At 36.5% G+C, this 72,089-nt stretch overlaps 4 protein-coding genes, 1 long non-coding RNA gene and 2 pseudogenes across 8 annotated transcripts; 4 read left to right on the top strand and 3 right to left on the bottom strand.

Annotated features, from left to right (window-relative positions):
* Positions 1-3,414: 3,414 nt before the first annotated feature.
* On the top strand, positions 3,415-8,224 carry LOC104094831 (RNA polymerase sigma factor sigB-like). The gene is made up of 7 exons (XM_009600827.4): positions 3,415-3,813; positions 4,679-4,971; positions 5,374-5,991; positions 6,825-7,055; positions 7,165-7,305; positions 7,466-7,666; positions 7,778-8,224. The coding sequence occupies exons 1-7, from the start codon at positions 3,654-3,656 to the stop codon at positions 8,057-8,059; spliced, it is 1,926 nt and encodes a 641-aa protein (XP_009599122.1). The 5' UTR covers positions 3,415-3,653; the 3' UTR covers positions 8,060-8,224.
* A 6,745-nt stretch (positions 8,225-14,969) lies between these two features.
* On the top strand, positions 14,970-19,719 carry LOC104094832 (chromo domain protein LHP1). Of its 2 annotated transcripts, XM_009600828.4 has the most exons (6): positions 14,970-15,402; positions 15,551-15,576; positions 15,845-15,931; positions 16,048-16,779; positions 18,834-18,894; positions 19,382-19,719. In XM_009600828.4, the coding sequence occupies exons 1-6, from the start codon at positions 15,034-15,036 to the stop codon at positions 19,427-19,429; spliced, it is 1,323 nt and encodes a 440-aa protein (XP_009599123.1). In that variant the 5' UTR covers positions 14,970-15,033; the 3' UTR covers positions 19,430-19,719. The 2 variants fall into 2 exon arrangements, with proteins under 2 accessions (XP_009599123.1, XP_070032532.1); XM_070176431.1 differs by lacking the exons at positions 18,834-18,894; positions 19,382-19,719 and adding an exon at positions 17,555-17,685.
* A 1,596-nt stretch (positions 19,720-21,315) lies between these two features.
* Positions 21,316-22,777, top strand: LOC104094834 (probable 3-hydroxyisobutyrate dehydrogenase-like 2, mitochondrial). Its single transcript, XM_009600829.3, has one exon. The coding sequence runs from the start codon at positions 21,446-21,448 to the stop codon at positions 22,367-22,369; it is 924 nt and encodes a 307-aa protein (XP_009599124.1). The 5' UTR covers positions 21,316-21,445; the 3' UTR covers positions 22,370-22,777.
* Positions 22,778-25,041: 2,264 nt separating this feature from the next.
* LOC104094835 (UTP--glucose-1-phosphate uridylyltransferase) lies at positions 25,042-33,580 on the bottom strand. 2 transcript variants are annotated; one of them, XR_685992.4, is made up of 19 exons: positions 32,640-33,580; positions 31,452-31,543; positions 31,182-31,272; positions 29,973-30,033; positions 29,773-29,850; positions 29,647-29,691; positions 29,466-29,542; positions 28,878-28,950; positions 27,431-27,488; positions 27,274-27,320; positions 27,137-27,199; positions 26,771-26,802; positions 26,622-26,688; positions 26,380-26,463; positions 26,191-26,289; positions 26,007-26,111; positions 25,669-25,740; positions 25,351-25,583; positions 25,042-25,177 (listed from the first exon to the last, which is right to left on the bottom strand). XR_685992.4 is itself a non-coding variant. In XM_009600830.4 (18 exons), exons 1-18 carry the CDS (start codon positions 33,272-33,274, stop codon positions 25,542-25,544), a joined length of 1,821 nt encoding a protein of 606 aa, XP_009599125.1. In that variant the 5' UTR covers positions 33,275-33,580; the 3' UTR covers positions 25,042-25,541. The 2 variants fall into 2 exon arrangements, 1 of the variants encoding a protein (XP_009599125.1); XM_009600830.4 differs by having other exon boundaries at positions 25,042-25,583.
* Positions 33,581-36,400: 2,820 nt separating this feature from the next.
* On the bottom strand, positions 36,401-39,704 carry LOC104094836 (annexin D3-like; annotated as a pseudogene).
* Positions 39,705-44,647: 4,943 nt separating this feature from the next.
* Positions 44,648-47,107, top strand: LOC108945166 (uncharacterized). Of its 2 annotated transcripts, none has more exons than XR_001969292.3 (3): positions 44,648-44,948; positions 45,825-45,895; positions 46,844-47,107. It is a non-coding gene; the product is annotated as an uncharacterized lncRNA (long non-coding RNA). The 2 variants fall into 2 exon arrangements; XR_011408220.1 differs by having other exon boundaries at positions 44,651-44,914.
* Positions 47,108-47,450: 343 nt separating this feature from the next.
* LOC117274375 (annexin D3-like) lies at positions 47,451-50,685 on the bottom strand (annotated as a pseudogene).
* Positions 50,686-72,089: the final 21,404 nt, after the last annotated feature.

Below are 72,089 nucleotides of genomic sequence, written 5' to 3'. Positions count from 1 at the left end.
TTCATGTTCTTGCCTTGGGTGATTTGGTTTTATTTAATATGTAAATTCTTGTCTTCTTCCGTGGTGTACTAGTTGACTTTATTATTATGTATTTTGTGCTCCTAGTTGTATTGTGTAGACTTTGGCTTTTTAGCACGAGACTCTGAAGAAGTATATTTCTAGTTTTTCTTACTGATTTTCGATGATTGAGTTGATTTAAATAAAAAAAATTATTATTATTTTTTAAATTAAATAGTTTTACAACCAAACCAGTAGTTTATTTTATGCTTTGATACAAGTGCAAGGATATTGTTTTCACCCAAATGATTTCAAAAAAAATAAAAAAATAAAATTCAATTCTTTGTTGATTTCTTACTTGATTTAAAAACTTTTAAACTCACTTTAGTGGAAATAAATTGATCATGTGGATCTTATATACATTGAGGATATTGGCATGTGAATTGTTCGTGTGATTGTGATATGAAATGTGGGCACGAGGTGCTGTGACTAAATGATAATGATATTTGGCATGTGAGTTGTCTGTGCAGTTGAGATATGAAATGAGGGCACGATGTGCCAGAGAAATATAATGATTTAATAATGGGTTGAGACCCGTATTTATGAAAAATATAAAATTGGGTTGAGACCCGTATTTTTATTATTATGAAATGAGGTGTCACATGGTGACTTTTTAATTGAAGAATTATATTCAAAATATTTATTTGGAAGGATTTCTTTTTATTTAGAAAGTATTATATGAAAGAATTGTATTTGAAAGATAATTATTTGAGGAAAATTATATTTGAAAGAGAGTTAATTGATAGAATTATATGTGAAGGATATTTAATTGAAGAACTTGATTTAGCTGGGTGTAATTGTATTTATTAATTGTTGAGCGATATTAAATGGTGATCTTATTGTCTTACTGTGCATATCATTGGTTGTTTTATGTTGCCTTGTTGTGATATCACTGGTTGAGTTGTTGTTATCATTGTTAGTTATTTTCCAGTACCATTGTATACTGCTATATTGTACAGGGTATTAGACTAGTGAGTGTCTTGACTGTACCTCGTCTCTACTCCATTGAGGTTAGTCTTGATACTTATTGGGCACCGCTGTGGTGTGCTCACTCTACACTTTTGCACATTTTTGTGCAGAGCCAGGTATTGAAGATAACAGACTTGAGCAGAGTTAAAGTAGGGTCTTAAGGATTCACGGTAGAGCTGCTTGGTCGTCGCAGTTCCTTGGAGTCCTTTCATTTCATTGTACTGTTAACTTGTAATCAAACTATATTCGGTTCTCGTGATCATTCTATGTATTCAGTTAGAGTTCGTGACTAAGTACTACCAGTCTTGGGAGGTTGTATATTGTAATTATTTCCGCTGTTAGTTTTGGTCACTTATAAAAAAAAATGGCTTCAAAAATGCAATGGAAATCGGCTTACCTAATCTTAGAGACTAGGTGCCATCACGACGCCTGTGGTGGGATTTTGGGTCGTGACATTATCTATTCCAGCTTCTCCCAGAATAATCTCTTCAGGTGGAGTAGGTTTCTTTCTTTGTTTCTGATGGTTTTTTTCTTTCTTTTTTCATGCCTTAATGAAGTGAGCTCTTTATTCACATCACTATCATCTTCATCAGGAATGTTATCTAATTCAGACTCACTACTTAACAGATCTGATGCCAAACTAGCATCTATGTTTGTTGTTTCTTCAGCCCCTTGTAAATTCTCACCTGCAACCCTAACATCAACTAGATTTTCCTCAGGCACAGATGTGTTATCTGCAGCACTTTCTTGGACATTTATATCCTCTGGAACAGTAGATGTTGCCCTAGCCTCTTTATTTAATGTATTTTCACTTGGTTCAACAACTTCTGGCCCACATAAAAGGCCACATGGGACAGTCTCATCAAGAAACACAGGCTCATTAACTACATGCTTAATATACAAATCTAAATGATCAAGATGATTAAGGTGACAAACTATATTATACAGTTGTTCATCATTTTCAATCAAGACAAAGTCATTAGATTTAGGATTAATTAAATAAAAACCATCTACCTCAGCATAACCCATATCCTTTGTGTAGGACAGAAGCTCAAAAAGAGAAAAGTAGTCTTTGTCTATCATGTGACTATCCTCACCCCTCTCTCCTACATATCTCGGGACAGGATCCTTGACAATATGTCTACCATGGTGAAAATCGACAAGAATATATTCGTCTGCAGACATGTCTAGATCCTCGAAACTTCAGTCACAACCAACTCCAGTCACGACCAGCTCCAGTTACGACTAACTTCATTCACAACCACGGTCAAAAGAAGCAAATGATTACCTGTATTAGTAATATAATGGCCAAATAGTTGACGGATAGTTGAATCTAACTCAAAATCGATGAAGATTCCACCGAAAATCGGTCTCAATGTAGTTTATTAGGCTAAAGAAAGGGGATTTTGGGTGGAAGATCGATTCAGTGAGGCGAGGTGTGTGGGTAAGGTAAAAATGAGGTTTTTTTTATCAGACCTGGATAAATAAACACGTGTCAGACTATTATTGGTATGTTATTCCACGTGGGAAGCGTTTAAAAATACGCGCTTAAGTTTCTACAGCCCGGTCATGCATTTGTGTTTAAATATTATAGTCCAAAGTACAATTAAAGTGTTCAATAGGAAAATAGCTAAGTTAAGGTGTCAAAATAAAAACTAGAGCCAAGTTTAAGGGGCCGTACACCTATTTGGCCTTATTTTTAAATTACAACTTTTGAGATTCTCGATGTTTTGAGAGAAAGAATGAGAAGGTAAGTTAATAATTCATTAAGATAATTTTTTTTTAGAGAATTAACTTAGCTCGACTTGTTATATGCATCATGCATATAGACGTTATTCAAGAGTTAATACTTCAATAAATGTTGGAAGATGAAAGCAACATATTGAATATCGAACAGACATCCGTTTATCTAATGCCTCACGGTTCCAGTCATGAGTCTCTTACCATTTAGCTAATTCATTGTACATTATTTAAAACTTTATTTCTATTTATTATTGTAGACTGTATATTTACCAATTTAGTTCAAACTACTCACTTAATGGAAGATAATTTTACTTTTTGGTGAAAGGCAAAATGGTCTTTCAACTTTTAAAGGGTATTAGGGTACTTTAATTTCAAATTTAAGGCTCACACTTATAATATAGTACTATATGATACGATGATATGTGTTTGACTAGTTTGACTAAGTATATATTTAATGACTAGAGGTTGGTAAGTTAAAGACTTTTTGGAAACATTTATGTAAGATTCCCTTGTGAACATTCTATTAAATTCAACTCTTGCGGAATCAGTTAGATGGGCCTATAGTGCCAACAATAAAGGGGCGACAAGAAAGCCCAGATAAAAGAGGAATTAACAAAAACAAAAAACAAAAATCGGCTCGTTGTCCCTTTCTAGTCCTCATTCCAGAATCCGGAGAGGCTAAGTTCTCTTATCTTTTTATTTATCTCCTCTCTGTCCTTTGCCTCCTTTTCTTCTTCTTCTTCAACCTCTACCAGTCTTCTTCTCGTCTTCAGTACTTTTCCATGTTTTAGTTCAACCGCATTTTTCAAGATTAGAATTCATTGATGGTGGAAAATAGCAGCTTTATTGACTGATAAATCGTTGAAAATATAGTGTATGAATGAATGTTGTGCAAATTATTAGTATCTCCTTATGACCCCCTTATTCCAGTATATGATTTTAGAGTAGAAAGAAATATGTCTTATTTATTGCCACAATTCAAGAGTTTGCCAGATACTTTTGTCCTTTGCTTCAAAACCAACCAAAACTCTACCATTCAGCTTTGTAAGTCTCCCACTCTTTTTTCTCTTGAAAATTATGTTGTAAATGAGATGGGAATTGGGTTAAGCTTGGTTCTTGCTTTATGTTATTCTATGGGGAATGCTAGAATAAGTGGAGTTGAGCAGTGTTTAATGTTGTAACTTCTATGTCGTGGAAATTGTTTGTTTGAAGACAATATCAAATTTTTGCAGAGAAGTGTAAATGATATGGCCAATAGTTTTCCTGTTTATGAAATTTCAAATTCTTAAGTCGTTAATGATTGAAAGAAATGGATTAAGAAGTGGCTCTAATTGTATGCATTGCCTCCATTTTTGGTGAAATCAAGCAGGACCATTATTATATTAGGACAAACATTATTCAATTGTTACTTTGAATCTGAGGAAGATTTTCCTTCTAGAATTTATAACTTTTTTATATTAGTGATAGGTGAAAAGGTCCTTCAATTGTTGAGATTTTATTAGCAATTAGTATTTAAATTCGTTACAGCATAATGGATAAAAAATCAGCTTATTGCATGATGGTTTTTACCTTGATGGTACTTAGAATGAGCAGACTTCATATTGTTTTCCAAGTGAAAGCCCGATCTAAGTAGAAAACTCTGTTCTGCTAGTTGTATTTTTAGGAAGACATCGGGTTTGTGCTTCAGTATCTCTTTTGAAATTCCTGATATGCATATGTAATCTTGAATTTATGATCTGGTGCTTTTGCTCTAGTACTACTGTCTTACTAGAATCATCCTTGAAACTAAATAGTTAAACTTCTTAGTCGAATCTTGTGGTTTTCTTCAATCATTGGTCAAAGTTGTTAATGATCCATCTTATGGACGTACACTTCTGTGGTTCTTACTATCGTCCTTGGCTGAATGCAGCAAAAGGTAGAGATCATATTCATTTGAGGACACAATGTATCCTAGCCACAACATCTGCAGCAACATCAACAGCAACGTCTACAGTGCTTGACATTGAGAAGCTAAAGTTACCATCTATTGAAATCCTTTCAAGTTCAGTTGCAGCGGAGAGATCATGGAAACCACCATCAACTGCCACATCAGCAGTACTTGATATACCGAGGCTAAAGTTGCTATCTTTTGAGGCTAACCCAGATTCAGTTGCCCCAGATAGGCCATGGACATACACGGGGCCAGTTGGTCCACCTACAGAGGTTAGAACTTAAATAAATAGCCTAGAAAATTATGGATACATTTAAGTTGGAGAAACTGAAAAGGACTGAGGTCATCAGTCTATTATGAAATATGAAATAAGTTTCAGATGTAGTTCTAGGTATTTTTTAAAGCTTCAGATGTACTTGCATTTTCGAAATATGTTTTGCAGGTAGTTTTTAACTTCAATAGGTTGTTAGCTAACAGTCCACGAAAAAGTTTTCCTTTGCTTTAGTTATCTTGGTTAATACTTCCTAACCTTATTGCTTACCTTAGTGCCATTTTGCTAGGTTTCAGTCTCCTATTTTTATTTGACTGTACTCTACTTCCCATTAATTGAATTAAACCTTGTTTTGCCATGAAAATGCTGTTACAAGTATAATTTTGATTTGTCATGTTTGCAGGCGAACACTAAAAGTGTTTTAGCTACAGAAAATCTTGTTACAAGTGATGAAGCTGTTGTAGCTGCTGCAGCCGCTGAAGCAGTTGCTTTAGCAAAGGCTGCATTGAAGTTTGCAAAAGACGTTGTATTGTTGGTCGGCCATAACAATCTAAAGAACTCCGATGATGCTGGTAGAGGTACTCTATCAGAAGCTAGGACTACTCCGTTTGAGAGTGTTCATCTGGCCCAACCTAGTGAGACAGGGAGAGTTGGTGTTGGTGCGGAATTTAAGGGAAGTGAGATGAAGTGGAGCGAAAGTAGTTTATTGGAGGACTCCCTTACAGATTCTGATGACTTGGATCCATCACCTGAAGAACTGGAAATTCTTCAGTCGCAGCTGTCAAATGTCATCGCTGTGAAATCGACGCGTCAAACTGAGCGGAAGGCCAGAAGAGGGAGAGCAGCAGAGAGGGCCGCAGCCAATGTTGTCTCTGTGAAGTCTGGTTCTACTAGTCGAAAGAAGCGTACTTCAGTACAAGAGGTTGATTACTCGGATCCATTGCGTTACTTGAGAGGAACTACTGGTAGTTCTAGGCTACTGACTGCATCTGAAGAACAGGAGTTATCGAGAGGAATACAGGTGTGCTTTAGCTTTTCCCAAGTATAAGACAACATGACCCTATAGCAGTTGTTGTTTTTCCTTTTTAGATTTTGCCTCTTCCTTTTTCCTTTACCACAGCAATATTCTTTCATGTGCCTATTATACAAATGCTTAAATGGATTTCAATACATGTAATGCTTCTCCTCTTAAGTTCTTCATATCTGCTTTGCTTTTGACGATTAGCGGAGCTACTGTTTTCTTCTTCCTCTTCTGTCTGTGTTTGGGTCTTCGTAATAGAATGCTAAGTATGTGCCGGTTGATCAAATTATTAATACTGAAAAAAGGAACTTTTCATTTGTTTTGTTTTTTAACTTGATAGGTGAAAAATTTGTAGAAGAGCACCAAACAGGTGTAATGTGCTCTCTTATTATCTCACTTGCCTTGCCTTTCATTATTTTACTCAAAGCTCAGTGCTCTTCTTGGATCTGAAATCTGAGAAGCTTGCATCATCTCTTTTTCTTGAAAACTTCGAGATTTAAGTACATTGTGAATCTTCTCTCTCTTATTGACCTCCTATGTTTTGTTCATTCTTGGTGTTGGCTTTTGAGATATTAATATGTAATTTTCTAGTACTGATTCTTTTAAGGATTTGTTTTGTATAACCAAATTTGCCCGTGTCCATTAATGATCAAAAAAGCTTTCAGAATGAAACCAAAAGTCTGCTATGGCTCTAATTGAATGTTTACGGCTTCAAATGTCATATCTGTACTATATTTTGCTGTGGAGTTTGCTTCCTACTTCCCTTGCAAATATTTTATTTCTTTTTTCTGTTCCAATTTTTAGACCATTTATCAGTCACCAAAATGATACAGGATCAATTGAAGTTGGAAAGACTTGAGCAGGAGCTTGCAGATCGATGCGGAGGTCAGCCTACTATTGCCCAATGGGCTGCTGCAGCCGGAGTTGAACAGAAGACCCTAAGGAAGCGTTTGAACTATGGCATTCTTTGTAAAGATAAAATGATTAAAAGCAACGTAAGGCTTGTTATTTCTATTGCCAAAAATTATCAAGGAGTAGGGATGAATCTTCAAGATCTGGTTCAGGTATATATAGTGCATTTCTATACTCTCTCAAGACTAGTTCTATTAAGGGATCAAAACCATCTGAAATACCATCTGTTGATCTATGCTCGTTTTGGAAATTTATATGCAGGAAGGATGTCGGGGACTTGTAAGAGGTGCTGAAAAATTTGATGCTGCTAAGGGTTTTAAGTTCTCAACGTATGCTCACTGGTGGATTAAGCAGGCGGTTAGGAAATCCCTTTCTGATCAGTCTAGGACGATTCGGTTGCCAGTACGTGACATCCAACTTTAAGAGGACATTTTTTTTATATGCCATTATTTTATTTTTCTTATTTATGAATATGTCATTTAAATATTGTTGATTTAAAAAAAAGATAATGTTTACATATATGCTCGTTGACCTTCCATTTTTTTGAATCTTTTGTTTACAGTTTCACATGGTTGAGGCTACGTACAGAGTTAAGGAAGCAAGAAAGCAATTATTTACTGAAAATGGTAGGCTTCCTAACGATGAGGAAGTAGCTGAAGCAACAGGGTTGTCAATGAAGAGGCTCACTGCTGTGATGCTAACTCCTAAAGCTCCAAGATCACTTGACCAGAAAATCGGGTTCAATCAAAGTCTCAAACCTTCGGTTCGTCCTAAAAACATCTCTCTTTTTACCCGTTTAGGGTGTCATTTTTTTGTCCCGTCGTGCAATATTCCACAGTGGTGTTCATTGATGCCTTTCTTTTGGGTTTTCCAGGAAGTGATTGCAGACCCTGAAGCTGAAACATCAGAAGAAATGCTGATGAAGCAGTTCATGAGACAGGACCTGGAGAGGGTATTAGACACCTTAAATCCAAGGGAGAAGCAGGTTGTTAAATGGCGATTTGGACTAGCGGACGGGAGGATGAAGACTTTACAAGAGATTGGTGAATTAATGGGCGTTAGCCGGGAGAGAATCCGACAAATAGAGTCTTGTGCATTCCGGAAGTTGAAGAACAAGAAAAGAACAAAGTTTTTGCAGCAATATATAACTGCTTAAAATCTCTATTATATATTATATATCAAGAAAGTAGAATGAGCTTCTAGTCATCGAGTCTTTGTTAGAAAATTTGAGGCTTTGATAAGCTTTGGTTCTTTAACTGTTCTTATATTTCAGAACCTCCGCAAATATTTTGTGCATAATACAAAGTTTTGGCTCAAATCATCAGATATTGTAAGTAATTGTAGCAGCTCCAATTTTATTATTAATCCAGATACTAGCATTTGGATTTGGTTTAGGTTTAGTTTTGGAAAGATTTATTTTTGAAAAGTTTCTCTCAAACAACTTTCTGGAGAAGTATCTTAGGAAAATGATTTTACATTTGTGTTATTTTGTGAAATCTGAGTTGTTTTTGCCTTTTGGAAGACAATTTGGTTTGATTTTCTGAAAACGAGCTTTGTTACTGAAAAAGTCACTGTTGTTTCTGTTTTAAACTTTTTCTTGGAATAACTCTTCTAATCCAATTTGGAATTGAAAAATAATGTCTTGGTCCAAATTTCTTAGTTTAAACCGTTTTAAGATTTTTAACTAAATTCTTAGAGATGTTGATGTTAATGTTAATCGGATGAAAACCTTAAAACTTAGAGTAATGTATACTATAAAAATTGGATAAGCTGTTTAACTATTAGATGATTTTAATGTAAGAAATTGCTCATACTCTAAAAACTTCTTGCTATAAAATAAAAACTATAAAGTAAATAAACTGAAGACAGGTATAGAGTGAGATTGATATATTATTCAACTTCAAATTGATGTACATAATGAATTGAAAACTCTTCTATTTATAGAAGAAAGAAAGCAGTTGCGGGACTTTTCTTGAGCTGCTTGTAAGTTGCCTGCATGAGCTGCTTGCAATCTGCCTGTTTAATAAGAAGCTGTTGCAAATCATTTCATTGAGTTGCTTGCAACCTACCTGCATTAGCTGCTTGTAGATAAACTTCAATAGAGTACCAAATGGATAATTTTCTTCAAGAAAATTATCTATAGCTGAGTAATACATAGATATCAACAATATAATTATTTTCATAATACTTCGCCTTAGATGTTCATTAAAAGATATTGCCTCGTTAAAACCTTACTAGGAAAACCCAGTGAGAAAAATTCTAGTGAAGGAAAAAACAATACACATATTTAGTAATATTCATTTCTAACTGCCTCATTAAAAACCTTACAAGAAAAATCATATGGGAAAAATCTTAGTAAGGGAAAAAGAGTACAATGTGTATTTCATTTCCCCTGATGAAAATATTATTTCAAATATTTGAGTCTCCGCATTTCAATTTTGTATGCCATCTTCTCAAAAGTTGAAGTTGGCAAAGATTTAGTGAACAAATATGTTGGATTGTCACTTGAACGGATTTGTTGCACATCGATGTTACCATTTTTCTGAAGATCATGTGTGTAGAATAATTTTGGTCAAATGTGCTTCGTTCTATCTCCTTTTATAAATCCTCCCTTTAATTGGGCTATGCATACGGCATTGTCTTCGTATAAAATTGTGGATTTTTTATCACATTCTAAACCACATTTTTCTTGAATAAAATGAATCACTGATCCCAAGCATACGCATTCCCTACCTGATTCATGAATAACTATTATCTCAGCATGATTTGAAGAAGTGACAACAATAGATTGCTTTGTGGAGCCCCATGATATGACAATATCTCCACATGTAAACACGTACTCGGTTTGAGATCGAGATTTACGGGGATTAGATAAATAACCTGCATCTACATAACCAACAAGATATGCACTACCTTTGTTAGCATAAAACAAACCCATATCAAGAGTTCCCTTTAAATATCGCAAAATATGCTTAATCCCGTTCCAATGTCTCCGTATAGGAGAAGAGTTATATCTTGCTAGTAAATTAATAGAAAATGTTATGTCAGGCCTTGTAGCATTAGCAAGATACATAAGTGCACCAATTGCATTGAGATAGGGTGTTTCAAGACCAAGAAGTTCCTCATCCTCCTCTGGAGGTCGGAACGTATCCTTATTCACTTCAAGTGATCGAATACTCATTGGTGTACTTAATGGGTGTGCTTTGTCCATATAAAAGCGTTTAAAGACCCTTTTTTGTATAGGCAGATTGATGAATAAAGATCTCGTCTGCTAAATATTCAATTTGCAGACCAAGACAAAATTTTATTTTTCTAAGATCTTTCATCTCAAATTCTTTCTTAAGATATTTAATTGCCTTTTGGTGCTCTTCTGAGTTCCAACAAGATTTATGTCATCAACATAAACAGCAAGTATAACAAATTCTAATGTCATTTTCTTTATAAAAATACATGGACAAATAATATCATTTATGTAACCTTCTTTCAACAAATATTCACTGAGTCGATTATATCACATGCGCCCAAATTGATTTTAAACCGTACAAAGATCTTTGTAATTTGATCGAGTGCATTTATCTAGACTTTAAATTATATGCTTCAAACATTTTAAATCCTTCAGGGATCTTCATATAGATTTAATCAAATGAGTCATATTGGTTATGACTTGCACTTAAATGGCATGACATCTTCAGGTGTCTGGACTACAGGTCCGATCCTTACAATTTTTACAATATTGTGCACCATATTGTATCAAATATATCGATGTCGATCATTTTGTATCGGTTCGCAAGCGACATAACTTGTTGAGATCTCATCACTTTCTTTATTTTCATGTACCTGAACTTCTTCTGGAGTTTCATGAAATATTACGTCGCGGGCTCTTCTAAAGCTTATTTCCTCTTTATTATGATCATTTTGATCATTTGCTCATATCCTTTTCAAGGATTTTTACCTTTGGAACCGATTGGTCTACCACGCTTCATGCATATAATAAACTCTATCTTTCAGGGACTTTAATTTTAATAGGAATATTTGCAGCTGAAATATGATATTTTATTTTGGATCAGCAAATGCTTCTGGCATTTGACTTGAATTATCTTCTAAGTGAGGATCATATTAATGGTAATTCGATTCATATAACATATTTTTCAGTTGTTTATTCCATCCCCAAATGTTAGAAAAACTAACATATATCCCCAATCTTCTTTGGGAAACCTATTTTTGTGCAATGTAGTAGAGAAATTAATCATATACCACATATCAAAAGTTATTAGATAGTAAAAATATTTGATTTCTGATCCTAAACCAATTGTGAGGGTATTATATATTGTTGGTCTGATGCATACAAGTGCTGATGTATGCAATTTAGAAAATCTTAGACCAATACAAGAAGCTTTATTCTCATAATAAATGATTTAGCCATTAAAAAGAGACATTCAATGCTAAACCAGCTTGAATATACCAGCATTATCAAGATGAATTGTCTTGATTACATATTTTGGAAATTATGCTCTTAATTGAGAAAAATAATTTCGAATGCCAAATTGCAGGTTGACAATAAACACACATGCAACCATCTCATATATGCATCTATAAGTGGTTCACATAATAGGTAAATGGGCCAACATTCATCTTTTATATATTCCAGAATTGAGGGGTCTTAGTCCAAACTTTAGCTGATATGATCAAATTATTACGAGAACAAGAAACACAAGAGAATTTTTGAAGAATCTTCTAGTTCTTCAATTTATGTTTATCATAATTCTCAATTAGCCCATCATATTTAAACCAGATGGCAAATGTAGACTTCAAGTTTGTCATGTCATGTGCTATCTTTTAGTAAGTTTCTGGTTTACTATGACATAAACTTTTGCATTAGTAAACTTCTGATTTACAGTGGCTACTTTTGTATCAATAAATTTCTGTTTTATTGTAGCTATTTTTGCCGCAGTAAAACTTCTGATTTACTGTAACTGCTTTTGCATTAGTAAACTTCTAGTTTATTTTGATACATGATGTAGTACAAATTGAAGAGTAAGGTGGGTAACTTCTCACATACATATTATTTTACCCCTTATGATTATGAAAACATGAAGATTTTCAATCTTCTAGTCATTTGTAGGTCTCAATTAGGGGTGTTCATAAAAATCCGAAAAATCGAACCAAACCGAAAGCCGAACCAAACCGACCAAAAAATCAATATATTTTAGGTTTGGTTTGGTTTTGGTTTTGAATTTTAAAAACCAATTAAATTTGGTTTGGTTTAGTTTTAATAAAAAAAACCCGAACCAAACCGACTATAGAAGTAGCTGGTTAAATTTATTATTACACCTATATATATGTATATTTTTATATAAAGTTTCTAAAATTTGATGATACATATTAGTCATTTGTATTTTTAGTCTAGTCCTTTGCTATTATAATAATCTAATTTTTTGCCTTTACATTCTAGTTTGATTGGTAGTTTTCTTTTGCTATGTAAATTTTTTTATTTCATGTTAAAAATAATTGATTTTTAATTTAGTACTTAAAGTAGTCATCACTATTTGATTCGTTTATCATCAATATATCTTGGTAAATGATAGATTTTTTAAAGAGGAATTGGTTTGATAGTGTTACGTTGAAAATGTAGTCGCTGGAATATGTGTTTGGTAGTGTATATCTCATATTTAAGAAAAATCCGATAAATAACCGAAAAACCAAAAAATCAAAAAAAAAAGACAAAAACCGAATCGATAAAAAACCGACTTAATTGGTTTGGGTTGGTTCCAATATTTTAAGAACCAACTTATTTGGTTTGGTTCTTTTAGTGATAAACCGAACCATGAACACACCTAGTATCAATATGATGGCCATTTGTATTAGTAAACTTCAGGCTTGCTGCAACATCTATTTTGATCATAATTATATAATATGAATGACATATTTGTAAATAAGCTCTTCGAGAGCCTTCATTTATTATCCACAATCCAATATTTATTGGACATTACTGGTGTCATGTGTCTTCGAGACAAATAGTTAGCTCTTCAGGAGCTTTTGATAAATTTTGTACTATCAAATATTGCTCAGACACTTCTGGTGTCATGAGAGAAAATCATAATCAAATTAACAATATAAATATAATTATAAATTTATAAATGACAAAAATTAAGAATTTTAATATTTTTACCACTACATAATATTTTCTCGCTTCAGGAGAAAATTTTAATTATTTATTACTTCAGGAGAAATTTAAAATATGAAATATTGAGAATATATTCTCTCAATTGTATTACCTATTCTAAAGGTGAATCGTAATATATTTACATCAAGAGCGCGTTCATACTTAATATTGTCACATTCACTTCAGGAAATTGATTAATATTATCAAAAGTTCTCTTCCTCTAGGAGATAGACCATAATTATCTGAACGTGCATAATCACATCAAATTGTGATGCTTCGAACCTCTTTTAAGATATTTGCTACTTCCGAAGCAAATCGAGGTATGCATATAATATAGAGAATTTTCTCTAACTTATCTTCATTGTAACCATAGCAAACCTAAATTATCATTTCTGGTGGTTAACAAAATGTAGTTACAATGAGATATATGAAACATAACCGCTTCTAGTGGTCGTACTTTGCTGGAGTTCAAGTGAACCATGAATTTAAGTCATAATGAGACTTAAGAAATATTATCACTGTTGGTAATTATATATTTCTCATAAACTCTGCTAGAGTTTAGATGAATATGACATTGTTATTCACCTTTTAATCCTTCACTAAACGATCAAGGAGGAAAATAAGTACAAAAATAGCAATTATATAAGTATACATAGTCCCGGGCCGTTTGCCACATAAACTACTGGTGTAGTCTCGCGACCATATAATAGCTTAAGTAAAATCAATTTTTTTTTCCAATTTTGCGAGACCACATCCAAGTAAAATGACATATGCATCATTAGTTGGCTAGAAAGACGTGATGAACATGCATGATAAACATATATTTAGAAAAAAAAACTTCGTACCTTGGAGTATTTGCTCGAGATGACAGAATCTCGTACTGATAATGTGTTATAAAATAAATATTATAAGTAAATAAACTGAAAACAAGTATAGAGAGATTGTTATATTATTCAACTTCAAACTGATGTACATAATGAACTGAAAACTCCTCTATTTATAGAAGAAAGGAAGCAGCTGCGAGAATTTTCTTTTGAGCTGCTTGTAAGCTGTATGTATGAGCTGCTTGCAACCTACTTGTTTAATAAGAAGCTCCTGCAAATCATTTCATTGATTTGCTTGCAACCTGCTTGCATCAGCTGCTTGTAGATAAACTTTAATAGAGTACTACATGGATAATCTTCTTCAGAAAGATTATCTATAACAGAGTAATAAATAGATATCCACAATATAATTATTTTAACAACAGTTGTATTTGTTTTTTAATTTTTGTGAGAAAAAAGTTCAACTGTTTAGAGTATCGGCTTTCGTTAACTTTGCTATAGAACTTTAATAACTAAATTTCTAGTAGTTGATATATTTATGAGTACAAATCTTCAAAAGAAATATTACTGCCTTTATTGCACCCCGTGAAATCTTAGTGCAAATATAAAATATAAGAAAAACGCGATAGATAGAGAGGATGAATTTGATCTACATAATAAATTGGTTTAGCATTAAATATCAGATCTTATAACATTGATAAATACAAAATTCATGTAATAAAAAATAAGATTCAAGTTCAAACAACTTAATAAATTCTGGTTTTGCCTAATAGGATTACCATCTAATGTATTAAGGAAAGTTTTAAAGATGTCCAAATCTAAAAGACATGATTCACAAGATATGTGTAGCAATATTAGTGTTCACACGATCATCATAACATAATTTAGAAAGTATATTCCGTTGATGATTATTTAAGTAAAAAATTAAAAATAAGGAAAACAAAGGCAAAATACAATGGGAATAGATTTATCATTTATTCCTTCATAATTAATACAGTAATAAAATAATTAAAGAAAAATGAGAATTCGATACAAAAAGGTTGAATTATCAGTGAAATGGAAAAGAACATTTCACATCAATCATCAATAAATCAATAAAATAAAAAGAAAAGGAAAAACCTTTTAGAGAGAGAGAGAGAGAGAATGAAAGGAGGGAAAAAGAAAAACTCTGGCATTCCGGCAGCTACAGACTCCCTAAAACCCCCGTCGGAATCCGGCAACGGTAACCGTGTGTTGCCGTCGGACGGTATGTCGGAACCTCAAGGAGAAGAAGCTCAGCAGCATCAGCAAGAGAGAGATGAAGCTCCAGAAGACGCCGCTGGCGACGGCGAGGAGGAACCGGTGGCGTCTCCGGAGGCCGGAGAAGAAGAAGAAGAGAATGAAGAAAAAACTTATGAAGAGGAGTTTGAAATAGAAGGAGATGGGGATGATGGTGAAGCTGATAATGAAAAACCAAAACTTGCTGAAGGGTTTTATGAAATTGAAGCCGTTAGGAGAAAAAGAATACGAAAGGTTTTTTTTTTTTAACTTTCTTATTAGTTGCATTGATTATGTGAAGTAGTTTTATTGATCTTTTGATATTTTTATCCTGATTTTTGGGCATTAATTTCTGTGATTTTTTATGGATATGGGAATCTTGGAAATGCTGTGGAAACTAAAGGGTCAAGTTCAGTATTTGATTAAATGGTAAGTGTTTCTATATAATTACTGAAAATTTTAGATTTTGTTGTAGTTTTTGGCTCCAAGTTCCCATTTTTTGAAGTTTCTAGGAGATAGTTCCCCAGGACAGCCCAGTGGCTAAGAGGCTGTTATTCGAACCATAGTGCACGAGTTAGTATTTTCAGTGGCTTCATTGTAGTTGCTGTCCAGTTGGTTTTTTTCTGCTTCCTGTAAACTATGTGAAAAAAGAAAAAAGGTTGTGTAGGTGATAGATGTTATGGGTGTTGTTGTACAGGCGAGGCTGGCCAGAGACGGCAAATACATGGGAACCTGTGAAGAACCTGATGTCCTGTTCTGATGTTATTGAATCATTTGAAGAGAGGTTAGTTCTATTTATAATCCCTTTTTTTTTTTGTCCCTTATATCTTGTGTATAAGGGCTAGCTGACTTGTTAACCTGTGGCACCTTTATTGATCTGTTTACCTTTTTACTTTGAAGCTTGCAGTCAGGGAAACAACGATCCACACGCAAGCGTAAGCGAAAATCTGGGGTTACGCACACTCAGCCCAAGAAAAAGCAGCAGCAGCAGCAGCAGCAGCAGTGTTCCCTTGCAGATGCTACATATAATGTGCCAGCAGTGAAGGTTAGGATAATTGAGGAACCTACACCCTCACCTCCTCTGAATGATTTGAAGGCTACGAGTCGTGTGGACAGTAATGGTAGTGAATTGAACAGCAAAGTAGATAAAGTGGTGAATGGCAATGGTTTGGAGTTGGGTTTCTCTCTAGAGGAAACTAGAGAGCAAAATGAGTTGAATTTGAAGTTGAGTGAATTAAAAGGAGCAATGTCAACCAATGAAAACTCTGTGGATAGATCTGCTAATGGTCTCTCAAATGGATTTGCAAAGGTTAATGGTGCAGAGTCCTTTCAATCTGATCGCTGCACTGGAGCTAAAAAGAGGAAATCTGGTTCTGTTCGGAGGTTTAAACAGGATACTACCGCAGCTGTGATGGATGGTGTCCAAGATGCTGCAGTAGGTGGTCCGTTGGCTACTTTTGTGCAGGAAGGAAGTCACAATCATGAATTTGTGGGTAGTGACTTTGTTTTTAAAAACAAGTCTGATGATTCCAAAGATGCATATACAATTACACATATAGTCAAGCCTATGAGCTATTCAACATCTTTATCCAATGATATGCAGGACGTCTCAATAACCTTTCTTGCCAAGAGGTCTGTGACTTAAAACTTACATTCCTATTTTCTATGTTTGCCAGCGAACTTTCGTCACATATGTGTGTCATTGGGTTTCTATGATACTCAGAATGTGTAATATCTTAACATTTCATTTATTTCTTTGAACTCAAATTCATTTCATTGATATCAAACCAATACACCGTCACTATAAATGTGGGATAACATCAAGCTTCAAAAAATATTCTGCCAGCTATTACAATATGAGATATCCATTTACACAGACACATTGGAAGCAGAAGGAGCCTTACTCTGCACGGGGACTTATCAACCCATTAAAAGATTCTATTACTCTTTTCCTCAAAATCAGCCAAAAAATGCAAAGAGGGGCACCCTTCGGCAACTCCTTGCTGAAATCCTATTTTCTTAATCCCAACTCGCTAGTGTATCTTCCATGGCTCTATGTTGCGTCCATGCCTTATCAAATGTATAAGACATTAGGGACCAAATTTCTGTGGGGAGTTGGAAGTAGTAAATGGTCCACATCATCATCATATACCTTAAAAAGAACAACTAACTAACTATTATCTGTCTCCTACTACTACTCAAAATTTCCACAGTGACTATAGTGCTTGGAGTTGTACACCACATAAAGAAAGAAAGTCACTTTCTTAGGGGCATTTGTCTTTCATATAGAGCTCAACATGATTCTTGACTCACCAGCACCTCTTAGAAGGTTGTTGTATGACATCGCCAAATATTTTGTTGATGACCTGTTTATAATACTTCGTCTTCTTTTACGAACTTGTTATAGTTGTAAATGCTTTGCAAAAGATTATCAGCGTCATCACATTCCTGGTCTTGGATAGGTCTCCTGAAAGTTGTCTCCAGGATACTTTGTTTCCGTCTCTTCATGTGAAATTGGAAATGCATCCTGACAAGACGACTGATCTTTCAAAGCTTAATTCCACACAAAACTACCAATTAAAATTGAACATGATTGTCATTCCCTATGGTAAACCCGATGTATCTTGTAAGCTCGTTCCATATCAATTTTTACTAATTGTGTGGGGAAAAACAAATAAGTGGAATACTCCACTTAATGAGAGCGTGTTTTTCTCCTTTTTACAGATATTGCATCGTCATCCCTCTTGTTCTCCTGCCAATTATCTGGATTGTTAGTTGCCATATTTTAATGTCTTTAAACTTTCACTCTAAAGGCAAATCAATCATTTGGTAGGAAAATAATCCACTAAACTTTCATCCTGAAGGTAAATTCAATTATTTAGTAGAAAGATAAGCCACTCTGCACCACACATCAAGACTAGTTCATGAGGATTAAGTTTCCTTTCCGGAATTTGTTTGTGTATTCTCATTTTGATAAGGACCTCCATGACATATAGAAATATCAGTGGTGATAAAGGATCACTGTCTTAACTGTTGCTGCTCCCAAGAACTTCAGATCAACTATAGTCATATGGGAATATCAGTGGAAAAGCAGTACTTTATTCACTTTCTTGAAGGTCCATTCTTGAGAGTTATACCTGGATCTAACTAGACCCTTTTTCATATAATAAACCAAATCCAATCTGACTTCTGACTCCTTTTGTATAAGCGATATTCTCTTTTGCTTTGTGCTTTGTGCTTTGTGCTGTGTTTTGCTCACATGTCCACCAAAATTGATGTAAGGAAGAAACTCTTTGTTATCGTCAGGATAAGCTAACAGTTCTCAAATTTTCAAATCAATTTTCAGAATAGTCCTTCTGTTGTTACCTTTATATCTGAACTGAATTGTAATACTTTAAGTTGCACTTTTTTTTTTGGAAGTTGTGTCTCCTGTTTGCTCTGTAACAACAGTATAATGTGTGCATGTAAGATATTATGTAACCAGTGTGATTACACCCTTCTACTTCCATTCTTAATAAAAGGAGCATGAACTTGACAGTTTCAAGTTCAATTCTTGGCTTACCCATTTTTGTACACATCTTGCTAGATAATTCAATACTCCCTAACTTTTCAGTTTGATGATACTATGCTGATTCTTTCATTAGTTTTTAGTTCACATTATAGCGTTTCTTAATGGTTGTCTGCAGGTCTGACGGAAAGGAAGTGATGGTGGATAACAAGTTTCTGAAGATGAATAATCCACTTCTGGTAGCTGTTTTTCTTCTCTCTTATTGGTTCTTTCATCACCAAAAATGCACTGATCTTATATTTTCATATGGATTATTAACAGAAATTTCTCAGTTTCACATTACTTATTTTGTAATGGCTCAAAAGTACTACATTTCTTTCATAAGATATTGATAGTGCCTGGGAATATGAATTACGTAGTTAGTTTGATAAAGTTTATCTTTTCCTCAGATCTTATTTTTCTGATTAAAGTCTCACTAGTAATTTTGGATTATCACTTCAGATAAATACCTCAACATATTGTAATAAGTTAAAAATAAAATCACATCGTTCTATTTTGTAATTATGATTGCTATTTGATAAATGTATAAATCTACTTCTAACTCTAGTTTCAGAAAGTATTGGCTGAGTTTATTTAATTTTGAGAATCTAGAGGGAAGTTAACGTAATGAATTCCTTCAGCTTTACTTAGATGACTCTTACTGGAAATGGTTTTTTTCTTTGGCAGTTGATAAACTACTACGAGCAGCATTTGCGATATCATCCCCCTCAATGAGTTGGCTGCAATGAAGGAAATATAGTTATAGGTTACTTAGCTTCATCTGTTGCCCTGTGTTATGTATAAAATGTTGTTGTAACAAGCTGTAGGGTGTTAACCTATTACATTTATTAGGAAGGTTCGTAAATAGCATGCTAAAATATATGTTATGGGATACTTGTGTTAGGTTTAATTGATTTCGCGAAAGACTATGTTTCAAAGTTCTATCTCAATGTATCAACCCGATACATGAGATGATGAGGTGAAAATGATGATATTCTTCTGACCTTATAGGTGTTTAAAACCAATGTGAGTTCCATTGATAGCTATACATTTAGATTCTGGAGTGCATGTTGCACAATGCTAACATGTCTACTTTATATTCTCCTGTTTTGATGTCAGAAAATTGCATTTTTTTTCCCTAGTCAACTGATATAACAGGCTAAGTGTTATTAGTAAGTAAAATATGGGCAACAGAGGGCCATCACCAATGGTTCCTTCAATAATTGTTGGGTTTCTTAGTCTGCTCATTTATTGGCCAACAATTTCTAGCATAGGTAGAAATGCTAACATTATTATTTCCTATCTCCTTGACACTTGATGTATACTTGCTGTCAATATTCATTCCTATACAAAATATATCATCTGCTACCTATTGGGAAAACAGTACTGGTTCTGTTACATATGATGGAGAAGGTTTGTTTGGGTTAGGGACTATGCTCTTAGTTATCCTCTTCTTCGTTTTGTACAATCTGATGGGATAAATTTACTTTTTATTTATTCTTCTTTTTTAATAAGATGATATAACTATAACTATCACTTGTGTTAGAGATGGAATGAACAGAGCGTATAGCAGATTCTTTAGACAAAGAGACCAAAATTTGTATTGTGACTTGTAAAAAGACTAGTTTACAATAGTAATATATAAAGAAAATGTTATGCTCAAAAGTAGCTTGTTTACTTTATTTTCTTCTGACTTTTACAATTAGTCTGTAAACACTAAAGGCAAAGATGCTCTAGGATGTTTGAGTCCAAATATATATTCTGCAAATTTTAGGCAAGGGCATCGGCCTATAGTTATAAATAAAAAAAAAAAAATTATCTCATTTTCAAACTAAATTATACTGCCTCTAAATCTACGATGTTACAAAATTGGATCCAACAGAATTAGTTAGAAATGTTGCAAAACTGCAAAAACACTGAATTTCCATCACATAGGCAAAAATGTTTTACTACCAAAGTGCTTGGAACATTATCCAATATTCCAAAATGTACACTCTGGACACTACTATTCGTTTTATTTTAAAATTAAGATGTCAAATCTAGATATATATATGTATATATATATCTGACTATTAAGCTATTATCTCTAAATTTGAGTACGGTATGTATATGTGTGTATAGCTAATCTTTATCTAAGAATTAATAAATATAAAATACTAATAAAAAATAAGAATAATTAGGTATCGTATCTATAAAATATTAGAGAAAATACTAATATACATGATGTTGTAGAAACTATTTGCTTAATAACACACCAAAAAGGCTAGCGGCGGTGATGATCGTCAATATTGGTTGTGCGGCGATGACTAGGTGATGATGGTTGTGCGGTGATCTTACTACACAATTTTTAGTGATTAGATTCTGTACAATTTTTAATGGACACATATTCAAAGCAAATAAATAATTTTAAAAAACATTAAATGAGGTAAATTTTAAATAATTCAGATTTATTCATAATAGTAAAGCTAGTTTGACTCGGTACGGAGTTTAAGAAAAAAAATAAAATTTTTGAAATTTATGGTCTTAAAAAGTTATGGGGTAAAAGATTTGTGGGACCATGATATTTGTGTGATTATAAAAGCTTTCCGTTAAGAATAAAATAAGTAAAATAAAGAGTTTAAAATTGAATTATTTCTAAATTTAAAAATATGTCATGTTTAAACTTAAACCTTGTCACATCCAATCGAATTAAATCAAAATATAAGTACAAATTAATACCCAATTTCTTCCGATAGAATCAAAACCCCAGCTATGACTTCCTACCCAGCTCCCATAAACCCGACCCAGACCCGCATAGGATGGATAGGCACAGGCGTAATGGGTGGCGCCATGGCGTCTCGCCTTCTCTCCGCTGGCTATGCCGTCACAATCTACGCCCGCAGTCCTTCTAAAGTTGTTCATCTTCAATCCCAAGGCGCCCATCTTGCTGATTCCCCAGCTGATCTTGCGCGTAATAGTGATGTTATTTTCACTATGTTGGGTCACCCATCAGATGTTCGACAAATTGTCTTAGAGGGTTTGATTTCTTCTGTCAACCCCAATTGCGTCATTATTGATCACACCAGCAGCCACCCAGTACTCGCTAAGCAAATCTTTGATGCTGCCCGTGAGAAGAATTGCTGGACTGTTGACGCTCCGGTGTCTGGAGGAGATATTGGGGCGAGAGAAGGGAAATTGGCAATTTTTGCTGGTGGAAATGAGGATGTGGTGAAGTGGTTAAAGCCTTTGTTTGATGTGTTGGGAAAGGTGACTTTTGTAGGTGGACCAGGAAAGGGGCAAAGCTGTAAAATTGCAAATCAGATTGTCGTTGGAGGGAACTTGCTGGGGTTGAGTGAAGGATTGGTGTTTGCGGAGAAGGCGGGGTTGGATAAGATGAAGTTTGTGGAGGCAATCAAGGGAGGAGCAGCTGGGTCTAAGGTTATGGAGTTGTTTGGAGAAAGAATGATTGGGAGAGACTTTAGGCCTGGTGGGTTTACAGAGTACATGGTGAAGGACTTGGGAATGGGTTTGGACGTTGGAGCGGAGCAGAGTGACGATGTTGTGGTGTTGCCTGGTGCTGCATTGTCTAAGCAGTTGTTTTCTGCTATGGTTGCTAATGGAGATGGGAAGCTTGGCACTCAAGGGCTTATTACTGTTATAGAGAGGATCAATGGCTTGGCAAGTGAGAGATCATGAAATATTATTACTCTTGTGGCCAATGGTCTTATTGACCTGGGCATCTTTTACTCTATCAGTTGCAGAAGTGGCAGCTATATCAGTGAGTTTGGCTTTGGCTATTGAATCTGTCCCTCAAAGATATTAAATTGAAGAATACGTTTTTGTTTGACAAAACTGTGCTGATATTGGCCTTACAACTTTTTGCTGTACTCACCAGAATTGGGCCACTATTTATTGACAATTGATAGCTTTAGCCTGATAACCTTCCATTTTATGGTGCCTATACTATTCAGCTATATGCTGTACTACATTTCAGTTCACGCTTGAACTGCACCATGCTATTTGAGATGATGGTATCATTTCTAAATTAATAATGCCACTAACAGTCTGGCAAGTTTGGTAATCTCAATTTGGATTTTCAGACCAGGCTGACTGTACTTATGTAGTATACCTGTTGTAAATGTTGACACTAGAATGATGAGGCTTATATCTAGTGGAAAGATAAAACTAGAAGGTATGCAACTTGGTTCAATGTTGTATATCATGGCCAAAATTAACAAAATGCAGTAAACTGAATCTCAAAAGCCAATTACTAAAAGACGACAACAACATCAAAATACCCAGTATTATCCCACACTCTAGGGTATGGGGAGGGTAGTATGTACGCAGACCTTACCCCTACCTTATGAGGATAGAGAAGTTGTTTCCAATAGACCATCGGCTCAGGAAAGCATAAGCACCCCATTAATGAAAATATAGACAAGAAGGGACGGTACCAAAAAGCCATATAAAAGCAGAATAAAAACAACAAGATAGTAAGGTGATCAACAATGAAAGAAAACGACGGTTAGTCATAAAAACCTACTACCAACAGAAAGCGATATTGCGTGCCAATACTACTGTTATGAACACTCTAGACTACCGACTCTACTACCCTAATCTTCGACTTTCATACCTTCCTATCAAGGGTCACGTCCTCAGTCAGCTGAAGTTGCGCCATGTCTTGCCTAATCACCTCTCCCCACCTCTTCTTTGGCCTACCTTTAACTCTCCGTACGTCCTTCAATGTCAACCTCTCACACCTCCTCACCGGGGCATCTGTGCTCCTCCTCACATTTCCAAACCACTAAAGCCGCGCTTCCCGCATCTTGTCCCCAATAGGGGCCACACTCACCTTGTCGCGAATAGCTTCATTTCTGATTCTATCTAACCTGGTATGCCCGTACACCCATCTCAACATCCTCATCTCTGTTACCTTCATCTTCTTCTGGACATGAGCGATCTTGACTGGCCAACACTCAACCCCATACAATATCATTGGTCTGACCACCACTCTGTAGAACTTACCCTTAAGTTTCGTGGCACCTTCTTGTCACACAAAACACCGGAAGCGAGTCTCCATTTCATCCATCCCGCCTCAATACGATGTGTGACATCTTCATCAATCTCCCCATCCCCTGAAAATTAGACCCAAGGTACTTAAAACTCCCTTTCCTAGGGATGACCTGCGCGTCCAGCCTCACCTCTCCTTACCCTCCTTGAGTCTCGCCACTGAACTTACACTCCAAGTATTCTGTCTTGGTCCTGCTCAACTTGAAACCTTCTGATTCCAGGGTCTGCCTCCATACCTCTAATTGCGCGTTCACGCCGTCTCGCGTCTCGTCAATCAATACAATATCATCTGCAAATAGCATGCACCACGGCACCTCCCCTTGGACGTGGCGCGTCAGTACGTCCATCACTAGAGCAAACAAAAAAGGGCTGAGTGCCGACCCCTGATGCAACCCTAGTAATCAAATATAATATCAAAACTTGGAGCAATGAAAACTACAGTTGTCAGTTCCAAATTTGACATCATTATAATTACCTTGAAATCCTTTGGTACCAGATACATTAACAAAATCACCCTCTTCGAACAACTCCTTAAAATCAATCTGCCGTGTCACCTCGAATCCATCCACAGCCAGCAGCCTAAACTCCTGCAAATGCCTTGAAGAAATAATCCTTCCAAATGCCCAGCCTCAGGCTTCGTAAGTTTTCTATCCCGAGACGACACCCAACTTGAACGCCATCGTATCCATCATTAGCCTCACTTTCAACCTGAGTAACAATGTTACCTTCGCTAAACTCAACCACGGTTACAGGTATGACAGTTCCAGAAGGTTCTAAGTAACTCATCTTACCTAGCTTTGTTCCCATGGCACCAACTCCGGCTTCCATGGAAGAGGATATTATTAATGACAAGGATTTTGAGATTTTCTGAGAGTTGGATATAGGAAGAATGAAGAGTGGAGGTGGTTGTTGATGGTGGTGGTGGGCAGGTTTTGCGACAGAGGGCCGAGGGTCGTGGTTTGAATTGTGGAGGAGATAAGTTAGAGATTGAGTTTTGGTCTTATGATGTTAGGATAAATAACGTTGTTGAGACTTGAGAGTTCTTGTATATAAAAAAAATTGAGTTGAAATTGAGAGAAATAATATTGTGATACTACAGTAGGAAAAAGAAAAGCTAATGAGGGTTGAGTTGCGGTAGACATGAATTTCAATTTAAAAAAAAGTTTGCGAAAATTTAAACGCCCAAAAGGGCTCACTGGCTATTGTTTGGTTACTGGATAATTATTTTTACAAGAAAAAAAATTCACTAAAAAGGTAAAACGACATTCTTCATGTATAAACTGCAATGCCACATAATCTGCTTCAACAAAATAATTTTCATCATATTAAACACAGGTTGTGCTTGATCTCATGTTCAATGCAAGCAATGATCAAGTCTCTTGCTCGATTGCCAAAAGTGACAAATATGTCCAAGGGGAGACGTCTTCCTCTTAACTAATTACAAAAGATAGAGCACAATTAAATTAAAAGGACAAAAAAGAGATGCAAGACGTTAAGCTTGAGGGCTTACATGTCCTTTAGTAAACTTAGAGGGTTGAATCAGCAAAAATAAAGGGAGATTTGCTATTTCATAGTAAGACAAAGCAGAATGAAGAAACAATTCTCACCCTTCCGTGAGCTTTTCATAATTTAGTTTTTCGAACTTGGAAAATGCTCGATCAGTTGCCGTTAATAATCGATGTAAAATTTTATGATGCTTTCTTCTGCTCTTCACTATCTCTACTTTTGAATCAAGGAAAACTAGAAAAACAACCTTATTAGGGTATACATCATCTTGCTAAAAAATCCAAGATCCCATCTACAAGGAACTCGTTCCGATATCTGCCTGGCTAGTAATAAGCTGGTAAAACCAAAGAAGGCTCATTCAAAATAAAATTTAAGATGGTAGTGACAAGCGATTGAATGTAAGCTTAACAGTCACTTACCCTATTTCTGAGCTCCATTCCATCAGGAATAACTATTTTCATGCCTGGTCTTGCAGCAATACTGACTTTCCCCTAAAATTTCAAAAATAAAAAGGATCAGGAAGTATTAGAAAGCATTTAAAAGAAAACACACGCCTGATAGTTGTTGAGATATATTCAAGTAAAAGATTCCTGAATATATTGCTTACAAACAATAGTTGAATCAAAGTAGAATGTCAACACGACAAAGGCATTTATTCCAAAAAAAAAAAAGACAGGTCTCACAAAAAGAACAAAAGTAAGAACAAAAAATAAGAGAGGTATAATCCTGATGAGATTAATGCTTGCACATTTCTTACCTTGAGAGTTATGTCAGTTCCAAACCAAACATCCCCATTCACCTTCAAGCTATCAAGTTCTATAATGCTTGGGATCGACTTGAAACGACTATGAAAATCATTAACCTGATCAACAATTTATGTATGTTAAATATATGAAATAAATTGATAAAAGAATGTTGCAAAGATAGAGGAACATATTTACATTTCCAAACTCGGGTCCTAGTTCAATAGAAGGATCCTTGGGATTTGCTCTTGCTGCATTTCTCACCAAAGTGCCTTCAGCTGAGGTGTAAAGATCTGACTGCAGAATATAATAATGAAGCGAAAGTTAGTAGATCTAGAGTCTAATATCGTGGGTAGAAAGTCCAGTTAACAAAATCATCCCTTCAACCTGCAAAATGAGCAAATCTGATGTTCTTTCAACTGGGAGATATCTTGACGATGGACTGTCAATAGCAAATGCTCGGTCGAAAAACTGGAACACATGAGAAGGTAAGGTGACATAGAACATTAGAAAGAGCAACACAAAAACAAAGATTGGACAAGCTTCGATGTATATGCGTAACAATGTATTTCTACTTTAAGGTGTTATTGCTTCAGGAACATATCCTTTTGATTTTTGGATAATAATACCTTTGAACTGGTAAAACCCAGACCACTTCTCTGTAGTAACCTCTCAACGCAGCTCATACTCATCCACCTGAAAAGAAAAAAAGAGTCAAAATCTTTTGGTTCCTTTATCTTTTCCACCATGAAAGGAAAAAAAAAACTAAACCACTTACATTGTATTGATTGATTTGACACTTTCCTTTGACTTTGAGCCACCAACAATGAAAAACAAAAATACGAAAATAAGATTTGTCATACAACGCAAATCATTGCAACTATACTACACCGCATTGTAACAGTTCACAAATAAATAAATTTACAGGGTCAGTTGGGTGCAGGGATGAAGGCAACTGCTGAGCCCCACATACTGCTTTCTTGCGTTTTCTCAAAGCTTTCGAAACCGTGGTGGGGTTATTTATAACAGCTAACTTGGTGACTTGGTTCAGCTCAAGTATAAAATACGGACCTCTTGGGTGAAATTAAACGTTGTCAGAACAAGGAAATTATCAAACACACTGAAAGTTAGGACCATGACCAACCTGAATCCTCGCTTCCTGAGGCGGAAGACCCCTCTCTTCTGTTCCTGAGGTGGTAGGCATCACCTGAAATATTGAAATTATATGCAGCAGCAAGGTGGTACGAAAAAGAGCCGAAATTAGCAGCTGTTTGGTGATACCTCGACACAATGTTCTACACTGTTCTTAATCAAATGACTCAGGATTTCTGAATAAACAAATCAAGGAGCTGCCCGAAACAATATCACTCAGAAGATAAAAGATTCCAACCTCATGAAGAAAAATAATAAACAAGTTATAAAACCAGCACAAGGATACTTGGGTCAACAACTTCAGCAAGGTTATCTGACTGCAGCAGAAGGAAATACTCCTTACCCTGTAAAACACATTGAAGTATGTTCCTTATTCACGTCCAAGTCAGAAAGTTTCACACAATTGAGAAATATATTTATATGTATATCTGCTGCGCACACATGCCCGTCGAAAGTCAAGAGAATCCATGCAATTACATGAAAGAATGTTCTAGATTCGTTCTATGTGTTTAGATCAATAGCATAGAATACTCTTCCTAATTCTATCATAGTTATGAATCTCAATTTTAGGTGATAATCCTCATTTAATATAACTCATTTTTCATGTAATAGGAATTTTTCTAGCTTAGAGTAGGCTAACCTACTATATAAAGGAGTTCTCTTTTAGGTTTGTTACCCAATTCAATAAGAAGCGTCGTCTGGTATCAGTGCTTCTACAACCTTCTGAAGACTAAAGTAGCTTAAGCTGCCTGCTTAAACAAAAAATTTCCTTATTTCATAAGTTTATTTTTATGGTATCTTTCCAGTGACGTCTGTGATAACACGCTACTTTTCAGTGATTATTCTGGCGACATCATCGCTGTCGACCACTATTCCAACCATTCTTCAGGGCAAATTTTCAAGCAAACATTCCTTGAAACTTTTTCTTCTCTTGTTTTCTTCTTGGTATCAGAATTAGAGGTATTAAGCCCTTCATCTGAACGTTGAATTTTAGTTGTGGTTCCAACAACTTTTTTGGTTACCTTTTAGCTGTTCAGTTCAAGCTACGCCAATGATGTGGTACAGATCAGCATCTCTCTGCCTCTCCTTAATCGCAGAAAAGAATTCCTCACTGTTTCTGCTGTAGAGAGCACTTTCTCCTACTATACAATTTCCAGTGATTATTTCAGGAAATAATTCCAGCACCATTTTCCTTTTCGCGGATTATTCATTATTTCAGAGACACTATTCACGTGACTAGTTTACTATAGCTTGACTTACAGTATTTCTTGTTTTCAAAATTGGCAAACTCAAGTTGATTCACCACCTTGAGTATGATAGGATATGTTATAAGAGAATAAATGCAATTAAATGTTAAAATTATCAAGATTTGTTCTATGTATTTAGGTATCTCACTGTGTAGGTAATTTTCCTTTTTTTACTACTATCAACAACATACCCAGTATATTCCCACAAGTGGGGTCTGGGGTGGGAATTTTCCTTTTTTACTACCCCTCTTTATTTCATATAGTATGAATTTTCCTTATTTTCATGTACCCTAATATCCAATATATGGGTGCTCTTTTACGTTGATAACATCTCAACTCAATCAGAAATTTTCTCTTTTCACAGTATGCACGTTATCTGTGTGCGCGTGTATAGGAAAAGCAGCATAAAATAGTAATACTTTCTAACAGACCTGCTAAAGTCTTAGTTTTGCTAGCAATAAAACTGAACACCATACACATCTCTACCTGAGAAATTAGCGGTTCAAGTTTTCCACTGCTGTTCAAAGAAAGGAAAACCTCCAGCAGGTTGGAAGGATATCTACCATGTCAAAAAAGACATTAGGTGAGAAAAAGAAATTAGCTGAAACCAATATGGTTCAAGATCTAAACAAGCTGAGCTTCATGGCAATCATTAAAAGGTTTAATGGTCATCAGAAAAGGAAATTAAGTGCTTCAGTGAAAAAGAAAATAAGTGCCGATTAAATACAAGTAGTGCAAAACCAGTTCACCCTAATGTATATTTAAAATACTTTTGAAATGCCTTAAGAAACTGAGGACATCATAATAGAGTCTTTCTTCTTTTTTCTTTTTCTCAACTTTTCTATCAGAGAAAGATTCGACTTCCCTTCTTTTTTTTCCAACTTCTTCTCTCTATCAGAGTGGGTCACATTGGGTAAAATCATTCTAACTTATCAAAAGAAGCATATCTACCCTTGAATTACACCATAGAATTCCTAGTGCAAGAATGACACATTTGCATCGTAATTTAAAATGCTAATACGTACAAGCAGATAGAGATAGCAAGAGGAGCATAAGAGACAGACGGAAACATACAGTTTGTCCTGTGTGCTTGATTTATCAAGGGTCCGTGACCCTGGCATATCTTCAATATTTTCTTGTTGATGTTGGCTCTACAAACCCATGATAAGAGCTTTTTACTTCACAAAAAACAAAAGAACGGAAAAAGGAAAAGACAGAAAACACATCACATGTCAGAATATTTTAAACAACAAACCTGAATGAAAGTGTGGATATTTTTATTCGGGTGCTTCTCCAACACCTAATTTAAGCAATCGGCTGATTAGTTTCCAGAATAATCTCATTAAAGAACTCAAGAGTACAGGTGATATAAGATAGTCACCTTCAGGATGCCATCGTGTGTACTAGTAGTATTCATCATAAGCAATGGAATATTGCAAGCATATTTCGAGTTGATGGACTGCAAACATACATAGAACCAGTTATCCAAAAATTATTCATTTCAAATTAGTGATAACCTCAAACAATGATTTGTATAAGAAAATGGGAAATACACTCCAGAAGGGCCAGAAAATGACCTACCTCAATATGATTGACGACCAAATCCAGACAAGTAAATCCATGGCATACTTCAAGTGCAGATCTGCATATCAAAGCAACAGCAAATAAATAAACATAAAATCAAGACTAGGATAATTTATGAAAAGCAAACAAATTTAATTTGTAATTTGACTGCATTTACATGGATCCTTTATTTATTCTTCCAGAACACAACCATTTTTGTGATTGAACATTGTATTCACTAGATAAAAAAAGGTACGTTTTTTCTAATACAGTAAAAGCTTCAAATCAGTACAGGTCATCAGTGAGCTCTCTTAATAGTAAAAGACATTTCCATGGATGAAGATAAACAGGTGAAGGTTTTCCACCCACCTTAACTTGTATCATCTTTTTTTCTTCTAAGTTAAAAGGCAAAAAGTCAAATGCAATGACTTCAAAAGTCAACAAGGAATGCATGACTTATGGAGATACTATAAAATGAAGATTAGAATAACAAGGTGCGTATGGCGAACAATATTTGTAAAGATATAACAAAATTTTCAGATAATCCGCAGTCCAGAATTTATATCCTTAGACAGAGTGCTATTTAGCATATAAAATTTCTAAAACTGGAACATTAGACTACTCTACGGAACAAGATTGAGAATCAAAAAAGAAAGCCTTAAATGTTATTACCAGGAGTTAATTGCAGATAAAATCTTATAACTGTAAAAGGGATTCTTCACTCTAATAACTAGTACAATAAAAGCACTTTCCTACAGACTGTAATCACTTAGGAATAACAAAAAGGAGGAAAAGAGAACTTCTGAACATCAAACACAGTAAGAGAGGGAAATCCCCAAGTGTTTATTGAGAAATGAGACCAAAATTAAAGTTAACTATCATTTTTACATAAGTGGAACATTTTATATGCACAAAAGTAGTCACATTCAAATGGAAAGGAAGTTTTTGCTATCTACGTGTTACAAAAAATTGCAGAATCTATGGGCATGAAGAACCTCCAGAGTGGAAAGGAAGTTGGTATCTGTGCAAGTGCGCCTAAAGCCCTCATACCATAGAATTAACGAGGGCACTCTTAATCAAAGAAGAGAAATAAAAGACTTTCTATTTGGACAGATCATGTATATTACAAAGTTTCAGCTTTAAGTAAATAAAAATAATGTTAGAGCCACTAATCTTTTAGAATGTAATAATCAATCAGCATATCTCAACTCTCAACTGAATGCTTACTTTGGTCCACTGAAACCCATATCTGATCCCAAGTTACTATTGAACTTTAACACGACAAGTTTGTCCAGTAGCTGCTTAATCTCTGTAAGATCTGCAGAAATAGGAGACCAAGTGATGGATGTATCATTCAGATACATAAATAAAGCATGATTGAGTTGACTTAATGCCTACATCCCTTAAAAACCATAAGTATTTGTAAGAAGGAAAAAGAATCAATGAGATTTTTTTTTATAAAGAAGAATATATAAGATTATAAGATCACATATTTACCCTCAGAAGCAGGTTCTAATCTTTCATAAGGCAGAACGTATATTTTATCCTTGCTAGCCATCTTGATCTTGTCAAGTTGTTCAGCTTCCTCTCTGCATCCAGATTGCATTCAGGGGGAAACAAATTCAATAAAACAGTGAATTACAACTTGAACACTGCCAGAAACTAATAAAGTTAGACGCACTCAAACATACAAAACTACAACTCTCTAACTATGTCTATATACCAAAACTTTTTCAAATACTTCAAGTCTTCAACTGTACACGTGTAGCAGGTCTATAGCTAGTGAACATGAATAGATCATTGTTAGACGAAATTGAATCATCAAAGCAGTAACTTAAGATACATAAGTGGTTTTCCAATTAAGTAAGCTGATAAGGAACTAATCATCTCTTGTTGCATTGCAGGTTGGCTGGACAACTATGGACGGTCCATTGCATTCTCATTGTTTAATATTTCTTGGGTGTTACCAATGACAGTGGAGGTAGCAAAACAAGTTGGAGATAGGAGAGGATCTTCTCCTTTAGAGAATATAATTAATGGATAAGGGGATTGTTCCATAATAGTGAGAGCGATGTAGAAAGCATCAAAATATCTATCTAAATTTTATGAGCAGTTGGAATAAATCACAGAAGATGTTTCAGTCAATTTTGGAATGTAAATTTCAACACTATGGCTTTTCATGTTAATTATGTGGTTCTTAGTTAGTTCTAATCATGTTAACTGAAGCTTATGCTGCTACTTTAGACAGTTATACCTTTTCTCTGAGACGGTACTTTAGACAGTTATACCTTCGGGTGTTATTCCTAGAAATTCTGGACCAATTTCTTCTTTTCTTCTAGTCTCACTGTAATTCTAGATTTTCCTTTTCTCCTAGTTTTCAATACCAGTGTATTATTCATTATCCAACCCTCATAATAAGGTGATCAAATAGGTAAAGTTAACCTCTCATTTCCTGCAGAACAGCTAGTCCCCTAGATACATTACCTCACTGAGCATAAAAAGACAAACTGTAATGCCATGATAACTAGGTAGAGTGAATACGATATCCCCGTTAAGTCATTGAGATAGGCACTAATAGACACACACATGTATGAGTTCCAATTCATTGACATCCAAAACAAGCACAATAACACACAAATTAGACGATTAACGAAAAATGCAAATACTACTAAGAAGTTATAGTACCTAATTTCAGGCTTGGCAATCGCAGAAGTTCCCAAAGCAGCATTCAACCTTCTATGCTCATAGAGGAAGGTCTTTGTAATCAAATTACAAAACAAGTACACAAATTGCACCGAATCATTTGCGGGCACGGGATAGGTAATTTTCTTGTAAATATCCCACGGCATACTCGAATCAACAAGACCCACTATCGGAATTTGCAATTTAGCAGCCTCCTGAATCACAGAAGACTTCCTCTCCGTATCGAAAATCACCACACAATCAGGGGGCTGCACAGCCGCAAGGTTCAACTTCTTATTCCGACCTCGAAACTTTCTTGGACTCGAACTGTTTGTTAAAAAGCCTCCAAGACGCCAGGAAGTATCATTCCTGCATCCAATGGTTTTGGTCATCTGATCGATGATTTCGTCGAAAAGGGTGTTGGTGTTGACAAAAATGAAGCGGGCTCTGTTGCGAACGAGCTCGCCAATGAAGGAACAGGCGTTGCGGAGGCAGATGAGTGTCTTGTCGGAATCTATGATTGTCATTGCGTTTCGGCTGCCGCATGAGTAGATTTTGAAGTGGTGTGCTGCCACGCGACGACCCAAATGGGCATTGGTGCTAAGGATCTTTTGGATTACTACTGAATGGATTGTCATTTTGGGGAATATTTGGAAATGGGTTGATGAAAAAGTTGTAAATTAGTAAAGAAAAATGGTTCTTCTTTCTTGTAGATGCATTAAGTTGAGTAACAAGGCTTTAGATCTATGAGTTGCTATATTCCAATGGCAAATTGCAGCTTGAGGGAGATTCAGGGTTTAAGGGTTTGAGCACAAGACCAGCTGAGGCCTGAGTGTAGCTACTAGCGCTTCCGGCCGCTAAAGTCGTCCAATTGTATTTGGCAAGGGTGTCAAATAAACCGGACTCGGTCCTTCTGTTAAGGGACCGGTTTTGGGCTGAGAACTTTTTTTCCTTTTTTGGTTCGTACACGAATTAGGTGCATCTTTTCTTGTCAAATAACGTGGTTCTACAGTCATAAATAGATTTTATTTACCTTCGGTTTATATTTTCTATCAAAAATATCCCTACAGTTATATATTAGATTCATATTTAACCTTACGCATTAAAATGAATTATATTTGCCCTTCGTTATACTTTAAAATCATATTTACCCCTCTACTCTTCAAAAAATATTACATTTGCCCTTCGTTATACTTTCTTGACATATTTATTCTTACAATTATACTTTATATTTACCCTCATCCGATAGATCGCCATGTCTCACCTTTGTTTTCCTACATGGCGCCTATGTGGATTTTTTTTCTTCCAATTTAAATATGGTCACCTATTTAAGATAATTTAACCCGCCCACCCAATTTAAATAAGACTTCATTAACTCCATTGTTGTGCAACTTCTTGTAATTTACTTTGGTTACTGCAATAATTGTGAATTGTATTAGATTAGTGATTTTGAGTTCAAAGTTATTGTTTGTGGGGGTGTGGGGGGTGGGGGGATGGGAATTATGATTTCCATTTATTTTAGTTAGTGTGTCTTATTTAAATTGGGTGCGCGGGTTAAATTATCTTAAATAAGTGACCATATTTAAATTGGAAGAAAAAAAAATCCACATAGGCCCCATGAAGGAAAATAAATGTGGGACATGGTGATCTACCGGATGAAGGTAAATGTAGGGTATAATTGTAAGGATAAATATGTCAAGAAAGTATAACGAAGGGCAAATGTAACCCTTTTTGAAGAGTAGAGGGGTAAATGTGATCCTAAAGTATAACGAAGAGCAAATGTAACTATTTTAAACGTTTAAAGGGTAAATATGAACCTAATGTATAACGGTAAGGATATTTTTTATAGAAAAATTAAACGGAGGGTAAATAAGGTCTATTTATGATAGTAGAAGGGCAAATCAGGCCCTTATCCGTTAATTCTTTTTACATGAAAATTTTAATAAATTAAATTTAGGTATACCGACAGATTAAGAATGTGAAAGAGTGACAGATTAAGAATGTGAAAGAGTGGTTTTAAAGTTTGATAAATTTAAAATTTCTACTTACAACTTAATATTACATATCAAAATTAAACAATATAATTTGACAATCTTCAAAAAATAATAGTGCAAATTGAAACTCTAATTATTTTATTGATCATTTAACCTAATAAGTCTTCAACTTCAAACATGGTAATTTCATCCAAATTATTCATTGATTCCTTCAATCTGGGTTAACCAAATTTATGAATTAAACAAGTAAATCCAAAGTTTATTGTAATTATGGCCAATATTTTGACTAATGGAGTCCATCTCACATAAGCATAATCATCTTTGTAAAATATAGATTTTGTTGGCAATATTCTTTGGGACCCAAAAAAATTGCATTGTGTGGTGGACATCACTTGCACAAGTTGTATCTCTTCTTTTACACCTAAGAGGCCAAGACTTTTTTTGCCTATAAAAGGGAAGGCCATTAGTTCATTTTATACACACCAACAAGACTTGAGTTTTTATTTCTTGTTTCTTCCTTTTCTCCTTTATTAAGAGTGTTTTGTATGAGAGTTGTATTGGAAAGCACTTGTGTGAACCCTTTCTTTGGAGTGATCTTGCGAGGTTATTCTTTTAGGGTATTTGGATTAATTAGAGTGTTTTACTCTAATTTTGTACTCTTATTGTTATAGTAAAATTACTCCTCTCTGCTTGTGGACGTAGGTCACACTGACCGAACCACGTTAAATTGGTGTCTTCTTTATCTACTTTAATTGTCGTTATTATCAACTTGCATTGTCTTTGTTATTGTCATTATAACGTTGTTTGGATAAATTCCGCACTACCCGAGTTCTCGATCCTAACATTCATCGTGATAGTCAACTTCTTACTTCTCCAAGTTGCATTCTTCCCTAAATAAATGCACTTTCTAATACTATAGTTAAAAATTGAATCGTTAAGATATCAGTATATCACCGAGTGATGGACAAAACACGATGCTATCTTGCATTTTTATTCAATAATTTTAGAATATTAAAAGCATTTTGGTCATCCTCAGATCGTGTTATAAATAAAGTTCAAGTTAGTTAAATTGCGAACTAGTATCCATATTTGTGATGGTATCTTATTCGTGATATCAAGAAAGTACATAAACATTTAGAAGATGAAGTAGGGATTATTGGTCAAGCAATCCTGAAAAAATGTGTGACAATCATCAACATTTGGAAGATAGGGTAGTGATTATTGGTCAACATCTTTAACCGTGCGTCATAATGATAATAAATGTTACACTCGGTAAATTTTCGTAGATTTTATTTTACATCAAAATGTTCTCATGGCATAATTTAATTGATTCTAAGTTGTCGGAGTGGTAAGTATACATGTTTGACGTTATAGGGATGATGTATTGTGGATGCTTATAACATGGTTAAAACAATTGCATTAGGCGTTGTCATAGCACTCGATGACCTAAAAATAAGATAGACAACCTGCTATAATAGGTTAAATAACACTAATAGTGTATAAAACTTTTACATCGTAAGACAATCTGCTATAAAACTGAAAGACCAATATTTATTCAGGAAAAAAGTGCCAAACAACAATTAAGGTACACATTCATTCTTCTTCTTCTACAGCTAATACAAATATCAAAGATCACCCTCACCAATACTAACACATCAAACTTCAAATCAAACCAAGTTGAATGACAATAATAACCACACTGCAAACCTCTTGATATTACCAATAACTAAAGGATACAAACATTACAAACTACTTTCTGGCTGCAACTACCTACTCATTGGCCCCAAGCAGGGTCATCAGGAACTCCTTGTAGTAACCTGATGTGTCATCAGCTACTGTATATTCAAGAGTAGTATTCTTCTTTTTGAAATATTCTTCCTTAACTTTGATTATATCAATTTCAACTCTAGTTATAATTGCTCTAGTTAGAAAATCCTCATCAGTTCCTAGCCCATCTGTGGATATTTTTACAACCTGAAATGCCCAGATACGGAGGAGAAAAATGAGGGAAAGATTCTTTAGTCGCTGTCATTAGGTGATGAACAATACCAGATATCTAGTGCACGTAAAGAGATTATGAAACAATCAAATCAAGATAAATTTGTTCCGGTAGGAGCGGGGGAGGGGATGATATTACAATAAGTTCCATGAGATAATTACTTGCACCAGACAACAACTCTGCTAAAAAGGGTAATAAAGATTAAGAAAAAGAAGGAAGTCCAACAAGGCAAATCTTCTATGACTATTTTTATTACCTCAGCGAAATGCTTCTCTGGGGAGTCTATGCACCAAATAACCACTTTCAAGATAGATTCTAAAAGACCTTCACCACAATTCGATATATCCTGTGATGGTAAGTCGGTTTAAGAAGATAAGATTAATTAAAGAGCAAGAAGTAGCAAAACGAAGTTAATGTGGTGGTTTAAAGATGACTGACCTGATATATGGAGAATTCATAGTTTTGCACATAGCACTGAAAAGTTGCCTTAAGCTGATGAATGTTCCTGGTGTTGAGTATCAGGATGAGTTCATCACTATCTAAGTGTTTTGTTCTAGTGGCTTCACGAAGCTTAGAAGCCTCTAGATTAGGAGTACTATGGTCGACCAATTCCTTGTCATATCTGTAGGAAATGACTAGACTGACTAGAACCTGCCCAACATCGATCTAATGCAACACTTCAAAATGGTGTTTGCTAAACTTCATTTAAGAAAATTAACAGTGCAAGCTGATGAAGAAATGGGCTAAACGCCTAAACGAGATAACCTCAAAGTGATTGAGATGTACATTGGTGAGGAAAATATCTTAAACAACGGGTGCATTTCGTATGACGGAAATCATTTTTAGAAAAATATTTTCTGGTGTTTGGTTGGAAAATGGAAAATGCTTTCAATCTGATGTTGAAGATTTATAATAATATTAGCAATCCGGATATTATTTTGATGAAAATTTTGAGAATTGAAGGTTGTTAGTCATGTAGTGTTGGTTAAATCATTGATATGAAATTAAGAGTTGAGATAATTGTCAAGGTTTTGGCGGAAAATATTGTGTCAACCAAACACCAGAACTGATTTATTTGCAGAAGAATATCTCCCCTCATACAAAACACGCCTAACATTTCATAATCAACAGAAATAATTAATGATGGGCTGAAAAATGTAATACTAAACAGAGAAGATGTTTTGAGGTTGTTAGTAGCAATTTCAGTGCTAATGAGATTTCAAGTTTATAAATGAGATAGTACTGTATCCAGCAACAAACAGAGATAAAAAAATATTCCTAGAACAGTATAATTATTCATTTTCGTTTGACAGTATGTGACTGGAAACAACGAAATAATTAACCTTTTGGAGAGGAAGACAGACATATGCTACGATATCCTCCTCAAGTGAACAGCTAAAGAGAGCACAATATGCTTGTCTCACAGCAACTAGATGATTAGGAGTTGATGCACAGACTATCTCTACTATTACTTGTAGACGGGTTATTTCGTTACGTAACCATGAATTTAAGACCTCATTTGCTAGCCTCGCGTCTCTTTCAGGGGGATCATACGCCTAGAGGATCACTGCTTTCTACCATGTATCAAACATGAAATTCAGAGAAGTCAAAATTTTGAAATTAAGTAGTAACTAATACTACCATTCAAATTCAGAATTCTTATCCATATGTAAATCTTATTTACAGGTCTTTCTTCATTTCTGTTTTTCATTTTCTTAAATTGTTTTATGAAATTTAACTGAGAAGATTCTCCTATGGATATAATCATTGGTGGGCCCAGGATTTTGTACAAGCGGGTTCAATCTTAGAAGTACATAACCTTAGTCGTAAAATAGTAGTTGTCAAGTGGGTTCAAATAAAATATTTATACAAAATTTACGCAACTTTAATCGTAATTTATACAAATACACAGTATTATTTTTTGACGAAGAGGGTTCAGTTGAACCCGCTTGCCACCATGTGCGTCCGCCACTGGATATAACAGTTTAGTCTTTGAATATTTGTAGGATCAAGATTCAAACTTGCAAACTTATAGCAAGTTGATCATATGCTTCTATTTAGAAGTGAATTTAGCTTTCTAGGGAAATTATATGTAAGAAAAAGCTAATCCAATTGTACAAGTGATAAATCTTCCTTCAGATTCTAATCCTCTAGCTTTCGTTCACACAACAATGAGTAAAGTTAGGCATATCCCTCAGTATTCAACAAGTTCTTCTAGTTATTAAACTGGGAACAGAACTAGCAGAAAATTCAAGAAAGAAACTCAGCATATAGGAGGAAGAAGAGGATTAAGAAAGTTGTGTCCACAAGTCTCCAAAATATCTCGTATCTATAGACATTGCTCCAACGGCTAGTTAATAGCTTGTTTAACTCTATTAAATATAAAATAATTTACTAAATAATAAGTAAATATAAAAATAATATTCCATAAAAAGAAAAGTTTTTCCAAATCAAAATAATGGACATTCCCTTTTGAGATATCATTAATTTTTCCAACATTACTAAGCTCATAAGCTAATCCTTTAAATTGGAATTTGTTTAGTATAAACAGATGTGTTGAGGGAAAAAAGAAAAATACCCTGAAATCACCAGATAATTCAGAATGAAGATCATCAATAAGGGATTTGTCATAAAGCTACTGATACGCTTCTTTGATCTTCTTCCGCTGGCTTGCATTTTTATGTCCCAACACACTTATTATAGTCTTCTCGTCAGTTCCAAGTCCTAAAAAGGGACGTAAACAGAGAAAAAAAAAATTTAGTTTCTACTACTAATATTTTTTTACACTACCATGTCACCTAATATAGATCATTCAAATAAAAGCAACATGCAACCTGTTACAACAAATTCACGCACATAAGTATTGATATACATTGATAGTGTAAAAAAAAATTTTCATTATGCAAAAAGGAGGAAACAAAAAAAGGTATTGACAAAATACCAAAAAAAATAAAATTCACAAGTGAAAAAGAAGGAAAGGGGTATACCGAGAAAAGTTCCTTTGAAGGATCTCCTGAGTGTTTCAGCGTCTTGAGTTGGAGAGGGAACAACATTTGGTATTAGGAGACTGCCCATTTCTTCTTTAGAATAAATCACAAATGAAGAGAAATGAACAAGTTATAAGAGAGAATTAAAGAAGGGATGTGAATAAATAAGAATTTCGGTTTTAATTTGCTAGTTTAACTTCGGTTTCAGTTATAGTTTTGTTTCAGTTTCAGTTGTTTGACCAATTTCCCTCCACCTAAATTCTCTTACATAGTACAGGTAACCGGGAGTTTACACTCTACTGTTTGCCCTTTATTTTTCCTTTGGACATTAATGCCCTTATATACTACATTTAAGAACTTCTATCACGAAACGCTTTTAGCTTGAAAATTACTCCATTACAGTACTTAGTGAGTTAGTGGAGTAATTAGTGATGTTAGGTTAAACCATGAGCAATTGAGCGGAGATATCGGCATGAATTATTCTTTCATTAGAATTTAACCTATATACATTGATAGTATAACTATAAAGATTTTAATATAATTAAAGTATTTTAATCAGTTATTTATTGTAATTTTAGGTAAATTAGGATAGCCATATTTTTTTTTTCCCGCCAAAAAATTATATCTTCGGTCCACTTTTATTTTTGCTAACTAGGTTATAGAAAAATAATTTTTAAGTTACACAAGAAAGAAGAGTGACTTTTGTATTACAAAGCTTAACTTGAATTACACATGAAATTTACCGAGCATATTTAAATCTATGATCGATTCAAATTATTTTCATATTTCTGCTTAATTACTTATTTTACTTTGTTCTGTTTGGGTTGATACAGATGGTGAGTTTACGAGATATTACTTCATAATATAGAAATACTCTAATCTACGAGAATTTATCGCATATGTACATTTGGGATAAATATATATTGTTTTATTTTGCCACTATTCACATATTTCAGGTGGTTTAGGGGGTTTTAAAATTTATTTATGTGTCTATAATAAATTTTCTACCAAATCATAAAAGTCAGAATGAATATTATCCCTTCATTTTCCAAATTTATGTGGCGTTTTCTCTAAAAATACATCTGTTGATTGGTAAATCCTGAAAATTGGTTTCTTTAATTTGCTTATGTATAATAGTCGGGGGGAAATGTAGTGAAAAAAATAAAGGAGCAAAAGATGAAGTTCAGTGAAAAGATAACTATATGTGTGTACGGGTAAAACCGAGCTCGGTGTTTGATCGAGTTTATGGAACGGAGGGCCAAGGTCGGTACATCTGTAATTGGGTAAAAATCGAAATCCGAGCTTCGATCTGACATCCAACATGGTCAGCCACGGGCGGAATATAATATTCGAGACCAGACCCAAAGCATCATCAAAACTAGCTATCGAGATTATAAGATTTGTCCTCGAGTTAACCAAAGGTATAACCGGTCCCGTTTCTAGGGGTCTCGGAAAAAGCTTTGTCGACTTATCCGACAAGGGTCCGTAATTCTCGCCATTAACCAATCATTATGGCAGAAATCACGAAACGACTAAAAAAGAGAACCAACGGTTAGCAAATTAAAGACTTTTGCCTTTTATAGAACAACAAAATAATACCTTAAAAGGTAGATCTCCCCTAACATATAAAAGAGGGCTTGACAATTCATTAGGAACATTGTAACATATATTCATAAGCAATACATTTTTCAAGCTCTTACTCTTTGATATTTTTCTGTCAATAAAAGTGTATTCAACTCAAGGGTGGCTGACATTCTAAAATTGAAATCATCCAATTCATGTGGTTTGCAGTTATTTTATCGCTATTTATTTTAATTGCAATCTAATTTATCGCTTTGTATCAAGTTATTCCACATGTCCTTATAACCACTAACAAATTCAATTGTTATCCGATTTTAAGGGTAAACAGGTTGGCGCCCACCGTGGGGCTAAGGATAATAGTGGTTATTTGATATAAATCTTCATAACACACCCTACTTTACACTTTCTCTTTGAAGTGTCTTTGATTTCAGGCTAAAAATGCCAAACTCTCAATTAGCGCCCCTACATATCGACAATGAGTCCAGTCACCAGGGTGAGAATAACAACATAGCTCCCGGTAACATAGGACTACCCGCTGATCCCGTTGGAATTTCGATCGCAGATTCGATTGATGTTAATTCACATGTGGATATCGACGCCAACTTGCCTACCGACCTCGAAAATAGCATCTGTGGTGGAGCCCGATCGACAGCTCGAAACACACAAAACAATAATGAAGACGAGATCAGCCTACGAATGATCTTAGAAATGCTGCAAGCTCAACATGTGGCGATAGCTCAGTTGCAGAGCCAAAGGCAGACGTCGAGCAGGGTTGAACCCGATCTGCCCCGTGAAGTCACCCGCAGAATGAACCGGTCGTAGTAAGGTCAAATGAACAAGAATCGGGTACTAACCCCGTGATTATAAAGAAGCCCGAGGAGCTGACAAAGCGGATAGAATCAGGGGAAAGAAAATTGAAGCAAACGACAAAAAGGTGAAAACCTATAATTTCAGGGTGGATCAAATCCCAGGGGCACCTTCGATATTAAAAGGACTGGATTTCAGGAAGTTCGTGCAAAAATATTTTCCTCCAAGTGCGGCTCTGAAGCCGATCCCCAAGAAATTTCGTATGCCCGAAATACCTAAGTATAACGGGACGACCGATCCAAACAAGCATGTAACCTCTTATACATGTGCCATCAAAGGGAATGACTTGGAATACGACGAGATCGAGTCTGTTCTACTAAAACAATTTGGGGAGACCCTATCAAAGGGAGCCATGATATGGTATCACAACTTACCTCCTAATTCTATTGACTCATTTGCTATGCTTGCAGACTCTTTCGTAAAAGCACATGTCGGTGCCATCAAGGTCGAAACCAGAAAATCGGACCTTTTCAAAGTCAAATAGCGGGACAACGAGATGCTCAGGGAATTTGTGTCCCGTTTTCAAATGGAACGAATGGATCTGCCGTCGGTCGCTGATGATTGGGTTGTTCAAGCTTTCACTCAAGGACTCAATATTCGAAGCTCGGAGGCTTCACAATAACTGAAGCAGAATTTGATAGAATACCATGTCGTTACCTGGGCCGATGTACATAACCGGTATCAATCAAAAATCAGAGTTAAAGATGACCAACTCGGGGCCCATTCAGAGTCTGTTTATCCCGTCACCACCTTCGACAGAGTAATGAGAGATATCAATCGTCAACCAAGATCAAACATGGATCGATATATGCCATATAATGGAGATCGGAGGAGCAGTGGGTTCGGGCGGAACCCCGTAAGAAACGAAAGGAGAAATGATCAAGGTCGAAGCAACCGAGGGATCATGACCAAAAACAGCTTCGATAGGTCCATCGGGCCTAAAGAAGCATCGAGGCTATCGGAATGCAACTTTAATGTCGATGCTGCCACCATCATATCAGCTATCGGGCGCATCAAGGATACCAAATGGCCTCGACCTCTAAAATACGATCCATCTCAAAGGGATCCTAAGCAGATGTGCAAATATCATGGGACCCACGATCATAGAACGGAAGATTGTCGACAATTGAGAAAAAAAGTAGCCCGACTATTCAATATCTTTGTGATGCCATGGTATACTTTAGTTCAGGTATTTGGAAGTCATGTCATAAAGTTACATAAACAATACCTATGTGAGTTGGACAGCTATCTATATCTGAAATATCAAGAATGCAAGCAGGTCTTCAACTATTTGGCTCTTCATTTTTCATCCCTTCTTGGTATAATTTTTATTTTTAGCGTAAAAATTGATACTTTGAAGGTGAATTAAATTGGGTTTATATATATACTGTAGTATTACTCTTTCCATAAAGATCTAAAATACGTAACAGAACTTTGAAAGTGGGTCAAAAGCACATACCAAAAACATAGAAATTCCATAGAACACTATTATATAAAGTATAAATAAAATATCGTGATTAAAATAATAACATAATTAAATTTTCTTCTGCGATACAAATCTACGTGAGTTTTAGCGCAAAATCATTAAGGAGGTTAGATTTTTTTTTTACCATAATCACTTGTATAAAATAAAAAAGAAAAGTATAGATAAAGTTTATGGATAATCCAAATAAAATAAACAGAGAAAGAAAAAAAATTACAAAATAGGATTTTACCTCATATAAAATTTCCTTGTTTGTAACTATAATTCATTCCATAATTGTTAGTTATTTGACCCTTTAATTATTATTTAAATATATCCGACATATTCTTGAAGTTCCAAAACCATACAAATTCTAAAACAATAGAAACATTGGACGTTCTTGCTTCTGTATAAAGGATTTCATTGGCCCATTCCCAGTCTCATCTTTTTTCTTCTTAATTTTTGACGCAAAACTTTCAAATACTTTTTGTATATCAGTCTGCTATATATTTTTATTTTATTTGTGTAGATTTGTATTATAATTGTATGTATACAGAGATATATACACATTCATGGTATTCTTGTAGTTGCTTTTAAAGCCGATTCTTCTAGCTGTTGTGTTTGTCAAAGGGAATCTTTTTCAATATAATTTATTTTTTTATTTGATCGATCTATCTCCGACAAAATTTCTCATATATTTCTCCCTTTGTAATATTATTTTAGTTTTTGGCGATTTATATTTAGATTTTGTTGTTTTCAGGACTCAAATAGCAAAAGATCAAAAGTACAATATGGCAAAACCTAAAAGTAACGACCCGACTGGCCGTTTTGAGTTTTAGCGCGTCGTTCGGCGATTTGAGGTCTTGAGTAGCTTCACTCCATGTTTTATGACTTATACGTGTGGTCGAAATTAAATTTCGGGAAGTTCGGAATTGATTTGAAAAAAAAATTTTAATTTCAAAAATTTTAAGTTAGAAGAATTGATTAAGGTTTGACTTTTGAGTAAAATGACCTAAAAGCAAAATAATGTGTCTAATTCATCTAGAAAAGGACTAGGAGGAAATAAAAAATAGGGGGAGGACGTGAAAGTAAGGAAAAACGGAAAAAAGAAAAGATAAGGAGGGGCTAGTTTCTTTGGGGAAAGGGACACGAAAAAGGCACCTAAAAAGAAGAAGAGGAAGGAAACAAAAATGAAAGATACGAAAACAACAAAAAGAAAGAGAGCTTGAAATCTCACAATCACTCATCTTCCTCATATTCATTTTGAACATAAACAATGGCTATATTCTATCCAAATTCAGCTAGATTGAAATTAATCTATCAAAGCAACGTAATGGAGATCGATTTCGTCGGTTGAGTTGATGTCGAGTGATTGAGGCTGAGATCTGGTCCGTAGTAACCTGTGCTTTGTTCGAATTCGAGGTGCAATCACATTCAAGGAAAAATAATATAATACAAACGTCTTTTTCTTTTTCTACCTTGCTTCAATTTTTACTTCGTATATCATAAATTAGTGGTTTATTTGTTATGTTTCATCACGTTTTGATAATTTTATTTATTTATTTATTTTGCTTAATTTGTGCTTGTTGTGTAGAATAAAAATAATAACGATTTTTGACTTTTTCTTTATGTTTTTTTTTGGGTTTCGTAAGTGTGATATGTACTGAAATTCTTTCTCCTCTATATAATGTTCAGTTCATTTCTGTATCAGCCTTCCTATTTAGCTGCTTTGGTATTTTGCACTAATTCTTTTTTCATCACGAGTTTGATTAGTTTAATAAGATCATAAATTGGACGATAGTTTTGGTTATTAAAAAGGTGAAGATGAAACTGTTTTGGGGTTCTTCTCTTCGTCTCTGATTTCTCATTATCACTGTGTATGTGCTTTATTGGATTTTGTTTTGTTATTTTTTTTAGCTGACCTTTATTGATTCCACATAGTCTTCTGTTGGGCTTAGTTTCCAATTATTTTCCATAGTCCTCCGTCTTGGTTTTATTACAAGTTTAATACATGGTTTAAATATGGAAATTTCTTAGAAATTTGGGATTTTGGGAGAAAATATAGAATTTGGTATTTTTGGATTTTGACCACGAAATTGGATATGGAATTAAGAATAAATTATATATTTGAGTTCGTGATGTTATGGATAAAGTTTATCTTCGAAAATTTTCGAAATTCGGGCGTGTGGGTCCGAGGGTTGACTTTATTGGCTTTTGAGCGAAGCTGAGAATCATTATAAATTATTAAATTATATGTATTGGGGTATATTTTGATTGGTTTGTACGCTGTTTGACTAGTTTTGAAGAGACGAGCATCGGGTTGAGGTGTTTGAGTGGTGTTGGAGCCAGTTATGAAATTTCGAAGCGAGGTAAGTCTCTTGTCTAATCTTGTGAGGGGGAATTTATCCCATAGGTAATTAAAGAAATAATTATTGCTAATTGTGGGGGCTACGTATGCACGAGGTGACGGGAGTCCGTACGTAGCTACTATTAATGCTAAAGTCCGAGTAGTTTAGGACACAAAACATGAATTACTTGTGCAAATTGAGCATATGATATTTTCATCTTTTATATATATATATATATATATATATATATATATATATATATATATATATATATATATATATTAAAAGATAATTTATCATATGCTCAATTTTCTGTTTTAATTAATTAATTGTTAAAAGAAATTATCCAACCTCTCGAATTGATCTTTTAATGAATATACTATCCTTCCGGAGGTACATAAGAAAATGTCCTCCTTTCTTGTGGAGTGGGCCAAACGCATCGGCAGGATAGATGCATCTACGGATTGCGCCGCACGTCCCTCGGCAGTGTACACGACACTCTGGATCGGGTCGTACGACCTCGGCATTAATCGTGCCTAATAATAATAATTACATGATACTTTGCTATTTTTAATTGGAGCTTGTGAATTTAATTAATAGATTGAGAATTGTTGCATTTGAAGAAATTTGATTGATAAATTGGAAACTATTGGAAATTGAAAGAATTAATTATCTCTGCTTGTTAAGGAAATTATGGTTATTCCTGTAAATGAGGCTAATTGATAAATTAGAAATTTATTAGAATTAAAGGAATTTAATTATTTCTGCTGGTTCAATAAAATTATCGTTAACTCTATGAATTATGTTGATAAAAATATTTCTATTTTTATGTTACTTATTATTATTGACTCTTAGTGAGTGTCAAAGTTGACCATCTCGTCTCTAACTCTTCGAGATTAGGCTTGATACTTACTGGGTACACGTTATTTTCGTACTCATGCTGCACTTACTGCATATTTTATTGTGCAGGTACATATATGTCTAGCGGCCTTGTGGGCGCAGAGGTGTGGTTAAAAATTGTGGGGATATAGATGAGCTGCATTTTGTATTATGATCCATAGCCAACAGAGTCTCCTTCAGAGTTATTATATTTTTCTATCTAATTTCTATTTTGGACAGATGCTGTATTTTATTTTTAATTCCCTAGTAAATGCTCATACACTTGTGACACCGTATTTTGGAAATGGCTGTGAATTATTTAGAAATTTAGTTGCAAAAAATATTTATCATTTACTCTATGAGTTTTATCTTTATTATTTCATTAAAGAAATTTTGATTTCAAAAATACTAAAATGGGTAATTAAGCTAAGTATGTATTGTTGGCTTGCCTGACAGCGGTGTCCGGCGCCATCACGACCTTTAATGGATTTTGGGTCGTGACAAACATGGTATCAGAGCACTAGGTTCACTTAGGTCTCACGAGTCATGAGCAAGTCTAGTAGAGTCTTGTGGATCGGTACGAAGACGTCTGTACTTATCTTCGAGAGGCTACAGGGCTGTTAGGAGCACTTCCCTTCTTGATTTCCTCATCGTGCGATTTAATTCCTTTGAGGCTTATGCCTTTGTTTCTTTCCTATTAAATCTTGTGCGATGTGTCATCAGCTACTGTATATTCAAGAGTAGTATTCTTCTTTTTGAAATATTCTTCCTTAACTTTGATTATATCAATTTCAACTCTAGTTATAATTGCTCTAGTTAGAAAATCCTCATCAGTTCCTAGCCCATCTGTGGATATTTTTACAACCTGAAATGCCCAGATACGGAGGAGAAAAATGAGGGAAAGATTCTTTAGTCGCTGTCATTAGGTGATGAACAAAACCAGATATCTAGTGCACGTAAAGAGATTATGAAACAATCAAATCAAGATAAATTTGTTCCGGTAGGAGCGGGGGAGGGGATGATATTACAATAAGTTCCATGAGATAATTACTTGCACCAGACAGCAACTCTGCTAAAAAGGGTAATAAAGATTAAGAAAAAGAAGGAAGTCCAACAAGGCAAATCTTCTATGACTATTTTTATTACCTCAGCGAAATGCTTCTCTGGGGAGTCTATGCACCAAATAACCACTTTCAAGATAGATTCTAAAAGACCTTCACCACAATTCGATATATCATGTGATGGTAAGTCGACTTAAGAAGATAAGATTAATTAAAGAGCAAGAAGTAGCAAAACGAAGTTAATGTGGTGGTTTAAAGATGACTGACCTGATATATAGAGAATTCATAGTTTTGCTCATAGCACTGAAAAGTTGCCTTAAGCTGATGAATGTTCCTGGTGTTGAGTATCAGGATGAGTTCATCACTATCTAAGTATTTTGTTCTAGTGGCTTCACGAAGCTTAGAAGCCTCTAGATTAGAAGTACTATGGTCGACCAATTCCTTGTCATATCTGTAGGAACTGACTAGACTGACTAGAACCTGCCCAACATCGATCTAATGCAACACTTCAAAATGGTGTTTGCTAAACTTCATTTAAGAAAATTAACAGTGCAAGCTGATGAAGAAATGGGCTAAACGCCTAAACCAGATAACCTCAAAGTGATTGAGATGTACATTGGTGAGGAAACTATCTTAAACAACGGGTGCATTTCGTATGACAGAAATCATTTTTAGAAAAATATTTTCTGGTATTTGGTTGGAAAATGGAAAATGCTTTCAATCTGATGTTGAAGATTTATAATAATATTAGCAATCCGGATATTATTTTGATGAAAATTTTGAGAATTGAAGGTTGTTAGTCATGTAGTGTTGGTTAAATCATTGATATGAAATTAAGAGTTGAGATAATTGTCAAGGTTTTGGCGGAAAATATTGTGTCAACCAAACACCAGAACTGATTTATTTGCAGAAGAATATCTCCCCTCATACAAAACACGCCTAACATTTCATAATCAACAGAAATAATTAATGATGGGCTGGAAAATATAATACTAAACAGAGAAGATGTTTTGAGGTTGTTAGTAGCAATTTCAGTGCTAATGAGATTTCAAGTTTATAAATGAGATAGTACTGTATCCAGCAACAAACAGAGATAAAAAAAATATTCCTAGAACAGTATAATTATTCATTTTCGTTTGACAGTATGTGACTGGAAACAACGAAATAATTAACCTTTTGGAGAGGGAGAGAGACATATGCTACGATATCCTCCTCAAGTGAACAGCTAAAGAGAGCACAATATGCTTGTCTCACAGCAACTAGATGATCAGGAGTTGATGCACAGACTATCTCTACTATCACTTATAGACGGGTTATTTCGTTACGTAACCATGAATTTAAGACCTCATTTGCTAGCCTCGCGTCTCTTTCAGGGGGATCATACGCCCAGAGGATCACTGCTTTCTACCATGCATCAAACATGAAATCCAGAGAAGTCAAAATTTTGAAATTAAGTAGTAACTAATACTACCATTCAAATTCAGAAATCTTATCCACATGTAAATCTTATTTACAGGTCTTTCTTCATTTCTGTTTTTCATTTTCTTAAATTGTTTTATGAAATTTAACTGAAATGTTTGACATCCTAAAATTGAAATCCGTAGTTTTTGAAGATTCTCCTATGGATATAATCATTGGCGGGCCCACGATTTTGTACAAGCGGGTTCAATCTTAGAAGTACATAACTTTAGTCGTAAAATAGTAGTTGTCAAGTGGGTTCAAATAAAATATTTATACAAAATTTATGCAACTTTAATCGTAATTTATACAAATACACAGTATTATTTTTTGACGAATAGGGTTAAGTTAAACCCGCTTGCCACTATGTGCGTCCGCCACTGGATATAACAGTTTAGTCTTTGAATATTTGTAGGATCAAGATTCAAACTTGCAAACTTATAGCTAGTTGATCATATGCTTATATTTAGAAGTGAATTTAGCTTTCTAGGGAAATTATATGTAAGAAAAAGCTAATCCAACTGTACAAGTGATAAATCTTTCTTCAGATTCTAATCCTCTAGTTCAGGTTATCCATGAAAAGAGACCAAAATCTGCAGATGTACTTTAAGGAATTACTTGTTGGAAAAATTGATGATGGAGAATAGGATATATCAAAGCTTGAGGCGTGTCAAGGATATTGTCCTTAAGGATATTTCGTCCACACAACAATGAGTAAAGTTAGGCATATCCCTCAGTATTCAACAAGTTCTTCTAGTTATTAAACTGGGAACAGAACTAGCAGAAAATTCAAGAAAGAAACTCAGCATATAGGAGGAAGAAGAGAATTAAGAAAGTTGTGTCCACAAGTCTCCAAAATATCTCGTATCTATAGACATTGCTCCAACGGCTAGTTAATAGCTTGTTTAACTCTATTAAATATAAAATAATTTACTAAATAATAAGTAAATATAAAAATAATATTCCATAAAAAGAAAAATTTTTCCAAATCAAAATAATGGACATTCCCTTTTGAGATATCATTAATTTTTCCAACATTACTAAGCTCATAAGCTAATCCTTTAAATTGGAATTTGTTTAGTATAAACAGATGTGTTGAGGAAAAAAAGAAAAATACCCTGAAATCATCAGATAATTCAGAATGAAGATCATCAATAAGGGATTTGTCATAAAGCTGCTGATACGCTTCTTTGATCTTCTTCCGCTGGCTTGCATTTTTATGTCCCAACACACTTATTATAGTCTTCTCGTCAGTTCCAAGTCCTAAAAAGGGACGTAAACAGAGAAAAAAAGAATTTAGTTTCTACTACTAATATTTTTTTACACAACCATGTCACCTAATATAGATCATTCAAATAAAAGCAACATGCAACCTGTTACAACAAATTCACGCACATAAGTATTGATATACATTGATAGTGTAAAAAGATTTTTTCATTATGCAAAAAGGAGGAAACAAAAAAGGGTATTAACAAAATACCAAAAAAATAAAATCCACAAGTGAAAAAGAAGGAAAGGGGTATACAGTACTTAGTGAGTTAGTGGAGTAATTAGTGATGTTAGGTTAAACCATGAGCAATTGAGCGGAGATATCGGCATGAATTATTCTTTCATTAGAATTTAACCTATATACATTGATAGTATAACTATAAAGATTTTAATACAATTAAAGTATTTTAATCAGTTATTTATTGTAATTTTAGGTAAATTAGGATAGCCATATTTTTTTTTTCCCGCCAAAAAATTATATCTTCGGTCCACTTTTATTTTTGCTAACTAGGTTATAGAAAAATAAATTTTAAGTTACACAAGAAAGAAGAGTGACTTTTGTATTACAAAGCTTAACTTGAATTACACATGAAATTTACCGAGCATATTTAAATCTATGATCGATTCAAATTATTTTCATATTTCTGCTTAATTACTTATTTTACTTTGTTCTGTTTGGGTTGATACAGATGGTGAGTTTACGAGATATTACTTCATAATATAGAAATACTCTAATATACGAGAATTTATCGCATATGTACATTTGGGATAAATATATTCTGTTTTATTTTGCCACTATTCACATATTTCAGGTGGTTTAGGGGTTTTTAAAATTTATTTATGTGTCTATAATAAATTTTCTACCAAATCACAAAAGTCAGAATGAATATTATCCCTTCATTTTCCAAATTTATGTGGCGTTTTCTCTAAAAATACATCTATTGATTAGTAAATCCTGAAAATTATTTTCTTTAATTTGCTTCTGTATAATAGTCGGGGGAAATGTAGTGAAAAAAATAAAGGGGTAAAAGATGAAGTTCAGTGAAAAGATAACTATATGTGTGTACGGGTAAAACCGAGCTCGGTGTTTGATCGAGCTTGTGGAGCGGAGGGCCAAGGTCGGTACATCTGTAATTGGGTAAAAATCGAAATTCGAGCTTCGATCTTACATCCAACATGGTCAGCCACGGGCGGAATATAATATTCGAGACCAGACCCAAAGCATCATCAAAACTAGTTGTCGAGATTATCAGATTTGTCCTCGAGTTAACCAAAGGTATAACCGGTCCCGTTTCTAGGGGTCTCGGAAAAAGCTTTGTCGACTTATCCGACAAGGGTCCGTAATTCTCGCCATTAACCAATCATTATGGCAGAAATCACGGAACGACTAAAAAAGAGAACCAACGGTTAGCAAATTAAAGACTTTTGCCTTTTATAGAACAACAAAATAATACCTTAAAAGGTAGATCTCCCCTAACATATAAAAGAGGGCTTGACAATTCATTAGGAACATTGTAACATATATTCATAAGCAATACATTTTTCAAGCTCTTACTCTTTGATATTTTTCTGTCAATAAAAGTGTATTCAACTCAAGGGTGGCTGACATTCTAAAATTGAAATCATCCAATTCATGTGGTTTGCAGTTATTTTATCGCTATTTATTTTAATTGCAATCTAATTTATCGCTTTGTATCAAGTTATTCCACATGTCCTTATAACCACTAACAAATTCAATTGTTATCCGATTTTGAGGGTAAACAGGTTGGCGCCCACCGTGGGGCTAAGGATAATAGTGGTTATTTGATATAAATCTTCATAACACACCCTACTTTACACTTTCTCTTTGAAGTGTCTTTGATTTCAGGCTAAAAATGCCAAACTCTCAATTAGCGCCCCTACATATCGACAATGAGTCCAGTCACCAGGGTGAGAATAACAACATAGCTCCCGGTAACATAGGACTACCCGCTGATCCCGTTGGAATTTCGATCGCAGATTCGATTGATGTTAATTCACATGTGGATATCGACGCCAACTTGCCTACCGACCTCGAAAATAGCATCCGTGGTGGAGCCCGATCGACAACTCGAAACACACAAAACAATAATGAAGACGAGATCAGCCTACGAATGATCTTAGAAATGCTGCAAGCTCAACATGTGGCGATAGCTCAGTTGCAGAGCCAAAGGCAGACCTCGAGCAGGGTTGAACCCGATCCGCCCCGTGAAGTCACCCGCAGAATGAACCGGTCGTAGTAAGGTCAAATGAACAAGAATTGGGTACTAACCCCGTGATTATAAAGATGCCCGAGGAGCTGACAAAGCGGATAGAATCAGGGGAAAGAAAATCGAAGCAAACGACAAAAAGGTGAAAGCATACAATTCCAGGGTGGATCAAATCCCAGAGCACCTCCGATATTAAAAGGACGGGATTCAGGAAGTTCGTGCAAAAACCTTTTCCTCCACGTGCGGCTCTGAAGCCGATCCCCAAGAAATTTCGTATGCTCGAAATACCTAAGTATAATGGTACGACCGATCCAAACAAGCATGTAACCTCTTATACATGTGCCATCAAAGGGAATGATTTGGAAGACGACGAGATCGAGTCTGTTCTACTAAAACAATTTGGGGAGACCCTATCAAAGGGAGCCATGATATGATATCACAACTTACCTCCTAATTCTATTGACTCATTTTCTATGCTTGCAGACTCTTTCGTAAAAGCACATGTAGGTGCCATCAAGGTCGAAACCAGGAAATCAGACCTTTTCAAAGTCAAATAGAGGGATAACGAGATGCTTAGGGAATTTGTGTCCTGTTTTCAAATGGAACGAATGGATCTGCCACCGATCACTGATGATTGGGTTGTTCAAGCTTTCACTCAAGGACTCAATATTCGAAGCTCTGCGGCTTCACAACAACTGAAGCGGAATTTGATAGAATACCATGTCGTTACCTGGGCCGATGTACATAACCGGTATCAATCAAAAATCAGAGTTGAAGATGACCAACTCGAGGCCCATTCAGAGTCTGTTTATCCCGTCACCACCTTCGACAGAGTAAAGAGAGACATAAATCGTGAACCAAGATCAAACATGGATCGATATCTACCATATAATGAAGATCGGAGGAGCAGTGGGTCCGGGCGGAACTTCGTAAGAAACGAAAGGAGAAATGATCAAGGTCGAAGCAACCGGGGGATCATGACCAAAAACAACTTCGACAGGTCCATCGGGCCTAAAGAAGCGCCAAGGCTATCGGAATACAACTTTAATGTCGATGCTGCCACCATCGTATCAGTTATCGAGTGCATCAAGGATACCAAATGGCCTCGACCTCTAAAATACAATCCAACTCAAAGGGATCCTAACCAGATGTGCAAATATCATGTGACCCACGATCATAAAACGGAAAATTGTCGACAATTGAGAAAAGAAGTACCCCGACTATTCAATAATGGGCACCTTCGAGAATTCTTGAGCGACCGGGCCAAGAATCATTTCAAGAACAGGGATTCTAACAAACAGACAGAACAAGAAGATACCGAACCTCAACACGTCATTAATATGATCATCGGTGGAGTCGATGTCCCACAAGGGCCGATGTTGAAACGCACCAAAGTATCCATCACTAGGGAGAATCGAACTCGAGACTACGTACCGGAAGGAATTTTATCTTTCAGCGACGAGGATGCTGAAGGGATCATACAGCCTCACAATGATGCACTGATAATATATGTACTCGTAAACAAAACTCGAATTAAACGTGTGTTGATTTATCTAGGTAGATCGGCCAACATCATTCGGTCGAGGGCCGTGGAACAGCTCGGTCTACAAGACAAAATCGTGCTTGCAGTTCGAATTCTAAACGAGTTCAACATGGCATGTGAAACCACTAAGGGGGAGATAACGTTACCGGTTAATATTACCGGAACCATACGAGAGGTCAAGTTTTATGTGACCGAAGGAGACATGAGGTACAACGCCCTTCTCGGAAGGCCATGGATCCACAACATGAGGGCAGTGCCCTCAACTCTTCACCAAGTTTTAAAATTCCCAACTCCGGAGGGGATTAAGACAATCTACGGGGAACAACCGGCTGCAAAAAGAGATATTTGCAGTCGAAGAAGTGATTACAATATCAATACTCACAACATCAAAAGAACCGAATTCGGGAAACTAAGAGGCTAAATAGCAGTCATCGACGCCAGCCACGACCCAATCGGATAAGCATGGGACATATGAAGACGATGATTACGGGGTTCCCAGATCTTTTATAATTTCCGATGACTCCGACGCAACCAAATCGACGGTCGAAGAGCTGGAACAAGTTATATTAGTCGAGCATCTACCCGATTGGAAGGTGTACCTGGGCACGGGGTTAACTCCTGAGCTTAGGAAAAAACTTATTCAATTTCTTGTAGCTAACATCGATTGTTTCGCTTGGTCCCATCTCGATATGATAGGGATCCCACCGGGGATAACCACTCACAAGCTAAGCCTGGACCCGAAAATCAATCCGGTCAAGCAGAAGAGGAGGCCACAGTCCGAGGTCAAACATGCTTTCATCAAGGACAAGGTATCTAAACTCTTTAAAATAGGGTCCATTCGCGAGATTAAATATCCGAATTGGTTAACAAACATAATTGTAGTCCCTAAAAAAGGGAATAAACTAAAAATGTGTGTAGATTACAAAGATTGAATAAAGCATGCCCCAAAGACTCTTTTCCTTTGCCCAACATCGACCGTATGATCGATGCCACGACCGGCCATGAGATTCTCAGTTTTATCGATGCCTATTTCGGGTACAACCAAATACGGATGGACCCGAGTGATCAGGAAAAAATCTCTTTCATCACTAAATACGACACATATTGTTATAATGTGATGCCATTCGGATTAAAAAACGTCGGTGCCACCTATCAACGCCTAGTAAACCTGATGTTTGAGGAAAAAATAGGAAAATCGATGGAGGTTTACATTGACGATATGTTGGTTAAGTCCCTGCGAGCAAAGGACAATTTAAAATATTTGCAGGAAACCTTCAGCATATTGAAGAAGTATAATATGAAGTTGAACCCGAAAAAATGCACGTTCGGAGTTGGATCAGATAAATTTCTCGGGTTCATGGTATCCAACCGAGGAATCAAGATCAAACCCGATAAGATCAAAGCCATCAAAGATATCACGGTCATGGGAAACGTAAAGGTTGTGTAAAGGCTAACCGGGCGCATAGCCGCCCTCAAGCGATTTATTTCGAGGTTGTCTAATAAAAGCCACTGATTTTTTGCACTATTAAAAAAGAAGAATAACTTTTCATGGACTCCGTAATGCCCACAAGCTTTGAAGGAGCTAAAAAGGTATTTATCGAGACCGCCATTGTTTCACACACCAAAGACAAATGAACAACTGTTCTTGTACTTGGTGGTCTCGGAGATAGAGGTAAGTGGAGTCCTAGTTTGGGAGGAACGAGGTACGCAATTTTCGATTTATTATGTTAGTAGGACCTTAGGAGAGGCTGAAACTAGGTACCCTCACCTAGAAAAACTGGCGCTTGCCTTGCTAAGTGCCTCCAGAAAACTAAAACTATACTTCCAATGTCACCCCATATATATCGTAACAACTTACCCGTTAAGGAACATGATGCAGAAGTCCGAACTCTCGGGCTGATTGGCCAAATGGGCCATGGAATTAAGTGGTTACGATATTGAGTACCGGCCCCGCACCGCCATTAAGTCCCAAATTTTGGCAGACTTAGTGGCTGACTTTACGCCGACCTTAATACCCGAGGTCGAAAGAGATTTATTGATTAACTCAGGGACTTCCTCGGGAATCTGGACCCTCTTTACCAACGGCGCATCAAACGCAAAAGGGTCCGATCTTGGCATCGTACTAAAACCACCAACAGGTAAAATAATTAGGCAATCTATTAAAACTGTGAAATTGACTAACAATGAGGCCGAATATGAGTCCATGATTACATGCCTTGAATTAGCCAAAAGCTTGGGGCAGAGGCGATCGAAGCCAAGTGCGACTCACTCCTTGTGGTAAACCAAGTTAATGTGACATTCAAGGTCAGGGAAGAACGAATGCAGATATACTTGGACAAGTTACAGGTGACATTACATCGGTTCAAAGAATGGACTTTGCAACATGTACCTCGGGATCAAAATAGCAAAGTTGATGCCCTCGCTAACTTGGGATCGTCGATCGAAGACAACGAGATCAACTAGGGAGAAATTGTACAACTTTTGAGATCGGTGATGGAACAAGGCCACGACGAGATCAACTCAACAAGCCTAACTTTAGACTGGAGGAATAAGTACATGGAATATCTCTAGACCGAAAAATTGCCCTCGGACCCAAAAGAATCGAGGGCCCTACGAATGAAGGCATCCTGATTTAGCTTAGCCAAGGATGAAACCTTGGTCAGAAGAACGTTTGATGGCCCGATCGCGATATGTTTGGGACCAGGAGACATCGAATACGTTTTGAGGGAAATCCACGAAGGTACCTGTGGAAATCATCCGGGCACCAAATCACTGGTTTAAAAACTAATCAGGGACGGTTACTACTGGATCGATATGGAAAAAGACGCAAAAGAGTTCGTTTGAAAATGCGATGGATGCCAAAAGCATGCTCCGATGATTAATCGAGCAGGAGAGCCGCTAGATTCGGTCTTATCACCATGGACGTTCATGAAATGGGGGATGGACATCGTTGGCCCCCTTCCACGGGCACCCAGTAAGGCTCAATTTATTTTATTTATGACTGACTATTTTTCTAAATGGGCAAAGCACAAGTATATGAAAAGGTCAGAGAAAAATAAGTTATCGATTTTATCTGGGACCACATCATATGTCGATTCGAAATACCGTCCGAGATTGTGTACGACAACGGGAAACAGTTTATTAGCAGCAAAGTAAGCTAGTTTTTCGAAGACCATAAAATCAAAAAAATCTTATCCACTACTTACCACCCTAGTGGGAACGGAAAAGCAGAATCCACCAATAAAACCATAATCCAAAACCTCAGAAAGAGGTTGATCGACGCCAAAGAAAATTGGAAGGAAATGCTACCTAAGGTCCTATGGGCGTACCGTACAACCTCGAAGTCTAGTACCTGGGCCACCCTGTTTTTATTGGTTTATAGCACCAAAGCTTTAATATTGGTTGAGGTCGGAGAACCAAGCATCAGATTCCGATATGCAACAAAGGAATCGAACGATGAGGCTATGAGTACGGGCCTGGAGCTATTATATGAAAGGCGCGAAGTCGCCCTTGTCCGACTGGCCGCCCAAAAATAGCGGATCGAAAGATATTACAATCGAAGGGTCAACCTTCGACACTTCAATGTAGGGGACTTGGTGCTAAGAAAAATTACAATGAGCACTTAAAACCCGAAGAAATTAGGACCAAACTGGGAAGGACAATACCAAATTATCGAGATCATCGAAAAAAGGGTCCTACAAGCTCGGAACAATGAACGATGAGCAATTACCAAACAATTGGAATATAACTGATTTAAAGAGATATTACTACTAAGGTATGACCCCGATTCCAATGAACGATGAGCAATTACCAAACAATTAGAATATAACTGATTTAAAGAGATATTACTACTAAGGTATGACCCCGATTCTTTCTTTTATTTTTACATTTCAAACTAACACTACCAGGTGACCAACAAGGGATGATACAAGATCTTAGGTCTGAAAGCACGCATTGCACTCTTTTCCCCTTGAGCCGGCTTTGTCCCAAATGGATTTTCCAGCAAGGTTTTTAACGAGGCAACAAGTAAATCGTGCTAACTTAGAATTGAAGGCCGACTACGAACTGGTGACAATAATCACAACAGCATTCGAGGCCATTTTTCAGTAAGCCTCGAACACTGGGGGCAATACCAAATACCATCGGATATCGACTCTAGTAAGGAAAGAAACTTCGTGATTAAAGGGCCTCGATCAATATGATTTATTGTAAGGGCCAAACGATAAAATGAACTGTGCCCACATAGAACGCTCGCCCCCTGGCACAAACCATGTATACATGTACAACTATTGTGCACAAGAATATAAAAGATGATTCTTCCTTGCACATAAATATCTTGTCCTTCAAAATATTTCTTACATCTTTCAAGAAGCTAAAGCTATCGAGCCCAAGGGTCACCTTAATCCGAGTTAACAAAACCTGAGGGCACAAAGATTATTTGGCAATGCCCGAATTTAAAGGCTAAGGCCATTCCGGGTTAACAAAACCCGAGGGTATGAAGCTTATTTGGCATTGCCCGAATTAAAAGGCCGAGGCCGTTTCAAGTTAATAACACTCGAGGGAATGAAGCTTATTTGGCATTGTCCGAATTAAAAGGCTAAGGTCGTTTCGAGTTAATAACACTCGAGGGAATGAAGCTTATTTGGCATTGCCCGAATTAAAAGGATAAGTTGTTCCGTGTTAATAACACTCAAGAGCATGAAACTTATTTGGAATTGCCCAAATTAAAAGGCTAAGGTTGTTTTGAGTTAATAACACTCGGGGGCATGAAGCTTATTTGGCATTGCCCAAGGCTAAGGTCGTTCCTGATTAACAAAACCCGAGGGCATGAAGTTTATTTGGCATTACTGGAATTAAAAGGCTAAGCCCGTTCCGAGTTAATAACACTCGAGGGCATGAAGATTATTTGTCATTGCCCGAATTAAAAGGCTAAGGCTGTTCCGAGTTAATAACACTCGAGGGTATGAAGCTTATTTGGCATTGCCCGAACTAAAAAGGCTACGGCCATCTTAACACGACTCGGATACGTCCGAGACTCGTAACAAAAACAAGGACTTCAAAAACTTCTTATAACCGGTTCTAAAGGCTACCCTCGGAAAGCTATAAACCTAAATTATTTTGGGGAAAAGTTTTTGGTAACACCGAATCCCTACAATGCCTTAACACAAAGTAACATTAAAGGCAAGGTTTGTTCGAACCTTCGAACATAACCTAATTATCTCATGCTAAGGCATTTTCGACCTTTGCGAAGACAAATAAAAAAGCAAAGAAAAATTCAAAAGTGATGAAAGGAAAAAGCCTTATATATATATATATATATATATATATATATATATATATATATATATATATATATATATATATATATATATATATATATATATATATATCAAAATTTCTTTACAAAGAGTTGAATAGCCCCGATACATATTTTTTACAACGGCCGAACAACCTCAACAAAAAGATGGCCTAATCTTCACCGGGGGCCACGTCGTCGCCTACGGGGACTTTGCCACCATCGGACTCATCTGATCCTTCATATCCCTCGAAATTTTCCTCGGGATATGCCAACTTCCTGGCCTTGGCTTCGTATATCTTGGCCCTCTCAATTTCAGCCAATATGTCAAAATTCTGAGCTTGGACTCCCTCGAGAGCCTCCATTTGGGATTGCCACGTCGCATGCTTCACCATGTTTCTCGCTTGTTCCTAAATGGCCTCAACATCAGCCTTGAACTGGGCCACTTTATCATCGGCCTCGGTCTTGGCCACGACGACCTCTAACTTGGCCATCTCAAAGTCCTTGGCCAGGTTCTCTTAACCAGAAACAACCGAGTTTAACTGAGATTGGAGCCCCTTAATCGTTTTGACCTAAAGCTGAACCTCAACTGAAGCTAACTATGTCGCCTAATCTTCATCGGGGGCCACGTCGTCGCCTACGGGGTCTTCGCCACCATCGGACTCACCCGATCCTTCATATCCCTCGGAATCTTTCTCGGGATAAGCCAGCTTCCTGGCCTTGGCTTCGTATATCTTGGCACTCTCGATTTCAGCCAATATGTCAAAATCCTGAGCATGGACTCCCTCGAGGGCCTCCCTTCGGGATTGCCACCTCGCATGTTTCACCATGTTTCTCGCTTGTGTTACACCCCATGTCTTCGTACATGAAAGTACTCCAGAAATAAATTGATGAAAGCTCGGAAATGAGATGTTACATCCCGCATTTTCAGACGTTAAAGTTTCGTCGTAAGTTTGTCGATGCAAGCTTGGGAATAAAATTATTTTGAGGTTACAAATATTTTATTTTTTCAAACAAGTGATGAGTAAATTCGTGAAGGTGAGGGGGTAAGCAAATCGAAGAAAATAAATTTCGTCAAAGTTTGATATATTGGGATAAAATACGGCCCGAGCTAAAATATTCGGTATTTATGGACTAGTACCATACAAGTTACCATACGACTATGATAGTAAGGTGTATAAAGTATAGTAAAGGTGAGTAGTATTTTATGTAATTTGAGATAATTCTTCATTATGTGAATAATCGAATAATTATTGATTTTAATGGGAGATTAATAATTAGTGAATACTTAATTAGGATCTTGGATTGGATAAGCCTAAGAGGCAAAAACGTGGCAGCAAGTAAGGATTAAATAATGACTAAGCAAGTCTTGAAAGTTAGGTGGAAAGATTTGAGAATTGTTTGGCCAAGTAATCCAAAAAGTGGGGCCCACTCAATTTGACAAAGAAATAACCTCCCTTCAATCATTAAATGAAAACGGGAAGTGCATATGTTTAGCAGCAAATCTTTAATAAGAATTCAACCAAAGTTGCTTATCATCTTAGCAGCGTAGTTGCTTCAATATTCCATTCAAAACGGGAGATTTCATAGCATCTTCAAGCAATTCTTACAAGATTTCAACCAAACTTCTTGCAACCAAACAATTCATACGAGAATTGTTAGAATCGTAGCAACGTAAAATTTTACGGTTCTAAAAGAGTACGGTGCAACCTTTTTCAAGAATATCATACGGATTTTTTTATACTCCAGGTATGTTAAGGCTATCGCTTCTTTATTTTTGGCATGATCCATACAATATAAACGAAACGAGCAAAATACGCAACTTTCATAAATGACTTTATTCATAAAAATACTAGAGGTGTCTATATTCTTGATTCCCCATGTGAATTATTAGTATATCCTCTGTTTATGGGTCTTAAAAAATACGTATTTGATAAAGTTTGTCCGAAAGGCATATGGATTTTATGATATTCGAGAAATCCTATTAACGTATTTCTTATGCATTTCATGCATTTATACATGTACATTGCCCCATGATAAGAAGGCATTATATACGCGCATATTATATGTGTATGGGATATGGGAAAATGTTATGGCGTTATATACACACCACCTGATCAGCTGGTATACGTTGATGATTTTGCCTACAGTGGCCAAGATGATATGATTGGATGCCCTCAGAGGCCTGATGATGTTATGAAACATGTACCTATGCACGACATGACATTCATTCACATATGCATGATACTATAATTATTTCATGATTTACAGAGTTATCTAGAATTACAGGTTGAGTCATTTACTCTATATTTCTTCCATGTTTGTTATGTACTTATTTATGTGCCTTACATACTCGGTACATTATTCGTACTGACGTTCCTTTTGCCTGGGGACACTGCGTTTCATGCCCGCGGGTCTCGATAGACAGGTCGAGTGTCCTCCAAGTAGGCAGTCAGCTCAGCGGAAGATGTTGGTACACTCCATTTGTTCCGGAATTGCTTATGCGGTCACTATGATTAGGAAGGACATGTACTGATTAGTATGGCAAGGGCCATGTCCCTACCTTTATGAAATTTATGTACTCTTAGAGGCTTGTAGATATATGTCGTGTACGTAAAAGATTGTACGGCCTTGTCGGCCTATGTTTTGAGTTTATAAATGATGATATTGGCATATTAGGCATGTATGTCACGTGTATATAATGATATAATAAGAAAGATATATTACGTCGGTACTCAGTTGAGTAAGGTACCGGTTACCCATCGCGGCCCATCAACTTGGGCCGTGACAGCTTGTTCCTGAATGGCCTCAACATCGGCCTTGAATTGGGCCACTTTATCATCGGCCTCGGTCTTTGCCACGACGACCTCTAACTTGGCCGCCTCAAACTCCTTGGCTAGGTTCTCTTGACAAGAAACAACAGGGTTCAACTGATATTGGAGTCCATCGATCGTATTGACCTGCACCGAGTATTTCTCCTTTATAGCCCAAAGCAAAACCTCAGCCGAAGCTAACTACGCCCGGGCAGTCTCTTTTTCCGAGGCAGGCAGTCCATATTTTTCTTCCATTCTTCGGTCTCAGCCTTCACTGTGTCCACCTCCACCTGGAGCTGCCAGATCTGGTCAAGTCTCTTTTGAACCTGTGGGTTCGGGTTGTTAGCCACTCTTCAGTAAGCCCCAAACACTAGGGGCAATACCAAATACCCTCGGATATCGACTCTAGCAAGGAAAGAAACTTTGTGATTAAAGGGCCTCGATCAATATGATTTATTGTAAGGGCCAAACGGTCAAATGAATCATGCCCACACAGACCACTAGAGCCCTGGCACAAAACATGTATATATGTACAACTATTATGCACAAGAATATAAAAGAAGATTCTTCATTGCACATAAATATCTTGTCCTTTAAAATATTTCTTACATATTTCAAGTAGCTAAAGCTATCGAGCCCAAGGGTCACCTTAATCCGAGTTAACAAAACATGAGGGCACAAAGTTTATTTGGCAATTCCCGAATTTAAAGGCTAAGGCCATTCCGGGTTAACAAAACCCAAGGGTATGAAAATTATTTGGCATTGCCCGAATTAAAAGGCTGAAGCCATTTCGAGTTAATAACACTCGAGGGAATGAAGTTTATTTGGTATTGCCCGAATTAAAATGCTAAGGCCGTTTCGAGTTAATAACACTCGAGGGCATGAAGCTTATTTGGCATTGCTCGAATTAAAAGGATAAGTTGTTCTGAGTTAATAACACTCGAGGGCATGCAGCTTATTTGGCATTGCCCGAATTAAAAGTCTAAGGCTGTATCGAGTTAATAACACTCGAGGGCATGAAGCTTATTTGGCATTGCCTGAATTAAAAGGCTAAGGTCATTCCGGGTTAACAAAACCCGAGGGCATGAAGCTTATTTGGCATTGCTCAAATTAACAGGCTAAGGCAGTTCCGAGTTAATTACACTCGAGGGCATGAAGCTTATTTGGCATTGTCTGAATTAAAAGGCTAAAGCCGTTCCGAGTTAATAACACTCAAGGGTATGAAACTTATTTGGCATTGCCCGAAAAAAGGCTATGACCATATTAACACGATTCGGATACATCCGAGACTCGTAACAAAAACAACGCCTTCAAAATTTTCTTATAACCGATTCTAAAGGCTACCATCGGCAAGCTATAAACCTAAATTATTTTGGGGAAAAGTTTTCGGTAACACCGAATCCCTACAATGCCTTAACACAAAGTAACGTTAAAGGCAATGTTTGTTCGAACCTTCGAATATAACCTAATTATCTCATGCTAAGGCTTTTTCGACCTTTGCGAAGACAAATAAAAAGGAAAGGAAAAATTCAAAAGTGATGAAAGGGAAAAGCCTTATATTTATATTATATATATATATATATATATATATATATATATATATATATATATATATATATATATCAAAATTTCTTTACAAAGAGTTGAATAGCCCCGATACATATTTTTTATAAAGGCCGAACGACCTCAACAAAAAGATGGCCTAATCTTCATCGGGGGCCTCGTCATCGCCTACGGGGTCTTCGCCACCATCGGACTCACCCGATCCTTCAGATCCCTCGGAATCTTCCTCGGGATAAGCCAACTTCCTGGCCTTGTCTTCCTATATCGTGGCACTCTCGATTTCAGCCAATATGTCAAAATTCTGAGCATGGACTTCTTAGAGGTCCTTCTTCGGAATTGCCACCTCGCATGTTTCACCATGTTTCTCGCTTGTTCCTGAATGGCCTCAACATCAGCCTTGAACTGGGTCACTTTATCATTAGCCTCGGTCTTGGCCATAATGACCTCTAACTTGGTCGCCTCAAAGTCCTTGACCAGGTTCTCTTGACCAGAAACAACCGAGTTTAACTGAGATTGGAGTCCCTCAATCGTATTGACCTGCACTGAGTATTTCTCCTTTATAGCCAGAAGCTGAACCTTAGACGAAGCCAACTGCGTCGCCTAATCTTCATCGGGGGAGGCACGTCATTGCCTATGGGGTCTTCGCCACCATCGAACTCACCCGATCCTTCATATCCCTCGAAATCTTCCTCGGGATAAGCTAGCTTCATGGCCTTGGCTTCGTATATCTTGGCACTCTCGATTTCAGCCAATATGTCAAAATTCTGAGCATGGACTCTCTCGAGGGCCTCCCTTTGGGATTGCCACCTCGCATGTTTCACCATGTTTATCCCTTGTTCCTGAATGGCCTCAACATCGGCCTTGAATTGGGCCACTTTATCATCGACCTCGGTCTTGGTCACGACGACCTCTAACTTGGCCGCCTCAAACTCCTTGGCCAGGTTATCTTGACCAGAAACAAACGGGTTCAACAGATATTGGAGTCCATCGATCGTATTGACCTGCACCGAGTATTTCTCCTTTATATCCCAAAGCTGAACCTCAGTCGAAGCCAACTGCGCCCGGGCAGTCTCTTTTTCTGAGGCAGGCGGTCCATATTTTTCTTCCATTCTTCGGCCTCAGCCTTCACCGTGTCCGCCTCCACCTGGAGCTGCCCGATCTGGTCAAGTCTCTTTTGAATTTGTGGGTTTGGGTTGTTAGCCAATGTCTCTGAATCATCATCACTAAGTTTGAATATTCGTCTTACCTGCTCGACTAGATCGGCATGCTCCTTCCGAGTCGCTTCTAACTCGGTCTGAAGCTTCTCACTAAGAAGATTGTAAGCATCCTTCTTCTCAGCAAGCTCCCGAGTCTTGGCCTCGTGACGCTTTAACTCCTCCCGATATTGGAGAAAGGCCTCGTGATGAAGCATCGAGGCCTGCAAGCACAAAGGAAAGTGTTACGATTATTCATGATTAAATCTGAGTATATAATGAAGGGATGTTTGAAATTACCCGATTCAGTGCCTGTTGAGCTTCGTTGAATAGGCATGGCGCTTCCATCTCGTTCATTCTAGCTTGATCCTCTTCAGTCACCAAGCACCGAAGGTAACTGGCAATACCCACCGGGGCAGAGAGAACCCGAGCGTCCTCCGAAATGGACATAAAATTGCTCTTCTCCGAGTAGGATCAACACTCGGAGCTAGGAACTGATTCACTAATTTTGGGCTTGAAGAAGACTCGCCAGCTCCCGGGGACGGTATCTTCTTTGATACCGGTAAGTCGCCCAGCCCGGTGACATCCTCCGAAGTAGTAGAATCCAGGACATCGAAAAAATTGTGGAAAGGTAGTCGCTTATTTTTTTCGGTATAGCAGAGCGAATGAACATAAATCTTTCCGAATATCATGAATATCCTTCGCCCCTTATCTCCTCATCTTCCTATTTATAAGCCACAACTTACTTCGACGTCCGCTGCTCCTTGGGCTCCTTCGCCAAGGTTACCTTTTAACGTTTGAGCCTCATTTTTCAAAGAATCGGTAAACAAAGGCGACCCAGTGATATCGATCACCCCAAGCGCCTCCTTAGGCATATCATCTTCTGACTGAGAAGTGCCGGTGACAGTCTCTTTTTCTACCTCCCTAGCTTGGGGAAAAACGGTTTCGATCCTCCATGGTTCGGGGACTTCAGCCACTGCTTCTTCTACGACCTCCATGGCTTGAGGTAGTTTGGAACAACTTCTCACGCGGGCCACGAATTCAGAATCTTCTTCTTCTTCTTCGGACTCATCCCTCAACCTATGGAGTAAGTCCGATGAAAGTTCTCGGGCGCTGGCATTCTTAGGTTTGCGCGTCAGCCGCTTCCTCGGTCTCTTCTTTTCAAGGCTCGAGGAACTCAAAGTTTTTTTCTTTTCTTCTCTTTATCCTGCTTTGGAGCAGGAGGATCAACGTATATGTCATCATCGGCTGATGGAGGCCTCATTTCGACATCTTTTGGTAAACCTACAAAAAGAAAATAAAATGATTCAGAGATCGAAGATGTGAAAGTAAGATCAAATACAACTTAGAGAAAAAATTCTCACCATGGTTACGGGCCTCCTATCAGCCCTTCGAGAGCTCACGCCATAGCGCTCAGAATAAGGTCTCTGTGTCGCAATGCCGTCGACCCACTCCTTGAGTCGAGGAACGGCATCTGGGCAACAACATCATCATCATATAACACCGATGAGAAGGGAGGGAAAATAAAAGCCATAAAAGAAATCTTGGAGGCGAAGTTATACTTACGTTTCATGTTCCATTTCTCAGGGAATGGAATATCCGCATACGGGATTAAGTCTGAGGTCCTCACTCGAATGAATCAGCCCAACCAGCCCATGTCCCAATCCTCGTCGATGCTCGAGAATAAGGCCTTAGTGGCTCGATGTGCGAGCTTGATTAATCCCTCTCGGTAATATCGAGGGCTATACAAGCGCATGAGGTGGTCGATGGTAAATGGACACCCCTTGAGCTTGCTCACAAAGAAACGAAGCAGAATAACAATTCTCCAAAATGAAGGATGAATCTGCCCGAGCGTCACTTCATACCTTTTGCAAAAGGCTATGATAACTAGGTCTAAAGGATCCAGTGTGAAAGGGTAAGTGTAAATACTTAAAAAACCCTCCATGTAGGTGGTGATCGATTCCTCGGGGGTAGGGACCACTACGAGTTTATCTTCCCAGTTGCAGTCCTCTTTGACCTTATCGAGGATGCTGGCAGTAATAGTACATATGTACCTCAAGACCGACTCACACCGACCCGATACCAAGGGGGTTTCTCGATCTTAAAGTCGACCCCGGTCGGGCACCCCGAAGGGACATACAACTTTAGAGGGCGTTTCGGTGTTGGTTCCTCAATAACAGTAGGAAAAACATTTTCAGATGGTTTCGAGGAAGAAGAGGTTTCTTTTTGAGGAACTTATTTTGAAGTCTTTGCTATTTCTTCTAAATAGTGGAGAGAAGAAGATGTTGGTAAAGGGGGAGTAGGTGCAACTAGCAGGTAACTTATGAAGAAATTTCAAAGAACTAACAAGGAAGGAAGTTCTTAAGCTTAAAGCGAGAAAACCAGAAGATGAGGATGATGAAGTTCTCTTAAAACGCAAGAGCAAGAGTTGGAATGGAAAAGGTTCTAATGAATGGATTGAAGGGTATTTATAGTTTTCCAAAACGGCGGTTTACATCACGCCGGTTCACGTCCCAAGATGACCGACCGTTAACTGACACACATTTAATGCCTTGAAGATTGGACCTGATGGGACGTTCAATTACCTTTTGTCGCTTACGTTTTATCGCTTACATCATGATTGATCGAAGTGAGAATCAAGAGCTCGTATCATTTCTCGTCACCGAGTCTCAGAAAAATGAGGGGACTATCTGTGTACGGGTAAAACCGAGCTCGGTATTCGATCGAGCTTGTGGAACAGAGGGCCAAGGTCGGAACATCTGTAATTGGGTAAAAATCGAAGTCCGAGGTTCGATCTGACATCCAATATTGTGAGCCAAGGGAGGAATATAATATTCGAGATCGTACCCAAAGCATCATCAAAACTAGCCATCGAGATTATTAGATTTGCCCTCGAGTTAACCAAAGGCATAACCGGTCCCGTTTCTAGGGGCCTCAGAAAAAGCTTTGCCGACTTATCCGACAAGGGTCCGTAATTCTCGCAATTAACCAATCATTATGGCAGAAATCAAAGAACTACTCAAAAAGGGAACCAACGGTTAGCAAATTAAGAACTTCTGCCTTTTATAGAACAATAAAATAATACCTTAAAAGGTAGATCTCCCCTAATATATAAAGGGGACTTGACAATTCTTTAGGAACATTGTAACATACACTCATAAGCAATACATTTTCCAAGCTCTTACTCTTTGATATTTTTCTGTCAATAAAAGTGTATTCAACTCAAGGGTGGCTGGCATTCTAAAATTGAAATCATCCAATTCCTGTGGTTTACAGTTATTTTATCACTATTTATTTTAATTGTAATCTAATTTATCGTTTTGTATCAAGTTATTCCACATGTCCTTATAACCACTAACAAATTGAATTGTTATACGATTTTTAGGGTAAACAGTATGATCAATAGAGAAATTACAAACAGATGCCTGCCCATTAAATTCACTTTCCAAGAAAGTTCGTATGTTTTATTCATTAAGTTTTGTGGAATCAGCTCAAGAATTGTGATTTACAATTTTAAAATTTAGATTTCTAATGAAATTAAAATTAGAACATGCGCGCGTTCGAGATTATTTTTTTTTTCTCGCCATATGTCTGATATGTACTTGCATGCAAGTGCAACCAAAAAATATTCACCCAACTAGCTCGAAGTTCAAATTCTTTTATTCCATTTATTCCTGTTCACTTTCTACACACTGTATTTTAATAAATATTGTTCTCTTGTTGTGGAGTCCAATATATTAATGTAGGAACAAATCTGTCATAATGTATTTTAGTATCTCCTATGATCTAACCTGGCATAACTGATAATCTGAGATAGGCTTTTTTTGTAGATAAGAAAAGCAAATAGTGATCGTCCATCACTTTTTCACACCCACATTATCTAATTATAAGCAGCTAATTTTATAAAGACGATACATGTTACTGTATTATGAACTTATTCCAAATGAGGTTCAAATTATTATTATTATTTTTTTTTTGAAATCATAAGGAAAGATTATTTTGTGAAGAAAAGAAAGGGGTTACATATTGGTTAATTGGCACTACAAAAAAAAAACTGGAATTAGCTACAAATTTTGTTACTAATTTATCATTAAATTATTTGCAACTAATATAATTTTTTAATCATCCATTGCTAAGTAGAATTAGCGATCAGATGGTGCTGTTTAGCTACAAATACTACAAAATTTATTTGTCGCTAATTCTTATTTTTTTTAGTAGCACGAAGACTTTTATTTAAACAATTAGCCTAATTTATTATGGTAGGTAATCTACTATTCATTTGACATAATGATCACGTGCTTAACTACCTTTCTTCCCCTTAAACAAATATGTATATCATGGAAGATTAGAATTTATGCCACTCACTAAATCTTACCTTACTAGGAATAGATAAAATATTTTACTAAGGTTTTGTAATCGGCAGTGAACACGTATACTTGTGACACGGAACAAAGTATATATTCTCTAGTCTTGGGCGTATCCAAGTCTTAGGGTATGGGTTCACGTGAACTCATATTCCTCTCCCTAAACCATGTATAATAATGATATATTTCTTGAAAATTACGTAATTATATGTGCGTGAACCCATGCTCAAAGACTCCTATGGTGCAATAATCATTGGGTGCACCTCTACGAGTGTAATTGGTGGTTCAAATCTCACTCTAGACGGTCTTGTTTTCGGTACAAAGATAGATATATACGTGAAAATCACTAAAATTTTAAAAAGAATATAATTTTGAACCTATAATTTCAAAAGTGTAGTGGGTACATGGTAGATACTAAAGTTAAGAATTCAACCAAAGTTGCTTATCATCTTAGCAACGTAGTTGCTTCAATATTCCATTCAAAATGGGAGATTTCATAGCATCTTCAAGCAATTCTTACAAGATTTCAACCAAACTTCTTGCAACCAAACAATTCCAACGAGAATTGTTAGAACCGTAGCAACGTAAAATTTTACGGTTCTAAAGGAGTACGGTGCAACCTTTTTCAAGAATATCATACGGATTTTCCCTACTCCAGGTATGTTAAGGCTATCCCTTCTTTCTTTTTGGCATGATCCGTACGATATAAACGAAACGAGCAAAATACGCAACTTTCATAAATGACTCTATTCATAGAAATACTAGGGGTGTTTGTATTCTTGATTCCTCATATGAATTATTATTATATTCTTTGTTTATGGGTCTCAGAAAAATACGTATTTGATAAAGTTTGTCCGAAAGGCATATGAATTTTATGATATTCGAGAAATCTTATTAACGTATTTCTTATGCATTTCATGCATTTATACATGTACATTGACCCATGACAAGAAGGCGTTATATACGCGTATATTATATGTATATGGGATATGGAAAAAGGTTATGGCGTTATATACGCACCACCACCTGATCAGCTGGTATACGTTGATGATTTTGCCCACAGTGGCCGAGATGATATGATGGGATGCCCTTAGAGGCCTGATGATGTTACGAAACATATACCTATGCACGACATGACATTCATACACATATGCATGATACTATAATTATTTCATGATTTACAGAGTTATCCAGACTTACAGGTTGAGTCATTTACTCTATATTTCTTCCGTGTTTGTTATGTACTTATTTATGTGCCTTACATACTCGGTACATTATTCGTATGACGTCCCTTTTGCCTGGGGACGTTGTGTTTCATGTCCGCAGGTCTTGATAGACAGGTTGAGAGTCCTCCAAGTAGGCGGTCAGCTCAGCGGAAGATATTGGTATACTCCATTTGTTCCGGAGTTGCTTATGCGGTCACTATGATTAGGACATGTACTGATTAGTAAGGCGGGGCCTTATCCCGACCTTTATGACATTTATGTACTCTTAGAGGCTTGTAGACATATGTCGTGTACCTGAAAGGTTGTACTGCCTTGTCGGCCTATGTTTTGAGTTTATAAATGATGATATTGGCCTATTAAGCCCGTATGTCATGTGTATATGATGATGTAATAAGAAAGATACGTTACGTCGGTACTCGATTGAGTAAGGTACCGGGTGCCCGTCGCGGCCCATCAACTTGGGCCGTGACAGCTTGTTCCTGAATGGCCTCAACATCGGCCTTGAATTGGGCCACTTTATCATCGGCCTCGGTCTTTGCCACGACGACCTCTAACTTGGCCGCCTCAAACTCCTTGGCCAAGTTCTCTTGACCAGAAACAATAGGGTTCAATTGAGATTGGAGTCCATCGATCGTATTGACCTGCACCGAGTATTTCTCCTTTATAGCCCAAAGCTAAACCTCAGCCGAAGCTAACTGCACCCAGGCAGGCTCTTTTTCCGAGGCAGGCGGTCCATATTTTTCTTCCATTCTTCGGCCTCAGCCTTCACCGTGTCCACCTCCACCTGGAGCGGCCGGATCTGGTCAAGTCTCTTTTGAACCTGTGGGTTCGGGTTGTTAGCCACTCTTCAGTAAGCCCCGAACACTGGGGGCAATACCAAATACCCTCGAATATCGACTCTAGCAAGGAAAGAAACTTTGTGATTAAAGGGCCTCGATCACTATGATTTATTGCAAGGGCCAAACGGTCAAATGAACCATGCTCACACAGACCTCTAGAGCCCTGGCACAAAACATGTATATATGTACAACTATTGTGCACAAGAATATAAAAGAAGATTCTTCCTTGCACATAAATATCTTGTCCTTTAAAATATTTCTTACATATTTCAAGAAGCTATCGAGCCCAAGGGTCACCTTAATCCGAGTTAACAAAATATGAGGGCACAAAGTTTATTTGGCAATGTCCGAATTTAAAGGCTAAGGCCATTCCGGGTTAACAAAACCCGAGGGTATGAAGCTTATTTGGCATTGCTCAAATTAAAAGGCTGAAGCCATTTCGAGTTAATAACACTTGAGGGAATGAAGCTTATTTGGCATTGC

This window comes from Nicotiana tomentosiformis, chromosome 1 (assembly GCF_000390325.3).
Source record: "Nicotiana tomentosiformis chromosome 1, ASM39032v3, whole genome shotgun sequence".
Classification (NCBI taxonomy): Eukaryota; Viridiplantae; Streptophyta; class Magnoliopsida; order Solanales; family Solanaceae; genus Nicotiana; species Nicotiana tomentosiformis.
The sequence above is the reverse complement of the archived record's forward strand: the minus strand, read 5'-3'. Positions and strand labels throughout refer to the sequence as shown.

Excerpts from the sequence above, each read along its gene's own strand:
- LOC104094831 (XM_009600827.4), top strand. The coding sequence starts at position 3,654 with ATGTTGTGCAAATTATTAGTATCTCCTTATGACCCCCTTATTCCAGTA. Across the intron at positions 3,814-4,678 it reads AAACTCTACCATTCAGCTTT|CAAAAGGTAGAGATCATATT; the intron begins GTAAGTCTCCCA and ends GGCTGAATGCAG. Across the intron at positions 7,667-7,777 it reads ATCAAAGTCTCAAACCTTCG|GAAGTGATTGCAGACCCTGA; the intron begins GTTCGTCCTAAA and ends TGGGTTTTCCAG.
- LOC104094832 (XM_009600828.4), top strand. The coding sequence starts at position 15,034 with ATGAAAGGAGGGAAAAAGAAAAACTCTGGCATTCCGGCAGCTACAGAC. Across the intron at positions 15,932-16,047 it reads ATTGAATCATTTGAAGAGAG|CTTGCAGTCAGGGAAACAAC; the intron begins GTTAGTTCTATT and ends TTTACTTTGAAG. Across the intron at positions 18,895-19,381 it reads AGATGAATAATCCACTTCTG|TTGATAAACTACTACGAGCA; the intron begins GTAGCTGTTTTT and ends TTTCTTTGGCAG.
- LOC104094834 (XM_009600829.3), top strand. The coding sequence starts at position 21,446 with ATGACTTCCTACCCAGCTCCCATAAACCCGACCCAGACCCGCATAGGA.
- LOC104094835 (XM_009600830.4), bottom strand. The coding sequence starts at position 33,274 with ATGACAATCCATTCAGTAGTAATCCAAAAGATCCTTAGCACCAATGCC. Across the intron at positions 27,489-28,877 it reads TTGAACCGCTAATTTCTCAG|GGTAAGGAGTATTTCCTTCT; the intron begins GTAGAGATGTGT and ends TGTGTTTTACAG. Across the intron at positions 26,803-27,136 it reads CTCAGGAAGCGAGGATTCAG|TCAAAGGAAAGTGTCAAATC; the intron begins GTTGGTCATGGT and ends GGTGGCTCAAAG.